General features: G+C 42.5%; 2 protein-coding genes across 7 annotated transcripts; one reads left to right on the top strand and one right to left on the bottom strand.

Annotated features, from left to right (window-relative positions):
• The first annotated feature begins 6,652 nt into the window (after nucleotides 1-6,652).
• On the top strand, nucleotides 6,653-56,335 carry LOC121599617 (serine/threonine-protein phosphatase rdgC-like). Of its 6 annotated transcripts, XM_041927557.1 has the most exons (12): nucleotides 7,194-7,623; nucleotides 20,456-20,581; nucleotides 20,968-21,552; nucleotides 40,824-40,951; nucleotides 41,773-41,866; nucleotides 42,785-43,101; nucleotides 43,718-44,071; nucleotides 44,193-44,273; nucleotides 47,746-47,931; nucleotides 48,047-48,299; nucleotides 50,789-50,967; nucleotides 52,645-56,335. In XM_041927557.1, the coding sequence occupies exons 3-12, from the start codon at nucleotides 21,348-21,350 to the stop codon at nucleotides 53,362-53,364; spliced, it is 2,517 nt and encodes an 838-aa protein (XP_041783491.1). In that variant the 5' UTR covers nucleotides 7,194-7,623; nucleotides 20,456-20,581; nucleotides 20,968-21,347; the 3' UTR covers nucleotides 53,365-56,335. The 6 variants fall into 6 exon arrangements, with proteins under 6 accessions (XP_041783489.1, XP_041783494.1, XP_041783491.1 ...); XM_041927555.1 differs by lacking the exons at nucleotides 7,194-7,623; nucleotides 20,456-20,581 and adding an exon at nucleotides 6,653-6,780; XM_041927560.1 differs by lacking the exons at nucleotides 7,194-7,623; nucleotides 20,456-20,581 and adding an exon at nucleotides 6,653-6,780 and having other exon boundaries at nucleotides 42,827-43,101.
• Nucleotides 56,336-61,793: 5,458 nt separating this feature from the next.
• LOC121599706 (chondroitin proteoglycan 1-like) lies at nucleotides 61,794-62,809 on the bottom strand. The gene is made up of 2 exons (XM_041927731.1): nucleotides 62,696-62,809; nucleotides 61,794-62,614 (listed from the first exon to the last, which is right to left on the bottom strand). The coding sequence occupies exons 1-2, from the start codon at nucleotides 62,744-62,746 to the stop codon at nucleotides 61,880-61,882; spliced, it is 786 nt and encodes a 261-aa protein (XP_041783665.1). The 5' UTR covers nucleotides 62,747-62,809; the 3' UTR covers nucleotides 61,794-61,879.
• Nucleotides 62,810-72,089: the final 9,280 nt, after the last annotated feature.

Below are 72,089 nucleotides of genomic sequence, written 5' to 3' on the forward strand. Positions count from 1 at the left end.
AAACGGGAAGACACTTTCCCTGTGCTTGTGTTTTGTTGTCCCTGTACTTCGAAATGGTGGTAAATATTTATTTACAGATTTGATTGTGTTTACTTACTCACAAACATCGATCGGTGTGTGTGTGTGTGTCTCATTTTATATGAGCGCTGCTTCGCTTAACGATGACATCGTACCGAGCAGGGAAAAGCTTCCCCCCGCCCGCTCGCAGTAAGCTGTGAAATCGATTAATCTGTAACGATGTTGACAACCTGTCGGAAGTGTAATGAACCGGAAGGTACATTTTTGCACACCGAGCATAAATTGTAGCGTCAATGTATTCGTTTCATTGTAGCGATGCCCTGCTCTGGATGATGAGGGTGATTTGCAGATTGCGGGAATAGGCGGGTTTTGTAATTCCACGTGGGTGTGTTTCGGAACCAGCCCAGCGGTTTGCCTGCCGGGAAGACAGTAGTATTGTTTTTTTATTTTCCTTTTCAGTGTTATTTGTCCTCATAATGGAAGTTTTTGCTTGAGAGACATTCAAAAGAATGCCTTTGTATTGTTAAGCAATATGAAATGAAAGCGATATTAAACAGAAACCCCCCAACTTGTGAGAGCTTCCTGGTAACAAGCTTACCGTTCGTTACGTGCGTTACAGCTGATGCAGCGTTACACGCGTCGAAAGAATCGATCAACTTCTCCAAACCACCGTTCCCCCGAACCTTTATGTTTTGTGCAGGTGAACTTTTTAATCTTTGTCATTCGTCATGCAACTGCTTCCATTATATGACAGGGCGGGGGCTGGAGTTGCTTCTCATAAAAAGATTCTCCCGTCCGCACATTGAAGCCCCACATTGCGAGCGAGAGTGCCGACTGCTTCCGATGTCTGCGGGAAGCAAAATCGATAGTTCTATTGATTTTCACCACAACGTTTTTTTTTTATTTTTGGTTTATTTGCTACACCATCGATAATTGAATTACGGTCCAAAGTGTCATCATTCATCGGGTAGGTTGTCCTTCCTGGTTTAACACAACCTTTCGACAGTTCGAAAGTAGTGGTACCTTTCGACGGAGGGGGCGCTGTGAGTGCCCAAGGAGTGCCGGTGGGTGCGGCGACATCGGAAACACTTACACGTACCCACTGACGTTGGCGTTCAATTGTTTTTCGACGTTGCCAAAACTCCTCTTCACTTGGACATGTGAACATGTGTGTCTTTACAGTCCACTTAACACTCGATAGCAAACACTCTCACACACGCACACACGCCTTGTTGAAAAGGCTATTAAGGTGAGTACTGGCACCAGGTTTTGGGTGCACACGGGGTGAGCACGTTCCCAACAGGGAATAGAAGTTTAGCGTGAAGGTTATCGAGTTTTCATGGTGGGATTGTCCATACCAGTAGGACACCGTACCCTTAATCCCAACGGGAGATGTCTGCCATGGTACGACTTTGCTTACCACCGTGTGCGAGTGTGTCAGCTAGTATGACCTAACTCGCCTAGTAGTCGTTGGGATTGGCACAACCTAACCTCAATTCCGTCATGTAGGTAAGTGTGTCCGTGTGCGCCGGAGGTCGAGGTGCGTTAGCCAGCGAACCGATTACTCGAGTGCCCTCGGTACAATAACAGCTGTACTTTAAAGTGGTCTCCTCCCGTTGTTTTTCGAAAAGGGGTCTGGCACACACACACAGCACTGGAGAGCTTAAACTGGTTTGAATTGGAATTGGATCAGGGTGTGACAGTTGAGGGTGGTTCAAGTTTACTGTTGTCAACAGTGGTACTTCAAGTTCATTACTGTGCAATCGATTGGAGATGTAATCAGTTCATGGAATGTGTAGAATTGATTGAAGGAACGAGTTTAATCGTACGTTAAACTACATTTTATATGATATTTACATAAAGTTAGTAAGGGTTTATGGTATTTTTTGGATGCCATTGTTATACAATATTCGCAGGGAAGTATCTCTTTTGCCTCATCAACAATCTCCTTGCTTTACGCCAACCAGGAATCGGAGCATGATGCTATCAGCAGCTCAGTTGTATCAGACAAACTTTTCCCGCTTTTTAGGAGTAACTTTTCCCCCTCCCCTTATTCCGGGTGCTCGAACCAGGCCGGATGATATAGTCCGCAAACAATGGAGCACGATAACGTGACAAATTGAGATAACTTCCAAAGTGCTTCGACCGTTAAGAGTGTCGGGTGAGATTGAAGTAACGCGTGCATAAAAGCTAAACCCGTGAGATAGCAAAAGGGCAATGAACAAAACATCCAGTGTTTTGCTTCCGGGCGCACTAGAACTTGCCCTTCCCATCCCCTCGTCGAACATTGGCATTTGGAGTGCCGCACAAGAGGGAAGTGTGGAAATGCCAGCCAAGCTGAAAGTTCACGATATGAATCTCACACCACAAACCTGATGATGATTATAGAGCGTTGGGAGACTTTCGCTTCGGCTTCGTTTTGTCACCGCAAAAACACGACGTAAACCGGTAAGGTCACGGCCAGGCAGGGTACAGATCGCTCCTCGGAATCGATTTTGGATTTTCCAGGGACTCAAAGATGGGTACCAAAAGGTCGGGTGCGTATCGGGTGCCTCAAAATGCTTGACGTTGACAAATGCTTTGGCAGTGTGCACTTCGATAACGCGCTGCTAAGCGCTCAGCTTACGCCAGGAAGTGGTTTATTCAATTTTTGCACTCCTGCAACACTCACTCACTCAAACGTATCGCGGCAGCCATTTGTTTTTTAAAGCTGACTTGCAAACCTTCTATATATGTATGGCAGCAAACCACTTCCTGCAAAAATGCGATGCAGTGGGTGGAAAATTAATCTTCCAACCATTCCTGTTGCCCTGTGTTGCCGTTTTCGTTATCTCCCGTGGCTGACCTTTTGTCCGTTCTGTTGTGTGTTCTTGCGTGGGATGGGGGATGGAATGGAAGAAGGAAGAAGAGGAAGGGGCAATGAGTTCCTTTGGGGCGATGATAAATGAATGAAGAGCACGGAGCAATGGGAAGAGCGTACTACGTGGTCGGTCGTACTGTGCGGTGTGCCTTTGATCGATTGTGCGATGTGTATGATTGGATGTGCACGAGATAGCATGATTGCCGCCCTGCTTAGCTAACGCTCTTTATGTTGTTTTATTGGAATTCTTTGTGAAAGATTATGCGCACCACGAAGCGTCTTCGTGGCATACACGCTGCAATCTTGCCCATTGTTCGGAATCAATCAACTTTATTGAGGAGTTTATTAGATCGTTGCTTAGAGTAAGGATAGGTGCTTTGTGCGTTTTTTTGTTTTGTTTTTGTTGAGTACCTAGTGAAGAGCTATTTTCATTTACTTCCTACACAGAAAAAGCCGACGTGACGTTTGATAGATTAATCACAATTAACACTCGAAACGCAGCATGTTCTAGCACACCAAGGACGTTCTTGTGGAAGCAGAAAATGATGACACGGATTGATATAACGAACCTCTTTGCATAAATCCAGCTCAAACAGGACGCACTAACCACAAAAGCACACAGAAACAAAGACATAAAAGGACCATCAGCAAGACCCCGACGTGTATCGCATATCCACCTTGCAGGCGGACCAACCTTCGGGATCAGTTCCAGTTGGAAGGAACACACCTTCATGCTTCGGCTGTCGGTAGTACTGGTACAGGTGACGTTTGCACTGTCGCCACACGGATTAGCCACGCCAAGGCTGTCACTGTCGGGTGGAAACATCGTACTCGAGCTGATCCGTAGCGGGAACAACGCACAGAGAAGCGGGATCCGGCCGTGTAAGAAAGCCCACCTCCCCCCTTCTGGATGGTGTTTGCGCTTGGGAGTTTGCCATAATACACACACATAAAAAAGCGAATCGTCAGCGTAGCCGGGACAAGGTTTTGCTCCTTTACCGCGCCGTACCAAAACCAGCGTGGAACGGCGAGTTGAAATGGCAAACACAACAGCCGGTCGAACTGGTAGCGAGGGGTTTGATGTTTGAGTAGACTTTGCCACGACCACGGCTCTCCGCGGTGGTGGTCGCGCAGTGTGAGAAGATGAATGCAACCGAGGAGCCTCGGTTAAGTAAACAATTTATCTTCCAGCGTTCCTCAAGCGCACGACCGAGTTTCGATCCAGCGGTGATGGCGTCAGGAAGACTGCTGGCCCCTACCGGTGCGGTGTGAGGGAGCGGTAGCTGGAACAAGGGACGGGAAGCCGTTTCGCGGTAGGCAGCGCTAGCGAAATAGAGTAGTTTTAGTAAGCGCACGCAACGGTGTCTTGACACGAGTACGTCGATTATCTTGCTTTGTTTGCGGGGGGCCAGTTGGACAGTTGGTGCTTTCGCTTCTTTGCACTGGCAAGACAAACAGGGAAGACGTGAAGCATTTCGGTGGGAAGAAGAGCTAACCCAACAAGGTACACCTGGGCAGGTGAACGTTCTGTGGCGGGGTTGTCTTTTTGAAGCATTTCTGTTCGGTTAAAGTGTTTCAATGTTTTTAAAATAATAGAAGATATGGGTAAATATAGTTTTTTTAATTATTGTATGTAATTATATCATATTTTCTACAGTATATAATTATTTTATACAATACTGTTAGTACTTTACAAGAAACTAGAAGAAGTTAACGAAAAACTAAAAGAATGTTACATTTAATAACAGGGTATATTGTCTTCGTGTACCATCAATTCATTTCCATGAAATTTCATCAAAATTTACTTTGTATCAGAGATGCCAAGAGCATCGAAATTCTCTAGAATATATTTTCTTTTTTCGGATTTCTTAGGAAATGGATTGATGATCATTGAAACCATGTGCTGTGTGGCTATCTATTATCTATTATCTCTATTAATCTATTCTTTCTCCGAGATTAAGTTAATGTATTTTATTGAATTTTTGTAATCCCACGTCGAAGAAGTCACGTTCCAAAAAAAAAAAAAAAATCAAATATCTTTTTTGCATTAAAAAGAACATTTTTTAAGAATTTTGAACGTTTTTGTAGAAATGTGCAAGGAATAATACAATCAGTGAATAGCACGTAACTATCAATCACGTTGATAGTTGGTTCATATTTCTGTATATGTATGTCGGACGACTTTTTTGACGGGCTCCTGTAAAGAACCAGCTATTGTGCTTGCAGTCAATTCCGAATGTTGTACCGGTATGCATGCCTTTTTTATTCTTCTACCCTGTTACAGTTACACAGTTTCCCATGCATGCAAAGTTAGCTGCATCCTGCTAAATCCGATCCTTCGAACATGCTGTGAACCTCTACTGCTGTTGAGTCACTCTGCGCCACTCAAACACACAGTTGCATTCTCTGTTTTGATTGCTCTCAAAAGCAACTGAAACTCAGAAGTTTGAAGAGTCGCGTGGTAGGTGAGACCTCCTGATTCACCTGCTGCATTCGTAATGGGATTTTGTTTGTACCGATGTTGTTGGACCGGTTCATATCACGTTCAGCGTCCACTGGTAATAAGATACTTTTCCTATGTCGCTTAAGTGGACGTCTGTTACGAGTTTCGTTCGAGGATATGCTTTGCTTCGCGTTGTTGAGGTCCATTTTGATGCTTTCCTAAGGTAGTTTGTAAACATAAAAAATAATAAAAATTAGATTAATATAGTTAAAATAATGAGAAGAATTTTTTTTTAATTTTACAAAATCATCGCAAGCCTCAATAAAGGCTCTTGCAGGCCACAGTTTGGGGACGCTTGCTCTACAACAAGAAAGAAGTATCCATGCATCTCATTAGAGAACTAAGACATGACAAAGTTGTATCATTATTCCTAATCTCGTTATGGATCTTGTCTGTCGAAATAATTATAAATTTCGTTTAAAATATTTTCTGTAAGACTCACATCAATCTTTATCATTCCTCTAGTAACAGACTAGTTAATTTACAATAAGTGTAAAACTAGTGTACGATGGACAAATCTCCAAAAAAAGCAGTTATTACATTTTGGCGTGGGAACGCACCGGTCAGGCAAAGAAGTCGATCGAAACTAGTTTATAAATGCATTCCGTCACTTACGATATGCATCAAAATGCTAACACTGCCCCGAAACGTAAACAACCTTCAGCATCCACAAACAACAACAGCCCGAGAACGTCATCGCCCCCCCTCGACACAGCGTTGTGGCGTATTTATACAGCAGCTTGAAGATACGATTCTTCTCCTCCGATTCAAACCAACACTTACCAGTACGTTTGGAAAATGCGTTTCATTTCCCTCGCACGTTTCAAAAGAGCGCACCGTTCAGCTTACGCACGCTCTCGAGCAACCGTCTTCGGCGTCCGCCTGTCGCCGGCTTTACCACGGGCGAGAGTGGCCGTGGCGAGAGCGAACGTTAGTAGGCGCTGAGAGCGTATAGATTATGGGGCGAAATTTCGCCCCAACATCGTGCCGCCTGTGCCTTCCGGGTGCACACGGCCAGCTGTTGTGGATGCCCCGCTCCGGTTGCGTCGGCGCGTCCCATATGATATTTGTTTTGTCTATCGTCTGCCTGTGTCTTCGGGTGGCGGGCGCGAAACCACCACACGCGGCGGGATTGCATTTGCGGCGAAAAGCAAGCGGCAACTCGACCGCTCGCACATACCGTTGGTAGAGCTGTGAGCCGAAAAGCGCACAACCGGGAGACGGTTGATCTGCCTGCGGGATGGGATGCGAAACGGTCGATTCGGAAGACATCGGTTCGCTTTGCCCGCCAGTTGGATACGGTCGGTCGTCGGGTACGCACGCGGATGCAACCCGCTCTACTGTGACTGTGTGCGCCCGTTGGATGAGCAAAGCGCGCTAGTGTGCTAGTGGTGCCAAGGTTTGGAAGCGTTTGAATTATAGAACAGCAGTTTTGATGAAGTGCCCGGCGCGGGTTTATATATAAACCGCTGGTGATGGCGAAGAAGAAAGCGGGTGCAAGTGTGCCGGTGCGCCAGAATGTGCTGGCGGGCTTACAGATGGGAAACAGGTGTCACGAACAGCGGTCGGACAAATATTGTCAGTATGTAAAGGTGAAACTCAATTCCATTCCGGCGGGTGCGGCGTGTTTGGAATTGAATGTGATTTTTTATTCACTTGCTTTTGTCCGGCACGTGATCAATGGGAAGTTGAAAATGACTAAGCGAAGGGATGAACCGTTTGCGGCTGTAGCTGCCGCAGGCCCCTGGCCGAAGTGTAAATCTCTTACCCCGTGTGTGTGTATATGTGTGTGTGTGTGGGGCTCTGTGGAGCAGTGTTTCACAGTAAATTACATGTTTGAAACAAAAATCGATTTTATTGGATGAAAGTTTTGCTTTCGTTTAGTTTTACTCTCTATTCTGTTCTGTTGTGCGATGTGCTAGAGATTATTGCGTGGTTTAAAATGTTGCCTTACAACTCGGCAAAGAAAGGTTAATCCTCCAACGTGTGCTCGTGCGCTGGCAAATGGTTTGAATGTGTTGCGGTTGTGACTGACGTGTAGAATGGGCATCGAATGGTTTTCCGGATTTTAAGCTCTTCGTGAGCTTCCGAGTCCGAGGGGGATTTTTGAAAAGGTTTAAGAACGGTTCGGTAGATAAGCAGGAACAGAATATTGGGAAGCTTTTCCGGCAACAGACAAGAAAAGGTCAATCAAACCCACACACGAGGGAGATTTTCATAGTGTGGAACGCATTAGTTGATGGTAAGTTTGGTTTCTGTTGGTTTTTATGGGTTGAGAGTTTTAATTAAAAATATGGTTCGATGAAAATGTATATCGGTTATTAAAGGTATGTGGATTTCTGTGTTATGAAGGTTAGCGTTGGGATTTACGCTCTGTGGTTTATATTTTAATTTTCCATTTGAAGACTAATGGCACATCTGGGAGAGGTGTAGTAAAGAGCCAGAAACGTTTTTACATGTGATCAGCCAGAAGAATAGAAGAAGAAATTACAGAATAGTTTAATTCTGTAATTAAAAAAATCTTAAAATAACAATACTTTATACAAGAAATATTACTTCTTGTTTGTATATTTTAGAAATTATAGTTTAAAAAGTTAGTTTAAAAAAATTAATAGGTCGTCAATTTTTACCTATGATAACAGCAATCGCGTAAATAATCGATCAGTAAAGCGTAAAAATCCATTTGAAGATTGATACTCATGAATTTTATAAGCTCCCAATCACATGCTATAATACAATGGTGTGCTGCAGAATGATGTATTGTACGTGTGGGGAAACTCCTAAAAAATATCGTAAAACAGGACGTAGACGCGCAGCTATATTTGCGCTACTCCAGCGTTTGCGTTTACGCGATCCAATGCGTTGCTTTTCGTCGATGGGAAGTAACCAATTTTCGTCTGACGTCACAATTTGCAAAAAGGAAGCATCCTGCTCGGTCGTGCTCAAGCAGCGTATCCTGCTACGCTACGTGGTGGTACGTCGTTCTTGATCTCTTGATTTCTCTGCTGCCCCGAGGGACTGGTCGTGCGGGAATGCTCGACCCATTCATAACGCTTCAAGAAACGGAAGGGCAACGGGTGGGCAGGAAATGAGATGCAATTGAGTTTGCGGCGGCACTGCTCGGGGGAATTCTTCATGGTTTGGAGGTTTTAAATGTTTACTTTTACCGAGCACTGAAGGTGGGTTTGTTCTTGGATGTAGCATTTGTCACAAATTGTGCCATGGTAGAGGTGTAACACTTTGCTGTTAAAAAGCAATTCAATAGCTTTAAAGCATGTCTTTTTATGGCTGAGAGTGAATAATGTTAATTGTTTAATGCTTTTGTTCCACATTTGTTAGTTCGAAGAATCAAGTTTCAGCTGTTGAAATTTGTTTCAATTATTAAGTATACTGTTTTTGGACACTACTATACTTACACTGTTTTTTTACAGAATTTTAATAAAATTCATGAATTCATCAAAATAATTCCGAAAATTTAAGTGATAAATGACCAGTCCGACTGTGTCCCTGTCTGTTTAATAGAACGTGTATCTTATTTTTTATTCCTAATAAATGCTTGAACGTATGGTAAGCCAGGACTGTTCCATTTTGGATGAGCTCATCCAGTATTTATTGAGATTTTTGTTTGCAAAACCCAGATATGATGAAATACTTAATATGAAACAGTTAGTGCTTTATATCAGTGCACAATTATTTGAACTCCATCTATATGAACAGAAAATAGTGTACAAAGTACGCAAAACAAAGCTACAATATAATTTAGTTGCATTACCTAACAAGGCCTCTTTTTGTCGTATTGATAGCAACATTATGTTTGCAATCTGATCAGGAATAAATTATCTTCCCAAAGCAACCCGACTCAAACACGGGATTCTGTATCCGAATCCCACGACAGTCTACGACAACAAACAAAATAGATCGTTACACGTTTTCACATTCAACTCCAGTAAGATAACACGCTGGTGCGCGTTGTTTATTAAGCAAGCGGCTCTACTGTGTAGCGCACCATCAGCGGCTTACGGGTTTCGGTTATCGTTCTGATAAGAATCCGCCTTAGGATATCAAAACCGATCTGGGTGCTGGTGTGTCGTTGCATTAAAACCCGAACACACAGTACGATACCACCACCGTCATCCAGTGAGTGTGAAGCCACGTTCACAGCCAGACAGATATGCTAGTCACGTGCGAAGATGACACTTTCGTGCTGGGGATGCTGTGAACCGAAGCGGACAGTATCTCCGTCGGGAGATTAAGAGGCAATTATTTGCAAAGCAGTATTGTAGCGCGATACCGACCCGAGGAGGGACCGCTGTGTCTCAAGTGAATGAATCCACATTGACAATGTCAACCAAAATTGGATCAATCTTGATTTTTTGTTGCAAAAAAAGAAAAAACAAGTAACAGTCCGAGAATCATTCCGGACGGACGGATGCCGAACCGCCGACAACTGTCTTTCACATCGTGCCAGCAAAAAAAGGGTCGATAAAAATGCGAGGGAGGAGAAATGCTCATCTCGTCCGGTGTTGGCAAGGTAAGCAAAGTAGGTTTATGCGTCGCCCACTTGCCGTGTGCGTGCGGGCGAAGCACGGCGACACTCTCCGCTTCGCTATTTCCAGAAATATTCTCACAGCCGAGAAGAAAACGGTTTCCTCTGGTTTTAGTGCTTGTCTTTATTTTCTTGTTTTTTTTTTGCTTTGCCTCCTCTTTCAATCAAAATGGTGCGTTACAAAGTGCCCAACAAATAAATGGAAGGAAAATGTTACTTACCGTCGGTCAGATGATGAGCTGTTTGGCCGAAAACGAAACGTTTCTTTTCCTGAGTTGTTTGAGCGAACTCTGAAGTACAGGGTACAGTCAGGGAGTGAAGGAAGTGGTAAGAAGCAAAAAATAATAGAAGAATTCGGCATCGTATTTCACAAATGTTTTGTTTACTTTCTTCCGGAAGTGATGTGGTTTGGCTGCAGGAAGTGATGGAGCGTTAAAACGAGAGCGAAAGAGCGAGAGAAAGAAATCGGATGCATCACAGTAAGCGAGGTTAAGTGCTTGAAGGAAGCATGCTTGCTCTCTTTCGTCTGCTACGATTACTATGGCGGCGTTAAGTTTTTCTCGCAAGTCAAAAATGAAATTAAACCTGTGTGTTGAAGAAGAACGCATTCTACAGCGAGAGAGAGAGAGAGAGATGGAGAGTAAGAGAGTAACAGAGAGGTAAGCGAATTGAAAGTTATTCTTTCATTATTGCAAGTGCTGCACGCACAACTTGATCGTGTGGCGATGAATCACCCGCCGTGGAATGGTAAACATTTCAAACGTGTGAAACTGTAGATCCCAACCGCATCCCCGGTACCATTACGTTCCGTGCTCGATTGCGGCAAACGCTTTATTCCGAAGAAAAATCAATCAACTGGTATGGGTGGAAGGAGAAAAATTGTTTTCTCGCTTTTATGATAGTCACAAAAATAAAAGAAATTGGATAGAATTAATACACAGAACGAAACGGTACTTATTGCTCCGGTGCTGGTGTTGATGGTGGAAAGTATGGAACATTAACTATAGAGTGCGAGGTTTCGTTGTCTCTTCTCCGGTTTCACAAAACAGCAGCACACCTACAGTGCAAAATGGGAAAATGGGAAATCGATTTACTGGGATGTGCGGTTTTAATTCCGAGAATTATTTGCTGACCCACCGAATACGAACCAGAACCAGCACTGCTAACACCGATGAAAAATGATATAGATCATCGGACTAGCGATGGCGATCGAGGATGGAGGTATACCATTTGGGAAATGAATTATTACACGCGTTTGCGCGCAGTAAGAACTGTACGGAGGAAAAAGGAAAAATCGACTCACATTTGCATTAAACAAACGGTGAAATCATGCGCATTTTATTTGCCTTTCCTCCTCCCTTTTCGGTAACAAAATCAGTCAGCACTCATCCGTCAAGTCCAATCCGATTGATCGATCGACCCGGTGCCGGCTCGTCCATCCACAGCGGACACTTATTGTCCGTCCGCTCCGGTGGCCGGCATAACTCTCAGCCAAATGCAATGAAACATTAAGCGGACATCTTGGCAATCTTCGCTGTCTCTCGGTCTCCACGGTGCGGGGCGACCCCGATAAATGCTGATCTGCTGATTGGGCCAATAAACCGTAAATCGTAAAGCAGAGCCAAAATGCAAATGTTTTCTGGGTCAGTGGAGCGACGACGCTCCATGGGGTGGGGAGGAAGAGAGGAGGGGGAGGGGGGATTGTCTACCAGCGCAGACCAGGAACGCAGAAACCGTCGGGTCCCGTTGAGTGAGATGGTGCCGGTTTTGGGAATAAAACACATGTACAAAAAAGCGTCTCGCTGCGAGTCGGAAATTCGGTCAGGTCGGAATTAGTCTTTCCCGAGTTGGCCAGCGTTCTATAGCAAGCGTGCGGGATGGCGGAGACAAAAAAAAAAACAGAATTGGATTTGGATTCTTCAGACTACAATTGTCTGCGGCGCAAAGTGCTTCGTTATGCAGAACTCGTGGAACAAAGTGCAACATAAGGGTAGCAACTAGCAACATCATAATTGGATGCCAATATTTGGAACGCACGAGAGCATGAACAGTGGCACCATACATAACGTCGAAATGGAGATTGGATTGCCAACGGATTGTTGTTCGGGTGGTTCTGTTATTTTGGCTATTCCCTTCCTCCCTTGGTATGATGTAATGTGTCCCAACGCCGAATGGAGATAAATTACTTTCCACCTTTTGCGCTGGATTAGAGAGATGCTGCGGCGTGACGGCGACATCATCAATCTTTCGTCGGGTTCGGGCGCATCGGGCTTTGCGTGCGAGCGCCGGGGTGGTTGAAAATTGTCGTCACGTGTCAACGCTGGGGCGCACTTTTAGAGCGCCCTTTCACAATAAGCAACCGAAATGGATTGATGTCACCGAGTGTGCGTACTACTGTTTTAGGGTCACTTAACAAACAACTGTAGGGAAGCAGCTGGGGTTTTAAAATTGTTTCTCATTCCCGGTTGCAGTGCTGTGCCGCTTGTACTTTTAGTTGGGTGCATAAAGCCTAGGCAGGGATTGAAACAATGACATTAACGGCCCAGCATACGGCGCTACCACAGGTTTGTGTGTTTGGTACAGTAGGGGGTAAACAACTCGCCACTGGTCACGAGTGGGTTTTATTGATTCAATTAAAGCGTCAGATTAAATCAATTTGTTGTGGCGTGTTTTGCTTTGTTTGTGGCTTCGCATGCGCTTTAGTTGGACGCGGTTCAATTGTCGCTGGTGCTGGTGCAGATTGGAGCAGATTTATTGACTGTATAAGCCGACCAATCTGATGGTTGGACAGAATGGCTTTGAGTAGGTAGTTTGTAAGTACTGGAAGGGTTCACCGTATATAACATTTGCTGGTAATTCAATATTGGTAATGATAATTGTGAAACAATTGCACCATGCATCGTTTTGATTTGTTGTTTAGTATTACGTGAGATCTTAGTCTTATTATGGGTGTAATATTGTTGTGATAGCTACAGCTACAAGGTCACACGATGATTGTATCGCATCTAGACCATATCATTCTCAGCAATAATGCGCTATTTGGTTGTGTAATAAACATGTTTTCGATATGGCCGTATCGTATATTTTGAGAGAGACATTAAGGTATTGAATGTTGTCATCTGTCGTCAATAAAACCATTTGAAGCTCATGCTGGGATCAGTACATTATCAATTAGATTCTATCAGTGGGTCACTTTCCCTTTTAAGACTGTACACTGCATTTTCAGCCTGTCAGCTGTTTGCATTGTGTAGCAGTTTTAAAGCAGCTACTAAAGTGGGTGTAATAGTCAAGTGGACTTATACCAAGGTGTATGCATTTAGAAGGTTGATTTTGAACGCTTCTGCTCTTGAATGAAGATTTTAAGAGAGTTTTTTTGTATGTTCGTCAAGTTACCAGAAAGCCTATTTAAGCAAAAGCTTTTACCCGTAAGGCTATGAGACCACCTGGTCTACATACACTTTGATTCGAGATACCTCCGATTGATATCTTCAATGCACCTTGAGATGAATGAACAACACGACCTTGTTTTGCTATTTTTTCGAGCAGGTACTCGAAAGTAATTCTAGCTTTGAGGCTGAAAATCGCAGTTGTATGTGGTGTTGCATTGAGTGTGGCCATGATTTTAGCCACCAACTGTCAAACTCCATACAAAAAAGCTGGCTAGTATCGTGAAAGGCCCCAGTTGCAGTTATATTCTATTACAAAAAATAAAATAGAATATTGAGCAAAATTAAGTAATTATGATTTTTATTGTAAATCAGTATGACTGTAGATGTTGTGCATATAATGTTCATTAAAGTTGATAAACATTTTATAATTGCTCTGTAACAACCGTAATCTTGTGCATAAACTGATTTTATGTCATATGTATTAAGATTAGGAGTAACAAACAGGATGATGTGGGAATGAATCTTACCTCACTAATCCCAAATATATTTGAGATGCCCCAAATATGTGAATCTGAAGACAATTTTTTACATTCTCCGCCCTTAAAACCGTCACTGTTTTATTGCCATGTCAGTTTCACACGCCGGCAGCCCGGTAAAATATGCGGCCAATGATCTTGTGCGCTCAGATATTCTTAGATTTTCACCGGATTATGAACCCTAAAGCCCCATGTACAAGGTAAGATTATCCATTCCAAAACCGGGTAATCTGACGCATCTTTGTCGGCGGGAAATGGTTCCATCAGTGCTCCGATGGAAGGTGTTATGAGTGATGGAAAATGTCACCTTCAGCCATGGTTGCTTCCCAGCTTCTAGTTGAGTTTATTTGCGTCTGAAATGTGCGGGCTTAAATGTAGAAGTTTCGATTAGAAGGAATTACTGCTACGGTCGTTTAAATCAACTTTCTTCCCCATTGCTTCCGTTGGATTCAGGATTTGTTTCCTCCCCTCTACCGTAGAGGATTTTCTCTCATCTTATCGAAGGCTTAACAGACAGCCATCCCATCGTCCGTTGATCGTATTTTTTCCGTATTCTTGCGAAAAATTGGCAACGGATGGTTTGGATGGATCCCTTTTCATCTCTCTCCCTTTCTCTCTCTCTCTCATTCTTTTATTTAACCCCTAAAGGTATCAAAATGGAGGAAGTGAGTGAGTGAGTGTTTAAATTCCTGCTTCGGAGAATGCTCGGTTTCGGTGTAAATCGAGCGTTGAAAATTTGAGCCCGTTCGATGCCCGACTGGACGCACCGAATTTCACAGCAACGCATATGGAGCACACACACACACATATAAGAGAGCAATCCCGAAGTAAAAGCAGAAGCTGGGAGATATAAATTCCTTGAATCGCTTATCGAAGTTCAATGAAATGAAAAATTGTTGATTGAGTGGTAAAATAGGCACCGACCGACCATATGATGACCGACCGGTATCGGAGAAGGAGACACGGAATGGGCCACTCGAAGTAATTGGGTGTGGAAGATTGTCCTTTGTGCGCGGTGTAAGGTAGGGGAAAGGCAGAAGAGGCAACGTGACAGTGGCTGGGTCAAAGATTTGCTGTGGATTAGTTTCGATGAAGCAAGAAATAAACTAAAAAAACCGACGTAAGCTGAGGATTATGAGGCACGAAGGAATGTATACGGACTGCTGTGTGCTTTCCGGTGGGTGGGGGTTATTTGTTTTCCTTCTTGGGATTCAGTTCCCAGTTGGCGGGCTCTTGAATGGATTGTTGAACCGGTGGAAGCAACATCGAATGTTTGCATCTAACACACTGGAAAAGTGTACGAGATGAAGGATGCATTTCGTGCTGCAAGATGGAATGCAACGGTTATTTGTTTTTAATCACAAAAGTGATAAAGAGCACGTGCTTTGCTGTGCCGGGAATTACAGTAAAAGTATATATTTCCTATTATAAACCATTGAACCAGCCTGCCAAAATATGGATAAAGTATTACAGCGTGTAAAAAATGGATTTATTAACAATATTTCTTTACAGTTTTAACGTTGACATACAATAACTGAATTGACTATGGCTAAATTGAATTATTGGAAGTGAGCGTTGTGTTCAAAATATTAAGTTATCTGTGTAGATGCTTAAATGTTAATGTACTTTGTGTGAATGCTTAAAATATGTGATTTAGTGGAATTATTATATAGATAGGTACTATAGATACATAGTAAAGGTTATAGCTCTTTAGCTGTTCCAAAATTTGTTCAAATAAATTTCTATTTCTTTATTTTTTACATGTTTAAATTGTTATTAAATTTTTTAAAATTCGTATTATAGTTTAACGATAGTTTTTCCAAAATGATTTGGCGTAACGTCCTACGCGGACATGCCGGCCTATATACAGGCTTTCGAGACTTAATTCATTACCACGTAGCCGGATAGTCAATCCTTGCCTTGGGGGATGACGGTCCATTCTGGGCTTGAACCCATACTCATGACGGGCATGTTATTGAGTCCTTCGAGTTGACGACTGTACCACGGGACCGCCCCAATCGCAATCAGTATGGCAAGTTATTGATTATTTTTCAGTTTTTCTTAGCATAATCATTTTTCTTATCAGAAATAAGAAAAAAATCTTATCAGAAATAAATAATTATTTAGCTGTGAAATAATAATTAGACAATCCTGCAATTTGTTTACATTTTGTTTGCTTATGACTGTATGAATAATAAATTTGTGAATAAACACAGATTGTTTAGTTATAGCTATCACAACGTTCGCTAAGCGGTGGCAACATTAATTCCTAACTTTAAATTTCCATTTAAAATTCCAGGCCTACTCCAACATAATTTAAAACAAATTCCTCAGCTGCTTTCATTCAGCATTTTTTATTTCACTCACTGTGCACTTCAAAGACAAAAACTGCATTTGTACGGCAGCAATGACTGCCATTGCTTCTTTGAAGTGCATCTGATGTTTTAAGCGTAACCGTGGACGACTTTTCGCTTGGTGGTATACGCAGTACAAACGGCCACTGCTGCTTGTTGTGAATTGCAAGATTGCAGTTGCAACGTTTCGTATAACTGTAATTGCAACAGTTCTTCAACCGCTGCTAAACGACGCTGCCGCAACGATCGTCCGCCCGTACAGCCCCGTTTAGGTGTTTTGTTGTTTCACATTTAACGTGGGGGTGTAAATTGCGCACTCCATCCCCGCCTCCCCCCCCGAAAAAAAAAGACACGTACAGAACTCGTACGCGCTCATTCAGGTTCGCGTGCAAAGGACAGTCCCGGCATTGTGAAATGCGCACCCGGGGTCCGAGGTGTTTCGCTGTGTGTACGGTGGTGAAGGAGCTGGAAAAGTGTTTACACTGCTCGTTGCGTCCAATTGTGAAGCTGAAAGGAAACCCCGTTTACATGCTTGATCATGGAAATCCGGTTACGGTTGAAAATAAAACGGAGAAGAAAGGAAGGGACGGGGGTAGTCAGTAAACAATCCACTCGAGTTGTAGATTGCGCTACGAACTGGGGCTGCGAGAAATGTGTGAGAGTCAAGCAAAACGTAAGCAAAACGTCCGTTTCAATATTGCTGTATTGCGATTGGTGCAACCGTGCGAGTGTTTGGGAAAGAGTAGCAAACACACACAGACACACAGAGCACAAAACACAAATGTTTTCCTTTACTTTCCTTTCCCTACGTAACGCAACACCTCCGCGTTCAAGTTCAATTTGTCCGAAAATTATGGCCCCCTATTTATAGGTGCAGTAAATTTAGAAGCAAAGTAAAAGTCCACCACCGTTTAAGGGTCGTCTCGGTAAGCTGCCGGCGGCAATACGGCGAAACGACACCGTTTGCACACTGATGAGGTTTTGAACGGTTGGTTGTATGAATTTATTTTACGGCTGGAAATAGGATGTCAGCTTGCGCTTTAAAGTAGAGTGTAATTGTAAATAAATTAGGAATATTTTTTATTAGTTTTGTATTTATTGAAATTTAAATTAAAATAATTTCACTCCAGAAATAAAATTAAATTTCCAAACTATCTTATTGATGCTTTAAAAGGCATCATCACCTTTAAAAGATCCATTTTTCCCCCCGCACGCCACGTGGTTATCTAATGGAGACGCCCGGTACGTCACGCTGTTGGCAAAGTGGACGAGCGTTTTAATTCACCATGATTAGAAACGGGACCGTTTTGCCAAGGGTGTCCGAGGGTGTGAAAAATTGTGCCCGTGCCGCAAGGTGTGCAGCCAAATGCACGGTTGGCCGATCGCCAAAGGTGCAAAATGTGCAGTCAATCGCGACGCGAGCGCACACTTGTCAGATGGACCCGTCTGAACGGTCGTCTGGTCGGGCGAAGCGCACATCGTGTTCGTGCCGTTGACCGCTCATGACACAGTAGTAGAAGTGATGGTGTGTGTGTGTGTTGTGTGTGTGTAGTCTTCTGTTTTTACAGCCCCCTTGCTACGGTATGTTGACTGTGACCACCTGTTTCATGATTAGACTGCGAGCGTTTTCATTATGATGGCGGTGGTAGTGGTGCTGAATTTAAGGGAAGTTCCCGAAACGTTGCCTGCCCCTTTTGGTTCTTGGACTGGCTTACAAAACACAATAAAATTTCACCTCCCTTAGCAGCCGTAGCCGTAGAGGTTATGGTGAATGCGTGTTTCAGGCCAGGTCGCCAGGTGTACGATATGCAAAATGTCACCGTCACGTTCCACATAACCTTTTCGGTGAATGTTTTTTAATTAAATTATTCGTGCTAGTGAAATGGTCGCGATTGTGCAATGCGACGCGTGATGGTGTCATCCAATTTCAGCTTCTGGTCGGTTCGCTGTTTTGGGGTGCGAGTGTTAATTAAATGATTAGAGGCACAAGTGTAGTGGGCACATGGGTAGTTCTGTTTTGTTCGAAATTAGTTTATTGTGGTGCAGCACGCTGATTAAGTAAGCCATTTAATTATATCAATTAAATCTGGTACCCAGGTGTTGTTGATTCGCAATGAATTCAGGTCATCAGTAACAGGGGGTATGTATGAGTTCATTCAATATTCTTTCACAGTTTGCTGCGATGAAGAGTGCAGCTGAGGTTACAGTTTCATTTAATTTTAAAGCAAGTGCAGCATAGGCCAGTACTGAAATGCTAAGCGCTTTTAATATTACAGTAGAGCGCCACTTATCCGGGCTCATCGGGACTCAACCTCGCCCGGATATGCGAATAATACGGACCATGAGTCAAATAATATATTTAATCACAAATCCTTGATTTTTTAAAAATGTATCTCATGTTTTGATAAAGTAATACCCAGTTCTTATTACCTTTATGTTTTTCCAATGAGAATATTTGAAATTTGCCATGAGTTATTGTGTTTTTGTAATGCCAATGTGGTCTGATAACCGTTTTTTTTTTCAAATATCCTCCTCAAAACGCAATGTCACCTTGTATGGACCTTTCATTCTTCAATAGCACGGATAAACGGACAGCCGGATAACAGGTACCCGGATAAACGGCGCTCCACGGTATTTTAAATGGTAGCAAAGTGAATGTAGTAGAACAGAACAGGGATGGTTTGTATTTTTAAGCGTTTCTTTTTTATGATGATTAGAATTTCCCTCCCTGAAAGAACTACCAAACAAGATGTTTTTTTTTAAATTCCCACAAACAAGCTTTCATTGAGCGCGAAACTGCACTCTCATTGTGATGGCAGCTCGTAAGCAGGGTAAAACGTACACTCCGGCTCGAAGGACCAAAACATGTTTTCTAGTACACAAAAACCTATTAACCAACCGTACCAACAACTGCCGAGGCGGCGTTCTTTTGAAGGAAAAAACACATCTTCACTTTCGAATACCGGAAAACAGGACCGGCGGCACGCACACGCCCAGCCAGGACCACTATAAATCATCTCCACCCGTGCCTTGCATTCCCCTTTTGCGCTTTTTCTCATGTATGTGTGTGTCTATGTGTGTGTGTATGTTTGTGTGCAAGTGTATGCGGGGTTTTCTGAGGTTTCTGCGCTTTCCTTTCACGCCCGTGATTCGTGATTTGTCGCAATGCCTGCAGGAAAAATGCTGCAAATGCGGACCCGCTCACGGTATGTAAATCGCTTCCCATGTGTTTCCTATGTGTGAGTGTGTGTGTAAGGTTAGTGTTTGTGCGGGCTGCTTCCATTCATGAACCGTGCCGTGGAGGGTCATGCCGTAAAGTTCCGCAGAAATCCCTGTGTTGCCCGGCTTTCGTACGTTCCGGCGGGTTTTCCGACCTATATGAGATTGCTATTTCTTTCCCCGCTGTGCCGTGCAAAAAGGGGTTGAACGGTTGGTACAGCCGTTGTTCCGCTTCATCGTTTCGTCGTAGGCTTTGCGGCGCTCGTCGTCCATCGGCGGGCGCCCCCATCGACGAAGCATTTGCAGAGGCGGGTTTGTCGACACCGGAATGAAAAGGTTACGAGATGAGATGTGCGGGCTATTCATGAAATAGATTGCCTCGCGCTCTCGCTTCACTTTTCCGATCGTGTGTGCTACTCTCCTTCTATTCCCCCCTCTTTCACCATGCGAATCCATGACGTCGGCTTGTTTGTCAACGGCGAATGACCTCAATAAAGGTAATTTAATATCGTGCATATTACAAAGGAATACATTTTTCGGGAATAGACCTGGTTTCCTGCTTTCTTCTACAAGACGTTTCACGCTGGTCCAGCCATGTGAGACGGATGTCGTTGGATGCGGCGCTGACGGGTTTAGAGCCGAAGAGGAATTCCCCCGAAAGGCTTAGCCATTTTGGATAGTCCTTTTTTCTGGGTTTTGTTTGGGTACGATGGACCTTTTTCCCCCTACGTGACAGCGTAGGACGTGCAAAGACATTCCGACTTGACGTTCGGCGAACGAAACCTTTAGCCTGCGTCTGGGGCCTGCTGTATGTCGGAGTTCATGGGGAGTCGTGCAAACGAATTCAAGGAAATGTGTGGCGTGCATCAGCACATATCACTAGGGATTAGGATGAGCCTAGCGTCAAACGGAAGGCTATTTTGTTCTCTAGATTATAGTACGTTTCTTTTCCTCCAATAGTCCGCCCAAAAGCTTGACTATCTAGCAGCTGTAAATAGTAACGCTTTGTTGTGTTTTCGATTCGTTTCAGATCAAAGTTGGCTGGTTATGCAAACTGTCGAAGACTCTCGCTCGAAGGGCGGAAAATGGCACAGTGGGAGTATCTTCTACCGTCTGCAGCTGGCAAGGACATCGAAATGAGCACAACGCCTCCCCAGTAACAGTTCCTTCGTTGAGGGTGTTTGTAAACTTAATTAAAATATCTCCAAAGACAAGCTGGCTATGTGTGTATGTGTGTGTGTGCTTGCGCGTGGGTAGAAAAGTTCACTGCTTCCCACTACAGAGATCGTTCGAGGTGAAGCATAAGTTCATCGCAAAATCAGATTCCTATTACCGAAGGGATGCAGGTGTAATTTGTGTTACAAAGTAGCGATGTAGGGCGTGATGTAGGGAGAGGAGTTTAATGATCTTTTTGTAGGGTAGAAAGCAAGGGGACAAAATGCTGTCAGCTTGCTGTCAGCTCCGACGCTTAATGTAATTGAAAAAGGATAGGAAGCAACGAAGTGTTCGTATTTTTTTAATATTTTTGTGTCTCCTCTAAAGTGAATTAAAGCACAGTGAAGGTTTAGTATGTAGTGGTGAATGTGTAACAACAACAAAAAATGCCAACAAAGTGCACACGAAGTGCAAGTAATGATAATTGAATTTTCATCAACCACCATCAACCGAGCGAAGGGTTGAAACAAGGATCGAAAGTGGTGGTGGAAGGTGCAAGCGGATAACGTGTAATCAAACAACGACCAAACAGCGTGTGTGCGATGACGGTGTGCTAGTGGTTGCGGCATCATCGGTGGTAGTGCGTGAATGCGGAACCAGACACAATCGAGAAGCGTCGAGCAGAAATTAACCCGAGTCACCCGAGCTAGCAAGAGAGCACGTTCCAAACGAGAAGAAGCGGCTTGGGGAAGCAGAAGGTCACGAAGATGCTTCGCAACTGTGGCTGTTTTCAGCGGGCTCGGCGTAGCTCCAGCTTCGAGGACTCGTCCTCCTGCCGGTCGTCGGAGATCGAGCGGGGCGGCGAGATGACACCGCACAGTGGCAGCCTGCTGAAGCTGTTCACCTCGAAGGGCTGGTGCAGACAGTGGCGCAAGAGTGGCCGGGGCATGAGCATGACCAAGATTGAAAGAAGTAAGTATTGTGTGATGTGTATGTGTGTGTGTGTGTGTGTGGGGTGTTTTGAAGTTGGGAGGACCACTGTGGTGTTGTGTTTCAAGTTCAACACCATCATTAACCGAGATGTGAGTAATAATTCCAACGGGGAGATTGTGGGCAGCACGAGGGAAATGTGGTAGTTTAGTGGATACGATGGTGTTTTTTTTACGATTCCCCGTACGGGAGCATCCATTTGCCGTATCTTTGTTTATTATCTTCTGGCTGGAGAGGTTCGGGCAGCGATGGCAAAGGCTCTGCGCCAACGGGAATAGAATGAGTTTACGTTCGTTCTTTGTGCCGTCTAAATTGGTTGAGAACGTTTTATTTGTCCTCCGGGGGAGGCAGAATGGGTAAAATTGTTTCATTATCATTATAGCGAGACATGTGACCGACTTACGTCTGCCGTTTGGCCAGGGGTAATATGACCCACAGGTCAGGAAACTCTGAAGTCGTTGGGACCATTTGATGGGAAATGTCCGATGTCAAAATGGTCCAAAAATGAGTAGAAATAGTCAATTTTAAACATTAAACAATAAGATAATAGGAACGTTAGACAATGGGCCACTCCTCTAATTTATACCGTAATGCTGAAATTTTAGCAGCTAATTTGACGTGTGCAATGGCTGAAATTCGCAAAATGTCAAAATTAATTTAAAATAGCTGTCTAGAATCGCAAAACTCCTCAAGGATAGTAAAGTACTTTAGATGGGAATGTTGAAAGCTGCACGTAAAAAAATCCGCTCAACAACTCAAAAACATGAGTCAAATAAAGAATAAAGAATTAACTTAATCAACTGTTTATGTACTAAATAAAGTACATGAATCTAAGCGGATGAATGGTAGCAATTCGTTTTTCAATGCGTTATATTTCAGCTTGTCGATCAAGATATAGGGAATAGTTCAGTTTAAACAGTAATATAGCTTAAATCAGTATAATTTGTTCTTGTAGTGGATAAATTATCGAATCTTAAACCACACTGAAACCGTGATGATCTCTGATGGAATAATAAGCCAAAGGAGGAGGTTCCAAACTTTAACGGAAACAGTTCCTGTTGTTACGCCTAGTAACAATCTGTTTATTTGAGTAGCGTTTGGACCTTCTTAGAACTGGCGCTCGTGTGTTATAAGCTTTCGCTGCACAGTTTAAAAATTGGTCTGTTTTCTCTAGTAGATAATTCGCAACTAACTTTCTCCATTGCGCATATTCTTCGTCAGCTGATCATTCTTGACCCCGCTTGACCCCGTTTTGTGACCGCTGCCGAACTTGTTTCTAATTGGCTCTATTTTTGGATCAGCTTGTTGTCAAGCCTTACAGGGTTTACCAGCATAATAAACAACTGTCCACTTGTTTATAACAATAGTCGTTTTGAATAGACACCGCTGTCTACCACTTGCTCACACGTCAGATGGTGTAAGCTACTCTGTGCAATTCAATAACACAATTTTCGCCTTCGATTAGCAACTGTCAGATTCGGCACAGTTGATGGCTATTTTTGACATTATATTTTAATTACAATTTTAAAACAACTGCAACCTAAACTGAAGTGTTTAAAGGAAAAATTATCCAGATGAACAGATTTATGTTTCCAGAACTATCTCGTTACGCAGCGAATGGATTTACTGATTACAAAAAGGGCGAGTCGTTTCAATCAACATCCTTTCGTGAAACAGGAATCTTTCCAAAGTATCTACACCAATAATCAATATTTACCCTTGATGACTACTACCAGTCACAAAGTTATGTGCGATACTTGTTTGGTTTTCAATCTGGATATGAGATCTAGAAATAATTTAGCACATAAGTGTTGGTAATTTAGTTCATGTGTTGGTTACTGCTTTTTTATTCAAATTTACACAATGTTTACCCCAAGTATAACAAAGTGTACCTTCTACCCTGCCAAACCAGTGGGGAAGTTATTGATAAGCAAATACGTTATACAACTTTTAAAGTTCCTTGCTACTTCTTCTTCTTCTTCTTTTGGCTCAACAACCGTTGTCGGTCAAGGCCTGCCTGTACCACTTGTGGGGTTGGCTTTCAGTGACTTTTGGATTACCCCCCCATAGCAGGATAGTCAGTCCCACGTATGGCGGCACGGTCTAGTTGGGGCTTGAACCCATGACGGGCATGTTGTTAAGTCGTACGAGTTGACGACTGTACAATGAGACCGGCTCCTTGCTACTACCGCAAACAAATAATAAGTATTACCCTCTTATATAAATAAATATAAATTATCTTATGAGTCTTTATAAAGAATGTCGATGATTAGTAACTCGTCTTGAACCAAATTCATCTCACACAATTCTTCATTCAAAGAATTGAGTAACTAAATAAATCGTCAATATGCAGTCAACTCATAGCAAGATTTGCCTCTAATTATGTACATTATTGTTCTCACAGAGTTAAACATCCATGTTCTAAGACAACTGCTAATACATTCCTTGGTTTAGAATCACTGAATACCAGCAAGACAAAGAGTGATATGTTAAGCTTTGGAGCTCTCAATAGCTCTTTCTGAAGCAAGACCCTTTGGAAAATACTACTCAGACTAGCATGAAATTACTCCGTAGCACAGCATAGCTCACTTACAACAAAGAGTCTACAGGAAAGCGGATAAATAAAAGCAACTTGCTAACGAGTCCATTCGCCCCAAGTCACTCACACACAAACGCACACTAAACGTCAGTAATGAAACCTCGTTTTTGGGAGATTGAAAACTAGTTCGCTGCCCGTTAGACCCGTACGTAATGCCAGCCCGAAAGAGCGTTACTGGTTTTGTTTTATGATTTCTGGTGTGCAACATAAAACCCCTCACGCAGCAGGAAGAGCAACCAGCAAAGGAACGCACGGGCAACACCATAATAAAACTGTGACATGCTGTAGCATCGGAATCGTAGAAATCACGATGGAACCGAAGCAGCCAGCGGTCGGGCAGCTGTAGAGCCAGGAAATGTAAATATTCAATGTAATGCTCGTTACGATAGGCTGTGAAGAGGGCCGGTACACCGGTACAGTGGTGAGTGGCGGGATGGTTAATGTACGCTCGGAAGCTCTGCGACAGATGATGGAATGCGGATTTACGGGCGTTTGTAAAGTGCGCGGAAGTAATTTAATAAAGTACACGGGCACGGAGCAGCAGACAGCGCAAGCCGCACTTTGTAGTGTAGCAAAACGTTTGGGTCGTTTTGGGTAGAGTGCGATGTGTATGCGTGGAATGGTTGTATGCTTGCGCCGTTTTCGAATACATTTTATTGCATCTCCTGTGCTCGAGATGTAATCAAATTCCTAGCGTCGTGCATTAAAATGTGCGTTGACTTGAGCGGGGGAAAACGAGGAACAAAGTAGAGAAAATCTTCTCGAAGCACGTGTAATTTGCTGCAGCGAAAAAGTTAAATTGAATCACATAAAATGGAGACGAGGCGAGCCGAAATGATGTCAGCCGGTGCGAAACAATATTCGACCAATCAGTCCTGCTTGCGGACACCGAAAGTGATTTTACTTTACGTGCGAGAAAGAAAGCGAGTAAGAAATAGAGTTAGAGAAAGAGAGCGAGAGCAAGTGGAAAAAGGAAAATGCAATAACTTCTTCCAAGCAAGCCCAACTGCAACGTGACCTTCGGGAAGAAATTTGCTGGTAAAACTGTATTTTTTTTCCCTCGAGGCCTCGAGGCGTGCCGTGCGTCTATCACGTTCCGTGCCAAATTTCGCACCAAAGACACCCGCGGGACGACAAAGTTTTTCGTGTCCTGTGTATAAGTGTGTGTGTGTGTGTTTGTTTCAGCCACAGTGACATACAAACACGAAGACAATCTGAAATGGGACTGTATTTGCGTTCGTTTTTGTCCCTCGTTCAAGATTCCTCTACGAGTGGTTGCCCTCCGTGGGTGAATATTTATAATATGCTAAAGGCAGAAATAGAGCGATAGTATAAAAAAGAGAGCGAACATCCAAAAAAAAAAAACACAATAAGTCATTAACTTTCCGCGTAACTCTGTTTGTTCAGCTTTTGAGGGACGGTGCCAAACACGCAAAAAAATGAACTCAAACACCCGAATGGAAGAAGTTGGGCCAAAATGGAAAATGTTATTATACGCCTGTGTGTGTGTGTGTGTATGAGTGTGTGGAACATTCTCATGGTCAAACGTTCTCTTCCCCCCCACCGGGAGTGCAGTTTGCTGACGTCGTCGTACGTCACCGTTGCGTCAGGGAAGGAAAAATGCTGCAGAGCCGCTGGAACGCACGAAGGCAAGAAAATTATGCTCGGCATAACATGAAAACAGCATATCCATCATCGCACCCGGCTGTGTAGGAAGTGCGGGACATGTCGGTCAGCTAAAGTGGTCCAACTTTTTTGTTGGGGCTCAGCTGGTTACACTTACCCATTGACCGATGAGGGAAGAAGCAATACTTTGTTTGTTCGACCGCCTTTTTGTTTACCTTCGCTTAGAGGAACCGGGGAAGGAAACTCATTTCCACGGCAGCTCACCTTTACGCGATGGGCGCGGATTCGGGCTGAGTCATCAAGTGCGTGAAGGGTGGGCCGGATTTACGCATCCGGCGAAACGGGAAGGGACAAACATAAAGGAGTACACACACACACTCTAAAGGATGGAAGGATATAAATACTTTTTTATGGCCAGAACAGGAAAACTCATCGGCCAATTGGAAGGGGAGGGCAAGGGAGAGAAAAGGGGACAGAAGGTTGCGTATTTTCATTCATAAAAATTTACGCTCATTTACCGGTAATGTGATTGTTGCGAACCGAGCTTCTCCGGCAGGCCACGCGAAGGTTTGGCCCTCAGCAAGAGTTGCAGGGTTGTAACGGAGGAGAAACAAACAGCCGCAGAGTGGACAGAGTATTTGATACTTCGCCTACTAACCAGTCCTTCCCGCTAGTTGCTTCTGATCCAAGGTTGGGAAGCCTATGCAGACGGAAGGGGGTGTTTGGCTCGGAAATCCAGGGGCTCTGTCCTATTTCGGATATTTAGAATTAAACCTCTTTACTCCAAGAGCTTCTGCGTTTGAATCCTGCTTTATTTAAAATATGGCCTACTTTTATACTAAATTTATCCTCACAAGTTTACCCGAATATCCGTTCGGACGGGATAATTCGTGTTTCCAGAAACATCTTATTTTCACGTGGAAGGATAAATAATGGTTACTATGATCAGATTGGTAAAAAAAGAAATTTAGAATCGCGTGCGTAACAGTGATGGTTAGGCTAAAGAAAGGTGGGACGTAAAAGCCAAACGGGAAGTGGTTTGAAAGGAAGTCTCTAATAAATAAGTTTTTTTTTCCTGCTACATTGACATTCTGTGCAAAAACCAGAAATGCTGAAATGGAATCCTTCCTACTCGGAACGTGTTTACGTCTTGATGGAAAAAATGGAAATGAAGCAGAAACTCGCAGCGGGGACAATCGAGTAAGCGCGGTGGGATTTCGAAACTTGTTCCATCGATCCAGCCGCTAGAGCGTTGTTTCCAGCAAGCGGTGTTACACTGCGCGAAATGTATCGTTTGCAAGGAGAGCGTCCTGCAAAGGCCTCATCGTCCGCTGAGAAACGATTGTGACTTTTACCGACGGGCAGACGAAGTTGATTCAATGAAAGCCGCTTTCAAAATCAACCGTCCCAGCGCGGCGGTTACCATGGGAATCGGCAAATGCCACCCGGTAATTGATTATTCATCTGTCATGTTTTGGGCGGCGGCGGGTCGGACCGGTCGCCCCCGGGTCGGGGCAGGACTGGCGGACTTGGAATTTTTATGCAAACAAGGAAGCTCAGGATGGGTTTAATCTGCTCAAAAGCGAAGCAACATTTTGATGCGAGCGAAATTTCGTCCCCGATGTTCCCGGTTCGGCGCAGTCGGCCCCGGACCAGACCGTTGCGGGTAGAGCGTAATGTATAAGTTAAACGAAAATTAATTCAAATTCTACGGCTGATTTCTCATGCGTCCGGCCGGGGCCGGCTTGATTAAGTTCAAACGGAATGGTGTCTTGTTTGTGTTTGTCATAAAAGTCGAAGTGCTCAGAGCTTTGGCTGGCATTTGGCCCGCCACTGTTACTTTTAGGCTAGAGCAGAGTTGATTTTTCGGGAATGAAATTTGGAAGAAATGTTTAAGGGAGATGGAGAGTTGCTTTTTTATATTTCCAGCGTGCTGTACTTGAACGTTGAGAATGAAACGAAATGAAATTGAAAATTTTATTGGCACCCGACTTAATTGTTTAATTAATTTTAGATGAAGTCATTCACTTGGTGGGTCGAGTTCTAGAAGGGTTTATTCATAGAATTTGATCGGTGGTGCAATTTAACAATGTTACTTTAATTGCTATCATTAATTGCTCAAGATCATTTAGGAGCAAAACGCTTGACTGTGGGAAAGTTTTCAAATAATTTAATGCGCTTAGGATCAATTTCACCCGCTTGTTGTGCTTATAATAGGTGGAGGTTGTTTGCAAAGTTTGATAGGATTTTATTCAGTTTTTAGGAATATCTTTTTTGCTGAAACATATGTTTCTTTCAATATTGGGGCCTTTCAAGATTCTAGTCAGCTTTTTGTACGGAGTTTGACAGTTGGAGACTGAAATCATGTATACACTCCATATAAAACCACACATAAAACTTGCCTGCGATTTTCTGTCTAGATTATTGTAGCCTCCAAGCTAGAATTCGATTCGAGTACCTGCTCGAAAAAATGTCAAAACAAGGTTGTGTTTTATTTATTCCAAGGTACATTAAAGAGATCAGATGGTGGAATCTAGAATCAGAGTGTATCTAGTCCAGGTGGTTTCATAGTATTTTTATAACCAATTTTGAACATCACTTTTTGACAGGACGGGTCAAAACTTTTGCTCAAATAAGCTTTCTGAAGGCTTGACGAATATACAAATATTCATTCAAAAGCAGGAGCGATAAAAATTAGCCTTCTAAATTCATGCACCTTGGGATAGGCTCACCTGCATATTGTACTCACTTAGACAGCTGCTCGAAAACTGCTATACAATGCAAACGGCTGACAGGCTCAAATTTCAGCCTATGATCTTAATAAGGAAAGGGCCCCATTAACAAAAAAGTAAAATGGATTCAGTTTTTGGTTGCTTTTTAAATACATAAGAGTTCAACTCATTCTGCTGTGGAAGTTAATGTGCACAGATTCCTAGTTTACCTTGTATATCTGTATTTATTTTAGTATATTTTATTTATTCATTTTGTGTATGAATTCAAAGCTAAATATTTATTCATTTTGCTATAGGTAGGACATCCATGAGTTAATGTATTTTTTGTTATTAAAACAAATAGGTTATTATTATTTTTATATGCATCGATATATCAATATATTTGCAAAGTTTGATCTGATTTGTGAAGTTTGGGCATTTAAAATGATCCGTCACAACGATCGCTGCAAATATCCTTGTAGGAATTAGTTATTTTTAATGAGTAAACGGTTCTTATGGTAATTGATCTGATTGTTCGCCGTAAGAGTGAGCGTTTTTAGTCAAAGTAAGAAATGGTGTTGTTTATTGACTTTTGAACTGATTTTTGCAAATTATTTTCATGTGTTTAATTATTTTGTTTCTCTTCCTTTCTGAAGACGCTTAAGTGTTAATTGCTTAACATTTATTATCACTCTAAGTGATCGGTTTACTATTTCAATCCTGGAAAATGGTTGTGTTTTTAAAATGGTATTTGCTCTTCTTTAATACAAACGGCAGTACTACCCATTATTTGAATTTAGAATTAGACCATACTTAGTTGGGAAAGGTAGGGTTTGTTATGTTTTTTTACTACTTTACTTTATAATATTATAATCGAAACAAAGATTCAAGCCGGCTTGATGACCCATTTATATCGAATCATGAAACTGCCAAAAGGTTAAAATTAATAGCAATAATTAAAACGTATGCCTTGATCATAGCGATCGTAGAGAATCATATGTTACAATCAAAAATGTTACAAATGTTTAGATATTCTTTCATCCACTCTCATTAACGCTCTCAAACATGTCCAACACAAGCACCGCTGACAGATCCAATCTTCAGCACGGGCAGTGCCCTACCCCATCGGTCCCAAAAATCCGAAACTTGTTAAATATCGCCCGCTTATGAAATTAAACGCGAAAAGGCGTAGGTAGCTTTCCACAGCATAAGCTGCACCATCCTTCCCAACGTGCGACTTCACTAATACACTCCTCTTCACCGTTGGCCGTCATTCTAAGCGTAAATGGATTATGTTTTCGAGCCTGTCCATCCCATTAGCCGTTCCGCGAAATCAGCGGCAGCCGGGAGCGGTCGCCAGAATCGCGCGCCCACAGCACCCCACAGCACTGATACATCCAAAGCGAAAATAAATCAAGTGAAAACTCAATTTCCTCCATCTGTCACAGTGAGTTTGTTTAATTTTCACCACAAACTCCCAAAAGGGGTGAAATGTATGGGCTGGCCCCACTCTGGGAGAGCTGTGGGTTGGAAGTTTTTTGTTGTTGTTATCAACTCTCATTCCCTCCTTCCCGGTTACTTGGAGTTTTTGCTACGCTGGGAAGCATTTTCCCGTCCGCCGGAACGGAAAGCATCTAATAATAATGTCATCGTGTTGGTTTGGTGCAGATTTGGTGGTCATTTTTGCTTTGCCGTTGTTGGTTTTGTGTGCGAGGAAAAATGTTTCACTTTTTGTTATGCCGGTTACATCATTACAAGTTTCCCGTACCTTCGGGCGGGAATCCAGGAGGAAAACAGCCCCGGGGGCTGGGCTGGAAAGCCACTCGGTGGCATTCCCACGTTTTGGGGCGAAACAAAACTGTCGTTTCACAAATTTATGGTTACATAAAACTGCCGACAACTGGCTAGAAGGGGGAATCGGTCTAGTAGGAGCCGGTTGCGGTGCGCTGCGCACACAAACCGGAACCGTTTTGGGCGAAAAGAGTGGGAAATTATCATTCGTTTGTAGGTTTTTGCGCCGGCATTTGCTAGCGAAGAACGTGGTATCCGGATACAACCGGATGGAAACTTAATTTTCTGTTTAAAGATGAGATCGTTCTTACGCGTGTTCGAATGGGTTCAAGCTGTTCTAGGGTAAATGGCAATGTTTGAATGTGTTGTTTGCCACTAGGTTCCTTTCCTTAGGTTAAGTAGACGTTACGATTTAATTTATTCAAAGTATAATATTGGTAGGGAAATTATGCATCACATATTTAAAAAAATATATTAAATTGCTGCACCACTTTTCTAAACATTCACGACGCCAAAAACAAGGCTTTGCAAATGTATGAAGAAGATAACTTCTGTGTGCTTTTAATATAAGTTTGAAAGTTATGCCCGGGGTTATGCTGTTCGCTGGCTGTGTTTTTGTTTCATGTTTTACGCGCCCGAGAAATGAAGGATTCTTCATCATCTGAGCATGGTTCATAAAATGCAAATGTTGTGCTCGCGCGAAGAAAGCGTAAAAGCTTCAGCCCTGATCCACCATATTGAAGCGCAAGCAAAGCAAACAAAAATCGCAGTACAAAACCCATAAAGTGTGTGTGTGTGCGGTTATCGTTAAGCGAACGTTTCTTATACCACACGGAGTGAAATTTCCACCGTATTCACAAAACACACACACACAAACCGAAAGAACTCTTCTTGTGCCAGATCATCACAGCCTCAAGCCGGCGTGTAAAGGTAACCTTCTGCATTATATTATCCCCGCAGTTTACGAGGAAATTACCGAGTGTGCTTTCCTGTTGGTTTTCGCCCGTTTGATGGGCACAAGATGGGATATGGTTTAATGGATTATTTCCACATCGATTGAAGGTTTTTCGTTCGGCTGTGGAGGTTGTTTTTTTTTTTGCTTTCGATTTTCAATGCTAGATCTTGAGAGCTTTCTGATGGAAGATGGAATTAAAATTGTAGAATCATGCGGTAGAGATCGAAGGCTTGTGCGGGGAATTACATTCACGTCGATTAATCCGATGGTTGCAAAGCGATTTAAGTGTTGTGGTGTGTTGTGAATGACGATGTAATTTAAGGCGATGTTTTGTAGTTAAAATTATACAAATCAAGTTCGAAATGGAGGTGGATTTTCGGTGAAGAAATAATAGCAAGCAATGTGGAATTTTCGCCATACAGCCAAAGCTATAAAGTCTTTTTTGTTGCACAATTCCCTCGTTACATTTACAGCTACGTTCTAGCTGAGGGTAGGGAGGCACAGTTGCATCAACAACCAAAATTGCCAAAAATCACGCGACCTCCGTTCTGCAGGGGTGATGAAAAAATTCTACTACTTCACGCCCCCAACACCGTCGCCGACAGCGCAGGCTGATCGTTCATTATCTGATTTCTTCCGGTTTGGCGCTTTCTGCTCCCGCTGCGCGGCACGGTCAAGCGTGGCTCGATTTCACGGCACACGCTGGGTAGCGATGCGTACCAATTAAGTACAATTTCCTTAACTTCCCTTCCCCGTCCACATTCCTGAGCTTCCTTCCCTCTACGAGGGTGGGGATGTGGAGGTTAAGTGTTGCGGCAACCACCGGAATGGGAAATAAATTGATTTTATCGTGTAGCGTGCGTACCCCGTTTTGGGGGTATCGGAATAATTGGAATTGGAGCTCGTTTCGTTTTGGTTTAATTTGTGCGAGATTAAATTTGGCTGTGCGCTCTTTTCGGGTGCCCGGCTTTTGATGGGTGAGGTGTAGTGAGGAGAGAGGAAAAGCAGTGTAGCGCTTGCTGCCGGAAGGAATCGTTCAACAAATCCAATAATGCAATGGCCCGTTCCGATGGAGGTGGCTGATTAACGCGCAGCGAAATAATTTACAGCAGGTGTTTGTTGGTTGTAAACTTTTTGGTTGTAGCTATGTGGTAGGGATGGAGGGGCAACTTTGCAATGTAAGGATTTTGTTGGTTTGGTTCAATTGATGAGGTTTTTTTTTTTGTTTGATTGTTTACGATGTTAGCTATTTGTTTGATGTGTTGTATACAACAATTATGACTTGGGGCATACTACATGTGATTTGTTTGATTTTCTAAATACATTAAAACTATGATAAAATATATCGAAAGGGATCGTAGAAGCGGATTTAAAGTAATTTAAACTGTTGAAGGCTGCAGCTAATGCTGAGACACTCATTTGCACTCGTTTTGATTATGTTTTCCTACGTATTAGATGTATGTATGTTGACATATACCTTGTATGTTTTAGATTCTTAAGTGACAGGATATGAGTTGAACTTTTATTGATAGCTATTGATTGAATAATCGCTGCCATTTTATATTTATTATTTCTAAATTCCATTTATTATACTGGAGAAAATATTTGGCAAGCGGAATACATCCGTGATCAATTGCAGGATCGAGACAGAGTAAGTTGACTACAGTTATAGAGCTTTAGGAGTAATTTGTACATAATCTATAAACTAACCAAATAAGTTGCTAAATCACAATCAATAATAGTTGTTTTTTGTAGACCAATCCTGAGTATAATGAAATACCATGCGTCTCCATCGCCATAGCTATAGCTTTCTGTGCATTACAGTAGTTGCCTCTAAATTTTGACTTTAACTCACCTAAGACCTACTATTTGTCTAGAAGGCACCAATTTTTGACAGTGTATCACAATTTTTGCCTCTAAGGCATGAATTTTTGACTGTAAATCAATCGCTTTATTCACTAAATTTAACGTAATGTCTGAAACTGTTCCAAAATTATAGAATTTAAATGAAGTAGTTAATCATTTCAATGATATAATTTAAAGATAAATCCTTATTGTGCCATTTTTTGGAGTTTTAAGTTAGTAAAAAAAATATCATGTATTCCCAGGCGTAAATAATAGCTTAAGAGTTCATTAAATTTCATTTTTTCCACACAAAATAAAACAAATTACACGGTTTTTGTAGAGCTTTTGGGATGTCAAATTACAGTTGTCAAAAATCTGCACAAATACCTTTAAAAATTATCTGGAATCCTACATGAGTCGTAAATTGATGATGTACAGACAAAAATAGGTGCGTTAGAGTCAAACATTGATGCACACTGTTAAAAACTGCTGCCTTAAGGCCAAAATTAGGTGGTAACGACTGTATTTTAGGATTGGGACAAATTACATCAAAAGGCAACGTTTCCTCTTTGTTTGATGAAGTATTTTTTTATTATTCAAATTGGAGTTTTATTTTGTAAATCAAATCACTCAAGAAACAGATAAAAGCATGAGTTGAGCAAGTAGTGGATTACGTTTAGGACAATGTTTATTGTTTTTTAATTGAGAATTCTTTGGAAATCTTCTTTTTCTTCTTCTTCTTCTTCTTCTTCTTCTGCTTCTTCTTATTCTTCTTCTTGAACATGCTATTGTACAACAGATTTATTTGTAAATTTAAAAGTAAACTTTTTAGAAATCTTTCCTGCGCTTACCTGAATGTATGTAATACTGAGGTTCATTATCTTGATATGCTAGAAAATTGCAGCATTTGATTAGCTATGCAAAACCGCAACAACAAAAAAATCCCACGGGCAATGCGAACGGGCTGAATGGCGAATCTAGCGCTTCTAGCAACTCATACAACAACAACAACAACAAAAACTCATCAAAATCGCACACAATGCACGACCCCCGTTCATGGAATTTTTGCACTGCAACGCCATTTGATCGCTGGTTTTGCGCTATCGTCAGGCAGTAAATTAGCATAATCCAAGAATATCGTGTAAATAGAGCGAAGCGTAGTAAGTGAGTAAGACTCCCATGACACGCCAGAAGAACGCATTTCGTCAGCACTTTCCTCCATACTACTATTTGTCTGTATGTGTGTTGGTGTTTTTTGTATATTTCTCGTTGAAATATTTGCTCCACTCTCTGCCTTTTACGAGTGTGTTGGGTGTAAATGGAGAAGTTTTTTTTTATTTCACTCTCTATTTCTCTATAGCCTGTCCCGTTACAACCCGCCCCGTGAAAATGTGGTTTAATAATGTGAGGTGCCAGGGGTGCCTTGCTGAAATTGCTCGCCGGGCCATGCACAATCCTTTGCCGACCCTTTTTTGCTTGGCGGAAACCGATTTATTTCCGGAGGATTGTACGATGTTAAATAGGGAGCGAGAGAGAAAGAGAGAGAGAGAGAGCGAAAGAGGGTTATCAAGACGAAGCGGCACCATGTATCCATACGCCACGGTAGCATTGTTGGTGTATTATTTGACCTGCTGGATCCCTTCTCCCCCGTACCGCTACTTAGAAGCCCGCTGATGACTATCCCCTGGTCAGGCGTGTGCATCGTAATGACCCACTATTAGCATAATTTGGTATTCATCGGTAGTTTAGCAGCATTCTAGGGCAGGATGGTGTTGATGGTGGGTACAAACACGCGCACACCCTTGACGCTTTCCGCGTGCCGTCTGCCGCTTGTTTTGCAAGTGCGGATAGTGTGATGGGCGAGTAGATAATTTAGCGTTGGTGTTTGGTGGTTTTTGCAGAAATTTGCACAGCATAATGTAGCTTGACGTGGACCGTTTCCCTATAGTGCCTCGTAACCGGGCTTAGCGGCAATCGGCTTGGGTGAGTTCGTTTACTTTTAGTGATTACAGCATGCCTAGAATGTGGGCCGATTTGTGGGCCCAGTGCCGGTATGCTGCCCAACCGCACTGGTCATCCATTTCGGGAACCCATCAAACGGGCTACAGATACCCGATTCAGGTTTTGTGGTCAGACAGTGTGCGGTCGTTTGGTATGGAGCTAAGCGAATGGAAGAGCTTTGGTTCGATTTTTCATGTTCCTGCTACACGCAGTGCACTGAGGTGTGTATGAGTTTAAGTGTGTGTGTGTGTGTGTGTGTGTGTGTGTGTGTGTGTGTGTGTGTGTGTGTGTGTGTGTGTGTTTGAAAGAAGAGTATTTAGTGGTTTACCGTTCACCGTCGAAAATGCGTTGGTATGGCTTCCGGAAAGCTTACCCGATCGGGGCATAAATTAGATTTAATTCGATGCTGTCAGCCGTGGTAGCTTTGGCACCGAAATACTGGTCTTTAAACACAAATGAGCTTTAGCGTGATGGATGGTTGCTTTGGGGTTTTCTGGCTCTACTGTATGTGTTATGAATCAGCACGTGTATTAACTTTGTTGAGTTAATTAAAAAAAAATTAATCAGATAAAATCATCTCGCCAATCAATCCATCTCACCAGTTGAAAATGAAAAAATCGTTAACTTTATACGAAACAATGAAATCTTTCAATTCTTACATAGAGGTCATTTCAATTTCGTTTCTCTAAACGATTTGGCTACGCTGGCCATACAAAAGATAACTAACACTAGACACTAGGGATTAAAGGATTAGGTAAAGAAAGGTACGGGTAGATTGCGGAAGGGAGTATAAAAGGTAATGCAGGAAAGAAAGCTGGAACTCATTTTAAGTAAATCATAATAATTTGGTCAGAAGATCAAAAAAGTTTCAACAATATTGATTGAATGTATTGATGAATACTTGAATATATTGACAGTATTGGTGATGCAAATAAAAATGGTGGGTTTTTGGTAAAGTTTTCACAATGAAAGAAGATTGTCAATAGTCTTTTAAATGATATAAATTGATAATTTGCTTTTTAGAACTTACAAAATGGATACTTTTTTAGCATTTTAATTGAATAATATAAAATAAAACCTATGAAAGTGTACAGCTGTATCCAGCTTGGAACTAATTTGGTTGATACTTTTGATGGATGGAATGTGCAAAGGGTGTACTGTTGCATGCTGTTTAATGATAATGAAACTTTGATATACCAGCATTTTTATTGATCATCAGTTTGTTAAAAACGCATGATTAATAATTTATTATATTAAAATTAAAATGAACTTTGACCAAGCAAGATGTTCTTGCAAGCTGTCTAGCAAATTCAAGTTTTTTTTTCACAAATTATGTGCAGCAAAACTGTTGATGTCATTAAAACCATGAAATGAACAATCAATAACGAGAAAAAAAAAAGATTTGCTACCTGTTTGCCAAGCACAAAAATCTCTAAAAGCTGAAAAAAAACGCCATACCACTCGTAATCAATCTTTATCTGATAGGTAGGTGCTCCTTAAACGAGCAACAGAGCAGAGCGGTTTAAAGTTCAACATCAAAAGAAAAGCACCCCTAGCAAGTGGGAGCAAAAAATAAAAGGTGTCAACGGTTATCTGCGGCAAAACAAAAAGATCAACAAACGCTTCAATCACTGTCTGGAGCTAATGAACGACGCCCTAATTAAACCTTGTTGACCTTTTCCGGCACAGTACGCCGTAGACTAGCGTACGGGCGGCAGGGTGATAAATCGATATCTCCGAAGAGCAATTGATTTAATTAAAAACCGTGAACCAACTTTTTCTTACGGAGTACTGTTTCTCCTTTGTTTCTCGTTCTCCGTCCGGATTTGAACCATTACTAAGAAGCTATCGATTGTTGTTCGTGCTCGGTTTTGCTGAGTGAAGAGTTGATAAGGAAAATATATTGACATACCAACATAGCCGCTGCAGTTAGCAGGAAAAAGGATTGACACAGAGAAGTTGGAAGAGAAATAGAGATCGACTGCGAAAAGAGAAGAAAATCTTTTTTCCATTTGTCATTCGAAGATATGCAGCTTTTCCAAGCGTTCATTTTAATCTTTTCTCCATATCCATATCAAATTGGTTCGTTCGCGGAAAATCATGCCCCTAAGCGTACCTTTTGGCAAATATCGGAACGCAGTATGACTATCTAATCCGCTTACGTGAACTGTCCCCGTAGTTCGTGATGGTTTGTGGGAGGGTTACAAAAAAGAAATCGGTTTAAATGCTTACCCAGAATCATTCATAAGCGGTTGAATCGATCTCCTGGCGCGTTGGCAACAAATCGCACAGTGTGGGATGAAAAGCTTTATAGCTTAGGAGCGTAATCCATGTGTAAGCAATTACTTCATTGTTGTATCAATAGGAGCGCATAGCGGGAATTGATTTAATTTGCACCCCTGGAACATAGCTCCACATGAACATTGAGTCGATGTATTGTGGCATGGATATGTGTACTAAGAAGAGCTACTAGCTTACGAGAGGGAGTAGATTTGTGGTTATAAAATGAACCTAAGTACTATTTATGAAATCAATGTCGTTTTCCTGAATCCACCACAATAATAGAAGAAAGATGAAGTTTAATATAAATATCTTCAAACTAAGATGATTAAGCTAAACTCAAGAAATGGTGCAGAGCAATCTAAGTTTTATTGAATTTAGTTCAACCAGAAACAGCAAGAATTTTTGTGAATTTCCAACAATCGCTCTAATAAAGACAGTTTGTAAACGAGATTTGGTATGAGAAATAATGGATTAGTTAGTGGCACACTAACAGTGTGATATTCTGAGAAATATTTCTAAAGTTCATCACGCTTAGTCTTTCAAATTTTGTGTGTGTGTTGTGTGTGTGCGTACCGGCACGATAGCTGAGCAAAAGTTTATCTGAAGAAATCCTCGGTATGATGGAGCTGCAATATTCTCAGTGGACGACGAAGTTACTTAGCAATTTGGTGGTCTTGTCAAACTGAATCCATTTCTTGGAAATGGTATGTACGTGCCATTGGTGAGAACAAAACCGAGCGAACAGAAAACTTTGTGATGGATTCTTAGTTCATCGTGCAGCTCTTAAATCATTTGCATCTGAGCCAATTTTAAAGAACAGGGATCTTCGATGCCTTCAGCACATCATTTGAAATTCAGAGCAAATGTTGTGAGGGTTGTGATGATAAGAAATCTGAGCCAAGTAGTCAGAAAAAAATGTTTTTTTTTATGAAATTTTTACGATAAAACTATTCATTTGAAATTTGAATCAAAATGTTGTTATCGTAATCTTTAAGCTAATTTAATAATTTTGCAGACAGCTGTTGCCCCTTGGTTTAGGCTAAGAAGCGAATTATCAAGTTAAGAACTTGTCGTATAATCATAGGAATATGTATCCTATTTCTAATGCGTAATTTTCATTATCGTTTCTGTTTGATAGAATTGACAAAAGTCCAATCATGTGGAATGTGCATCATGTCTCACGACCTCACATAAATTCCCTGGATATAATTTTAACCTCTTACTTACTTACTTAGCCGGCACTTTAACCACTTTGTGGTCTGTGGCAGCGGTATCCGAACCCGTTCACGGTCTCGCGCCTTTGTCTGCCAATGCTATGCTAAACTACACTCAGAATTATCCTAAAACACAATTGTATGCCTACGTATGCGTATGTATTACATTTGGATGTGGCACTAAACTTAGCTTTAATTTCCTCCGAGAAAATAACGACAGAATAGGACATTAAATAAAAATTATCTCTATTTTTTTAAATAAAAATTAAAGTCCAATTTTCATCGTGAATCAAACTGTTGCTCAAAACTGAATTTTCAATAGAAAATAGTAGAAAAAACATGGAAAACATATGTAACATGGGACATATGTTACAAACAGTCAACTAAAAAGCTTAAAGTTGACTTCTTTATGAACGAAAACCCCTGCAATACTTAGCCTGATGAGTGTCAAAAGCTTCCCCCTTGATTATGCCACTAGAAGTGATGGAAAACTTAGTTGCTGATGGAGTTGGTGCGTGGTTTGTTTTGCTTAAGGAATCGCTTATACAAATTACACATCGGGCAAACAACTCGCAAGACAAAGGCGTCTGATGCTATTTTACCTCTGTAAAGGCAATGCTTCAAAGAAGCAACAACTGCCACAAATGGTGGTGCACAAAAAAACCAAACAAGAATGCTCTGGATAAATTGCCTCCCACCCGGCCGTCCAGCGTCAGGTATAATTATTTCTACACGCATTAGACAAAATAAATGACACTGCCGTAGCAGCGGTGGCGTGCGCGTCTATAACCGGCACGTGGATCGGTGTGCCGGAGCCATGTTTCTTAGGCGCGCGTAGGCTCAATTAATGAGCTTCCCCGAGCGAACGCGAGCGTCAAGTAGGACACGATGGCGATAAAAATAATGATAACGATAATGATGATACCCCGTCCACCGTCCTGCCTGCCGCCAATGCTTGTCGGTAATGGCAATGGATCGAAAATGGCGCATAGCATGAGAAATGGTCGTGTGTACCCGGCTGTGGGTGATTCCGTTTCGGGGGCTGCTAAAGATCGCGAATCACACGTGCATCGCGGTGGTGCTGGGCCGGAAGGGTGGGTTGCCTAGTTTGCGGAAATGGATGCTGCCGGTAAGATGTTCAGGGGTCGCCCTGTTTAATGAGTTTTTAATTGGAATAAATTTGGCCAGAAGCTCAAAGACAATAAATCGTGTCCCGGTACAAACGCCACCGGACGATGGTTTGGGGGGGGGGGGGGGGGGGGGGGGGCCAGTGATGATGGCGCGCTCCCGGCCCTGTTGCTTGGTGGCGTACGGTTTCGGTGACATAAATTAGAAAATATTTATGTAATCATTTAGAATCTTGTCGGGATGAATTTGCTCCCTTGCCGAGGTCGGTTTTGGTTCGGCGTTGATGGAAATGGTCTGTTTATTTTTCATCGGGTTCGTTCCGTCCGGGCGGGGGGCAAAGCAGTGTTCCTAATTTAGACAAATTTCTTGCCCCTAAAAACTTTCCTGCAAATGACGCCGAGTAAGTATCGAACCGTGTGACTTTTATTTACAAAAAAAAAAACAAACTGCAAATAGAAGTTTGTTTGTGTGTGCGATACGTAGATCAATAATTGTGATTCATTTATGCTGGTGCTATCATTAATCAGGATACTTAAAACGGGTCCCGTATCCTTTTGCATGCGTGCGGCAGGAGCGTATATCTCCAGAGCAGATAAGAAAGTTGGCAAACTGATAAAAAAAGGACACAGCAAGAAAGCGCAGACACTCGACACGGTTCGCCTTGGTGACAGAGGAAAGTTTAATGAATTCAATAAATTATGTCGTGCAGCGCCAAGGGACAGGGAAGGGACAAAAAAGAACTCGAAGTTTAGGCCCAAGTTTTGGCACGCGTTTTTGCTGTTGAAAATAGAATTCACATTTTTCGGGATGATGTTTTTTTTCTCTGTTGCTGCTTAATTTGAGTCAGAAGATTGCTTTGTTACTAACGGGGAAGGACATTTTAAGGAAGGTACAGCATGTGTACCCAAACCAAAAAAAATTGTCATATTTATTCATCGTTAGAGAAGAAGTTTTGTATCTCGGCGAGTACGAACGCATTAATCCCTTTTCGTGCGGTATCTGATAAAACTTTTCCTCTGTTTGTGTTTTTTTTTTGGTAATTTGTTTCCATGCTCCCGTTTGGCCGATTCGCTCAACGAACGTGGTGTAATGTGGTGCAGCAATGAAGGCAGCCATTCTTATACAGCGCTGGTATCGACGGTTTCTAGCCCGGATTGAGATTCGGCGGCGCTACACGTGGACCATCTTCCAGAGTATCGAATATGCGGGCGAACAGGACCAAGTACGGGTAAGTAGAGGGGAATGAGTGTTGGAAAGATGTACCGAACTTCACCTGTTTACATTTGGTAGGGCTGGAGCCTTGTTCTAGTGCTGTATTTCACCTTTTAGGATAGTTTTAGATAGATATTTAATAAATAATAATAGTGAAGGAACATTATAATTGAAGTGATTTAGCGAAGCTGATACAAAATAATAATATCTGGATACAATGTTAAATTCGCTCTGAAATGGTATTATACTGTCTTGTGGTTTTATTTACATTAACTAACTATTTGTATGGTACACACCTTAACAACGCAGTTGAAAATTGTCTCCTTCACATGGTGTGGTTCGTAGGTAATGTTGATCAAAAGATCCACCAGGCACACTCGCTGCACTCGTATGAATGCTGAAATTGGCTGCACTTGAGTACGGTTTTTAGCTGAGTGGATCAAATATTTACTCACCGAAAGCGCTGCAACCAGTGCCGCATGCATCGAAGCCACGAGAACGAGGCGCTATATTGATTTTGAATTAAGACCCGCTTCAATAAGCGCCCGTTCCGGCGGGCACACTGTGTAACCACTGCTGCACGTATTGTTCCACCGCTGGAACGTGCATGCATCGCTGGCAGCCTGGCTGCGAATCGCTCTCCATTCCGGGGTGGATAAACTGTGGCAGTGTGCAATGTGTAGCCACAGCGCGCAGCATTGATCGTGACGATAATTAATCAATAATTGCAACGATGGTGTTGATTTTCCCGTAGTCCTCAGTGTGTTTGGCAGGTGGCGATGTAGAGTTTCAGTAATAATATTGTTTGCTTCCTGGCTGTACGCTTTCTACTTTCAGCTGTACAACTTTTTCAACGCACTACTTACGCACATTCCAGAGACCGCCGGACGTCCGCTGGACTCGCAAAACACATCCCGCTCGTCGTCCGCAGGTAATCCCGGGCGTGCATTCTTGATCCCGTGTGCTGCTCCTCCGTGTGAGAAAGAGATTTTCCTGTTTTTGTTTGAAATGCTTGAAAAAAAAAGAAACGCTCGCTGGCACTGTTTTATGACGAAAACTATCTTACTGCAAGCATAAACGAGGACTAGGACGCCCGAAAAAAAAAACCCAGCAGGAAGCGATTTCAGCAAAAACACACACCAACGCTAAGCCTAGCAACAAAGCATAAAGCAAAACCACCAAAATCTCACCCACGAGTCAATAATATTAAAAAAAACGATCATTTGTTCGCAATCCTCATAAAACCTGACATTTTGTTTGGTCTGGTGTTATTTTTATTCTTTTTCTCTTTCTCTCTCTCTCTTTCTCTCTCACTCTCTTTCTCACCTTTTTAACTGTCTCTCTTTCTTACTGGATTGATGCTTTCCCTTTGATCTACTTTTGTGTCTCTTTCTGATATTTTCACCATTTACTTACACATTTGTTAATGCTTTAATAATCCATTTAAAATCTTAAAAAAAACTCTTTTGGTTTGGTGGTTACACCTGCCTTCCCAATCACCCATTGGCTGCACCTTCTCTTGATCCCCGGTTGTATTCTTTCTCTCTCTCTTTCTCTCTCGTTCTCTTTGGTTTGAATAATCTTTGTTGATCATTCAAATTACATGCTAACAAACTACTGTCCCATCCCGAAATTGGCTGGCAAAATCATACTTCATCGCCATAACCATTGGTGCCTAACCTCCCCTGAACTGCCCTCAATTAAACCGTCCATAACAAACCTTCCGGCTTCCACTGGCTATCGGCAACACGGTTACAATGAACACAATCACATATCTATATCTGCACACACGCACACGTACACGGACACAAAACCCACCCATCACCCTCACCACCACGAACACCAACAGAGGCACTGAATATGAAATTTTCCGACGAATCGGACGATCTAGCCGACGAGGGTATTACCGGACCGGAGCGTGGCTACCAAGGGCCAGATATTAAGTTCCCGCTCGACAAGAAGGAGCTCGAGGTGATCATCGATCTGTTCCGGAAGAAGAAAAACCGCCTGCACGCGAAGTACGTGGCGGGGATACTGCGGGAAGCGACGTCGAAGCTGAAACGGTTGCCAAATTTAAACCAGGCGTCGACCGCCATCTCCAAACAGGTGACGATCTGTGGCGATCTGCACGGGAAGCTGGACGATCTGCTGGTCGTGTTTCATAAGGTGAGTTGGGTGGGGGTAGAGAATTTAAGAAGCCGTTGATCGAAGTAGGCTCTGGAACACAGGAAGATAGTTTATTTGTATATCTAGGATAGGACATATTTGGTGCCGTGACCAGGATAAAAAACGGAGGAGATTATGTCAAAACCCAATTATGTGCAATATCTGTTATTGAAGGATGCTTATTTATAGGCACGTGTCAGATAATAGACGATGCATAAAATTCAGATAGGGAATTGAGAAGGGGATCAAAACGAAGAAGATTCGTTATCTCGGTAACTCAACAAGCAAAAACACAGAAAATGTAATTTATTCCATGTATGAAATGTTGTCTGCCCACTGCTGTACCGTTCAATTTCTCGTGCTCAATGTAAACAACGTCTCGCCTCGATGCACCCAGAATCGATCCCAAGTGTCACAAGCAGAAGGCAACTACGGTCCATGTAGAAAAGTTTTTCCCGAATAAATTTGCTTCAGAATTGCATTATTGCATATTTGGGGAGCCGGTGTGTACAACGGTTGAGTTGAGATTGAGTAGAAAATCGAAAGGAAGCTCCAAAGGAATCCTCTTACATCGTCATACTCATACCAGCCCTTTCATCTGTGCCGCTTTTTCCAGAACGGACTGCCATCGCCGGAGAACCCGTACGTGTTCAATGGGGACTTCGTGGACCGGGGTAAGAAAGGGCTGGAGGTGCTGCTACTGCTGCTCTGCACGTTTCTGGTGTTTCCGGGCGGCGTGTTTCTCAACCGGGGCAACCACGAGGACACGGTGATGAACGCCCGGTACGGCTTCATCCGGGAGGTGCACCAGAAGTACAAACACAACGCCGAAAGACTGCTGAAGCTCATCGACGAGGTGTACCGGTGGCTTCCGTTAGGGACGATAGTGAACAACCGTGTGCTGGTCGTGCACGGTGGCATTTCCGACTCGACCGATCTGGATCTCATCCGCAGCCTGGACCGCGGAAAGGTGAGCTGGAAATGGAAAGCTGGCGGTGTGCTACATGTTTGACCATCATTTGAACCAATTCCCGTTTCATACTATCTTTCCCAACCCCGCTCACGGTGGACATCCCGATGCATATCAATAGTATATATCACTATTGCGGCCACCCATCACCGAAAGTACCGCCCCGGGTGCTGAAATCATCGATAAGGTGGAATGGAAACAGGTAATTGATTATCGCAATAATAGCCACTGTCGGTCTGGGGAAGCAATATCAGCCTATCATGGTTTTGGGGGACGGTTGGTTGGTTGAGGTCATTAACGGGCAGGTTAGGGTAAGTTTGACTTATTGCCTTTAATCGAGTATAGATTGATTTGACAGCTACTTTGGCACATTGTCCACCGTTATCTTGCTAATGTAATATTGATTAGGTCTTTGGCTTGGGGCAACTCTGGACAAGTGTGGAAAGATCAATGTAACATACTCGAGAAATGAACATGACAAGACAATCTGGGAGTGAGTTTGAACATGCTTTGAAGCACGATTAACCTGTGTTAAACAGAAATTAAGATACATTTGCATAGAGTATATCTAACAACATTGCCTGGAAAATGTTTGCAAATTCTCCATGTGGAAGGTGTCTGTGTCTAGAATTACGTCTAATTTTGTTATCGCATGGGAGATACATTCCCCAAGCGCGTTTATTTCATCACAGCCCAACGTCAGTTCGTTATGTGTCTGTTAAATTGCCAAAACCACGCATGATCTTTCGTTGGGTCACAAACTTTTCATCACACCCCGGACATGGTTGCAGGATCGCAAATCCGTACCCACCTCACGGATTAGACACGATCAGGAGCCACGAAAAGCATGGAGCGTGTAGGGAAAGTTTTAATTGTGCACCAGCAGCCTTCGGGGAGCAGCCTATTTGCTGTGAGATTAGGTTGGGTATCCGTTCCCGTGCCAATTGACCCATGCTCCTGGCTATGCCGCTTGGTAGGCAAAAGTTATCCAATGTAAATTTGGACACCCGTCCGCGTACGACAGAGGGAGCCAGTTTAAGTTATGCAAAGGGCCAAATTAATTTCCTCGGCTAAGCGGTTATGCGATTCAATTGATTGTTGGTGCTGGACATTCAAGCGGTAACACTCATGCGTGGTAACCCGCACGAGGATGATATTTACCCCGATGGAAAGAGCCACAGTAAGCTTTAGATTAGATTATCAATGTTCCTGGGGGACTTTCGTTGGAAAGTTTAATTTGCTAAACTTGTTAGTAATAGAGCAATAACAGGAATGGCAAAAGTTTTAACTAGCTGGTGATTGTGTAGTAGTTTCTATTCAGTTTACAAATCATTGAGCTGCAAAGAAAAATATGTGCAATACTGGTAACACCGATAAACGATGTAGTTAATAAGAGATGCAAACTGTAACCTGGTTGTCTGAAAGAAGTTCTTGAATTCATTTACTAATTGGTACATGCAAATAGGGATTTTAGGGATCACAATCTAAAAGCTTATATTGAAAGTTTGAAAGCTTTTAAAAATATTTATCTAACATAAGCGTATAAGTTCCCATAGACCAGTGCTGCAAAATGTCATGAGTATCACGAGATTTTCACCAACGAAAACAATGAACATATCCGTGGTAGCTTGATGCTCATTGCTGATAGTCAATAAAAGTGCGTCATGACATGCTGAACACGACATGTGAATTCTTGTGTCCAACGCGATACTATGACTGACAGGCTTAGCTTAATCCCGCGCGCATCATGATTTTTCCTGGCTGTGAACAGTGCTGCCACTGTTTCAGTCATTAACACTCATGACTGAAACGAAGCTCAAATCAGATCACGTACACAACTGAGATGATCAGTGACGATACTCAAACAGTTGGAAAATCAATCACATGCTTGGTGACATTTAGTTTAACACCCAACTTTTGGTCACTCACTTGATCACAACATTTCTGTCGGCGATAATCGCGACATTCTTGGAATATACTTTGCGCGTGAGCTCTAGCAATAAAATCAGCATCCTTTCTCCCTCTATCTGTTTTGATTATCTGACGGGTCAAACAGAGCGAGAAAACATGCTCATTTTGTTTCTTGGAACCACTCGCACGCACCGCATATCTCGCATGACTACCGTGATGATCTCCGACCGATAAAATGTCATGACCAAGTGACTGACCAAGAGTTGGTTGCACACAATGTCACCAAGCATGTGATGGTCACACCAACTGTTTGAGGCTCGCCTCTGATCTTCGCAGTAGAGCTCGTGACGCTGAGATGATTTTGTTTCAGCCAGAATTTGTTATGACTATGTCAGTGACATTTTGCAAAATTGATCACAGCAAAAAAAAAAAATCGTGATATAGTGACTGACCAAGCGATGGTCCCAAACATGTCATGAGCATGTATTAGTCACACCAATCGTTCTGAGTATCACCTCTGATTATCACAATTGAGTACGTGACGCTGATATGGTTTTTGTTTCAGTCAGATTTTTTTATGACAGTGATAGTGACATTTTGCAGCACTGACATAGACAAATGATCCCATTACTTCCGAGCAGCTCAATCACAAGTAGCATACCACAGCAATTTTTTTTTACATGAATAGAAACCAATTCTTAGGCAATGCGGCCGAAGCCGTTCTTTCTGAATAAAAAAAAAGAAAACCAATTCCCATCCCTGCTAAATGCACCGTGAAACGCGGTCATTGGCATTAGTTGAGGCGCAAAATTAATAACACAGTCACACAATCCGGCACTTTCCCATTTGTTTCCATTAAAAACAAAACCCCACCATTACGATTTGTGAAATGGGGAAAGCATGTTCTGTACAGTTACACTTACATACACACACATGCAGTTGGTGCATCATTGAGCGAACTGGAACTGCGGACACACAGAACAGAACAAATAGACCGAACGGTGTCCGCCAAAAGGGACAAGCGAACCCACGTTGGGTGTTGATAACCGGGTACTTTATTGTAGGTGTCAGGGAAATGCACTTTGCTCCCGGGTGTGTCATCCCGGGCGTGTGCGGAGGTTAAACGAGCCCGAGCTCCCGGAAGCGGAAGCACAAAAATGGTGTACAATGCAAACAACCATTTGCTCTTTGCCCCGTTTGCTGTTTGTCGTGCAGTTTTTGTTGTGTGCTTTTGTGCAGTGTGTTGCATTACAAAACCCCCTAGTCAGAGTCTTTAGTCGTAGGTCGCGATCCTGGCCGTGGCTACTGTGTTACGATACATGCAAGTTATGCATGCATGCATGCATAACCAGAAAGTGCAGGATGATGAGTGGGCATGTTTGTGTCGAGGTTCCATTAGCCGTTGCGTTTGGAGACTTTCCCGATGCAGTGCTGCGTCTACCGGCAGCTTCCTGCTGATGCTGGCGTTATTTGCATATTTATTGCAACGGCTACCCACATACACACACGTTTGATGATGTGCAAACTCTGTTCGCTCGCTTTATCCTTTTCCTGTGGGCAATCTAGCAAACCCCCGGTATGCCCGTTACGGTCGATTTAATCAACTCACTTGGCGGGCGGTGAAAGGAAGGCAAAACATCTTGATTATGATTGTGCAATCGAACGTACCGTGCAGCGTGCGGATGGTTTTATCGCCCAATTTTACCGCTTTACCGCACTGCGTTTGGTTTTGAAAAAACGTGTTTCATCTTTCACCCTGCAAGGTGTTCGACATACTGTGGAGCGACCCGCAGCACACCGAGGGCTGCCGGCCGAACTCGTTGCGCGGAGCGGGCACCTACTTCGGACCGGACGTCACTAGCAAGTTCCTACAGCGCTACAAGCTCCAGTATCTCGTCCGCTCGCACGAATGCAAACCGGACGGGCATGAGATCATGCACGGTGGCAAGGTAAGGTACCGTGCGGCGTGTTACATCGGAAATCTGAAGTGTCTGAAGGATGGTTGATTGATTTTCCTCGCCCTCTTCCTCTCTCTCTCTCTCTGTCTCTGTTTCGCCATCGCAGGTCATTACTATCTTCTCCGCATCGAACTACTACGAGATTGGCTCGAACAAGGGTGCCTATCTGAAGCTGGATCCGCAGCTGGACACGCACTTCGTGATGTACACGGCGGCCGCCTCCAAAACGCGCAAGCTCACGTTCCGCCAGCGGGTGGGGCTGGTGGAAAGCTCGGCCCTGCGGGAGCTGGCAGCGAAGCTGCGCGAGCGGCGGATAGAGCTGGAGCGGGAGTTCAAGTCGCGCGATCCGGAAAACAAGGGTAAGTAGGGGAGTGTTTGGCCTGGAGGAGACTCGCCCGTAATCAGTGCAATCAGCAGCATAAGGATGGGAAGGACGGAAAGAAACTGGATGGCAGGTGAATTCAGCCAAGGTGGAACGGATACGGCTGAGCTGTGTGAGCCTGTCAGTGTCAGCCGGGGTGCCGAGGCATTATCGTGTAAAGCCACAAGTTTATGGCAGCTATTGGATGGGTTCGAGATTCACATTCTCGTCACGGTGGTTAGCACCGCTCGGAACGAAGGAACAAAAAGTAGTACAACGTATATTTACGAGACTTATCTCATCTCGGGGCGTTCGTCGTTTTGTTCCGCCGATAGTGTCCAAACAAAACCAGATCTCAACGTGCTCGGGCTGGCCCTTTTTGTTCGTGGACTGTGATATCTTTCCGTACTTTGTGTTTGTGTGGCTGTGTGTGTTACAAAGAGAGAAAGAGCGTCATTGCACAAAAACAGCAAGCAAGACTCTCCAGCCGTCCGAATGTCCCGGTACATCCAATGGAGAAGAAAAGATTACCTAAACGGCAGGACGTGACATGTTGAGGACAGGATTGAAAAGATTTATCGCACCAAGGGTTTTTTTCCCCGTTGCTTCGGCAATGTGATAGTTTGGTCGTTTTGTTCTTTTGTGTGTGTGTGTATTACATCGAACAAAAACTTGAAGAACATTCCAACTCCCCGTAGAGTTACTTCCCTCTTCCCTGGAGGGATTGGTTCGAAGCTGTCGGGCGCAACGGGCAACGGGTATCTCAAAATTGATGACTTCAAGACTCGAGGAGGGATGAATGGGATAAAACAGGAAGAGGAAAAAGGCGTGCGGAATTTATGATTGTCGATAAAATGTCATTTTCAACCATCTTGAAGCGAATTGGAGTTGGTAAGCTTCCTGGGCTGCAGATTCCATGGTCAGAAAACGGGCGCGAAAACCGCTACCAAAGATGCGTCATTCGTCATTCGGTTGAAGGAAAAGGTGCTGCTCGGTAGGTCGACAAAATACCTCCAGCCAGATTCTGTGTTCGTGTAAATCCCGCTGCTCCCGGTGAAATGAATAATGTGGATGGGAAAATAAAACATAATCCCTCTCCCGATGGCTGCGATGGCTCGGAGGGTCATTGGACACCCGGCTGGACGTTGTCGTAATCTACACCTGACCGGGTTTTAGGGGAGGAGTGGGGAGGTTTCTTATTTGGAACTTACTGCAGAAGCAGCGTAGTGTAGTGTAGCAAGAAATAAACAAACAACGGACCCGAAAATACGCATTTCTTCCTTGCGACACACCGCTCCCGCTCTTGGGGTTGTCCGCAGTCCGGGGGTTTCTGCTTAATTCGGCAGAAATTTTATGACTTTCGCCGGAAATTGCTAGACCAGCGACATTGGAAGGTTTGCAACCAGCTTCGTGGTGGTGTCCCGTTGGGAACACACAACACCATGGGAAGGGCATTTTGAACCTTTTTTTCCTCTCTACAGAACCATTATTAACTTTTTTGCGCTCTTTAGCAGCTTTATTTTGTTGCGGACGGAAGGCGCACAAGTACAAACAGTTAGCAAAGTTACCCGTCCACTCGTTCGTTCCTCGTTTGTCCGGGTTTTTTTTCCCCATCGGCGACAATGTATTACCGTAGGATCTACTGAACCGTACTGGAAGCCGGGAGAGATCATAAAATTTCCATCAGCGTCGAAGACTAGAACCTCGGTAGTCACCACAGTGAGTGGGTCTTTCTTGCTGCTTGCAAACCCCTCCCGGAGGAGATGTGAAGGGCAGCTTTGATACTCGTCCCATGAAGAAGCCAACCACGACCGGTGAAACACCCTCATTGCTAAATCATTTCCCGTGGTTCTCGTTCTCGTGCGTAGAAGGGTTACCTCCGCAAGCTTGGCGTGTCGATGCGATTTAGTACGGTTCATTTTCTTTGTGGCAGTTTGATGCAGTTACTTGTTACTGTCCCTCGTCCCTTTTTTTTGCTGCTCGCCTACCCTGGTCCAGAGTTATTTGTCCAACGAGTGAGTCGTTTACCAGGGTTGCACTTAACGTAGCGCGTAAAGGTCGGGACGAGATTTCGTACCTCATTATCTGTTTGTATTATGGGCTACGCATAAGAAAAAGGGAAGTCGAATGGGAGACATTTCATTTTGAACCTCGTTTATATTTTTAATGTCAAGTTCGTTACGAAAAAGGAGAAAAAGTGAAGTCACATTCTTGGAGATGCTCCTAGGAAACGGCACCGACAATGTCGTTAGGACGATTTATATTTATCTCAATATAACAAGCAGCGTTTTCAGTCCCCAATTCCAACTGCATCTTGGTGCGATGGTGGCAAAAAGCTTCGAAACAATACAAACGCCCTCCCCGGCACTGTTAATGATACCATTAGCAAGAACACCTGCCACACCTTGCCGACCATTCATCTTTGATCTGAAGTTATTTCTGGAACCGTTCCATTGCATCCGTTCCGTATTCGTTCTTCGTCCACAGGTGTGCTGCCGCTAGCCAAGTGGTGCGAAGCGCTGGAGAGCGCCACCAGCCTCGGTTTGCCGTGGCGAATGCTGAAGGATAAGCTTGCACCCGCCGATAATCCCACTGCCAGTACGGTCGCAACGGTGACGGAAGTCAGCTACCGGAAGACGCTGCATCTACTCGACACGGACTCATTCGTAAGTATAGCAAAAAAAAAGAAAAGAAAATGGATTACAAATACCCGGGGATATAGCTACTAGGTCAATGGTTTAGAGATGTGACTTGAGGCTAGTAAACGTGGAAGAATGTATCTCACTGCGTGATGCGGTAGATTGACGTGCTGCGGTGAAAGGTGGTGGTTAATTTTGTAACATTTCAAACGATGATGTTGCGCTTTTGTGGACATCCGAGATAGGGAGAGAGAGAGAGAAAAGAGAAAAGGGTTGTTTGTTTCCCGCGAGATCCGGGCTGGGGCTCAAATTTGTAAGTCAAACCCGAGCGCCGTTTGATGCCAGCTGGTACCCGGGTCTTCGCCGGTTCCGTCAATCATCGTTACTGCTGCAATGGGGCTGTTGACGTTAATGGCGGTATCATTTCGGTTAACCGAGATCGGGTTATCGCGCCGGCATGAAAACAGGCCGGCTTTTGAAGTGGGTATTGATGTAGAAAGGAATGGGATGAGTCGTCGGATAGCCCCATTTGGCAGTTGGCGTTAGATCGCTGTGGATAGATTAGGATTTTTGTATAAATGATATCTTTAAAATGGTTTGCCGGATTCAAACTTTATGGGAGTTCTGTTAAAAAAAACAAAAGTATTCATTTTGTTTATGATTTTTTAAAGGATACTTGAAACGATTTAGTTATTAAAAACTTGTTTTGATAAGTTAAATGAAAACAGAATTATTTTCATTCTCAAGATTAAGAACCGATTTAAATCTTTCGAATGCCATTTCAAAATATCTGATATATTTTTGGTATTTATTGTTGGGTTTAGTATCTGCCTCGCGGAATAATTTTTACAATTAAGTATAATTAAACTCTAAAATCAGCATTAGGTTTGCCCTTGATGGTTGAGAATTTCTTTGGTTTTATGTATACTGAAACCTGCGATATATTAAGAACGGTTTTTTCTAATTCAGAGTACCCAGACACACGCGTACGTTTCCGTAACATTGTCTGCCAAATTTCTAACACCAATTTGAATAGTTTAAAAGAATAACTCAATCCATAGATTACCTATAAAATTATTTAAAAAAAAGCAAAGAGACAGGAAATAAAATGGAGCAATAAATGAAGTTTCCAGTGAAATCTTCAACAGACATCGAATGACATAATAATTGACGGTTTTGTTGTGGATCTCCTAACAATGCGTGCGTAATTGTATCATTATTTGTACATTTTACGAGCAGCAGAAGCGATCATATCGGTTTTATCTCTCCCCTCGCAAAGGACATAAAAAGTCCTATGTCTATATTGGTATAATCATCCGATAGCTTTCCAGGAATAGACGACTTGGACAGAAGAGGGATGGGTATGACTAGCTTTATTACAAATGCCCCCCTCCAAGAATGTAGACAGCGTAGAGTATCATTCCCTCGGTTGACTATACCATCTGCCGGTGTACTACATTCGTGTCAGTGCGTCATGTCACTCGCACACGACACAAAACAAGTCGATCGGTACCGTACCACAAGCTATTGGGGTGCCATTTGCAAATGACACTGTACCGCCTCGGGTGCGATTGCTTACACAACTACCCTCCCTCCCTTTAGACAAACAAACGATACACCAAAACAATTTGTTAGCGTTCCGACGTGTAATTTCATCTTTCCTTTCTTCATTTCCGGGTGCGTGTTTGCTCGCTGGGCCATCAGAAATCGGCCCAAAACGGTACCACCTCCGTGGCGGAATCGCTGTACAAAAACAAGAGCAGCCTGGAAGCGATCTTCCGCATACTGGACAAGGACAACTCGGGCCAGATCTCGCTGGAGGAGTTCGGCGAGGCGTGCGAGCTGCTGCGGCGCCACTTCCCACACAACACGCACGAGCAGCTGCTCGACATGTGCCGCATGATGGACATCAACAAGGACGGGCTGGTCGATCTGAACGAGTTCCTGGAAACGTTCCGGCTGTGCGAGAACGCCAAGGAGCAGCTGCTGATGAGCCTCGAGGAGCGCGCGATAGCGGAGAACAACGGGAACGGGTCGGGCAGCGCGCTGGACACCATTGACCTGCAGCCGTCGGGCCCGGCGGCGTCGGCGGACCGGAAGAAGGACGGCCTGCCAGACAGGAACGGGAACTGTGCGGCAAAGACTGCCAGCGAGGACTGCCAGGCCAAGACGGATGGGCGCCGGCGGAGCAAGAAGCGTGCGAGCGGCAAGCGGGCCAACAGCGGGCCGGAGAACGGGGCGCCGGAAGCGGACGAGGACACGGACGACTACGAAGACTACGAGGCAAACGAGCCGGAGGAGGGCGAGAGCAGGGAGAAGAGCGCCGGCCCAGTGAACGGTACAGTTATAAGCTCATCCAACACTGCCGCTGTCGCTAATAGCACCGCCAACGGTGACACTCACAAGGACACCATCGTCGCCTAAACGGGGCACGGGCTTATGAGTGTTTCTTTTCCTATCTCTCTCTTTCTCTGTGTGTGTGTGGATGTGTTCGTATGTGTGTGTGCGTGTTTGCGTGTATGTGATTCCGATCTCCAAAGTACCTCCTCCAAGTTTGTTGCTGTGTTTCTATCGCTCCCTCTACCTTCCCATCTCACTGTACACTGTTTGTATCCGGCGTTTAGTACCGTGACTCCAAGTGCGGTGGAACTTGGAAAACAAGTTCCAGGATTCAGAAGGATTTGATCAGTGGAATAGAGCGTTACCTGAGTGAAGGAGAGAGAGAGAGGAAGAGGGAAGTGGATGTGAGGTAGAAGAGGTAAAAGGTTTCCCGCACATTCTTCCGGCCCTCGTACGGTTGCCCATCGTTGCACACTTTACAGTTTACAGGCAGCGTGTTTGACCCAGTGGTACTACAACAAGATGAAGCTGTCAAGGAGTTTTGCAGCAATAGTGCTGGCTTTGGTTTTGACACATGGCTTCTCATTAAGCTCACCTGTTGGCTTATGGGTTAGCAGCGGTACCGGATCAGGTAGGAGCACACAGAGCTTTAACACAACAATGTACAAGATTGTAAAAGGGACAGCTACAACTACATCTCAACATCTCGTTGAGTGGTGGATTACAGTAGGTACGTTCAAGCTTTTTATAGTCCTATCCTTGCTTCATGTTACCTTCATGCTGATTGCACTTTTAGTGTTACGTTACCGTTTACTTTTACGACAATCGTACTACAAGTTTTATTGATTGTCTGGTGTAAAACAGTAATGTTCAATCATTGAATCGTTGTAGATCTAAATTGGCTTCTCGCACTTCATCTACAAAATGTCTATTCCTTCTCAGCAAGTTGGCAATTCGCTCTTTGAAACGTGGTTAATATCCTCATCAATGGTCTGATGAATTGATGCACTTTTTTCATAAATCTAGGAGTAAGGAATTACTTTCACGAATACTTTTGGCTGTAAATTCAATATAATCAGTAAGGTACTTCTTTGTTGAATGGCAAGAATTTGCCTAGAAGTAGGTAAAACTTTTCCCGTCAATCAAATACTTAAGCTGACTTATAAAGAAATACGTCACTCAGACAGCTTTTTCAGTACAAACAACTTTTGTAGTATGAGGAAGAATCCTTCTCACTGTCAAGTATATGCAAACGAAAACTTGTAACGTTAAATTAAATTCAACGTCCTGCAAGTAAGTTCTTCCATCATGAATGAACGGCCCTGGCCCGCACAGCCGGTAACGAAAGACAGACTTGATGTATTTGATTTCCTCAAAACTTCCTCAACACGATAGGAGCAGTATTGAATTTCTCTAAGCATGTAATTCAAACTTGTATGCACAGAAATGTATTCCATTTTGTAGAGTGTGTTCAGTGGCCAGCTGTGTGTGAGTCTGATTTTTGCCGTTACTGGCGATCACTGCCACCACACATGTCTTGTTAGTGAAAAGACTCCTACCTTCGACGCTGAAGTGGAACGAAGCGTCAATCACTGTCAGTGGCGTTGCAGGAAGGATTTCAGAAAAAAATTCTTTTTGCCAAGTGTATTGATGCTTGAAATGTTTAACATATTCACAGCCGCAATTTTATTTGAAACGTTATGTGGCAGTGTAATGTCCAGCCGGAGCTTTAAGAGTGAGGTGTTCATATTACTAGACGAGTGTAAAACACAAGTTGAAGTATGGATTGATATTGTTCTACTTTATGGCCTCTAATCAAATAATGCATTGAAATGAATGAAAAGGCATAAGGAATTTAAGAAACGAGCTCTGGACACGATGTTGTGTTGGGTAAAACGAACCAAGCAACTAGCAATACGAAGCAAAAATGCTCACCTGAGGCATGGAAATAGCACCCAATCTAGCACTTTCTGACAACATCCATTACGGCTGGAGTAATTAACCTGGAGTAGCAAGTGTGTGTTGGTGTGTATGCTTTGTGATGCCCCATCACTCAACACGTGTGTGCCATGCTGCCAACATCACCAAGGGGAACGGAAAGCGAATAATTGCGATCAGCCAGGGAGTGGAAAGACAAAGACCCACTTAACTCATTCACAAACACACACACCGTCACACGTTTTCGGAAGCAGGGAGCATGCTCAAGTTTTTGCTTCATTTCCGGCCGTAATCAACTGGATAAATGGCATTTTTTCCTGTTCCAAACCCATGATGTGGGTGCCGGGTGCGTTTGCCGGCGTGGGCGAAAGCGTTATTCATCGCAGCGCCGCGTGGTACATTTTGTAGACCGAGTCGGTCAAGTTTTCCAGCATGTGTACTTGGTGGTTGCTTGGTGCTGTGTAATGGCACTGGTACGCATGCACCAATGCGAGAGAAGCGTTTGCTGATTAGCAGTTGATAGACAGGTGACCATAAAAGCATTACTCCAACGTCGTTAGCCGTTGCAAAACAGGAAAAGCGCTAAATGACTTCAATTAACGCTGGATTGTAAGTAAAGGTACATGCATTAGTTGTGTAGTATGGTGTCATTTGTTCTCACTTTTCTTATTGTATTTGGTTACCATTATAGCTCGATGTCACAGAACGTTTCATTAACGTTTCGTGTTTGATTGCCGGACTTTTTGCGTATTTTCATTTCATCCATTCAGCTTCATCCTCAATATCAAATCTTCTTTTCTTCTTCTCGCTCAAAACAGAATTGAACGGCCACTTTCTTGCTTTCTCCTCCATCCCAACCAGTCACAATACTTAATGTGTGCACTTTAGTAGCGTCTCTTTCTGCAGACTACACCGCTGTTCTTCTTAATGTCATTAACGTCAATAATGTGTCACTTTACTTGGCTGCGTGTATGCGAATGGGCCACTCTCGCTTGCCATCATCATCATCATCCTCCTCCAAGTCGCCGGCAGCAACACAACAACAATGCCGCCGAGCGTTGAGAAGAAAGCAGTGAACGCCGAAGCTCCTGCTTGCCTCCGGGCGGCAAGGGCCACGTACCGTCTCGGCATCGGTTTGATTCTTATACTTTATTATTTCTCATCCATTTTTACTGGCTCGATTCTGGTCGCTCAGATCGTTGGCTGTTTAAATGGCACTGAGTGTGTGAAAGTGTGTGCGTGTGATAAATGTTCATACAGCCATTAGATAAAGATTTTATGATGGAGAGTAAAAGCAGAAGCATTGTCATTACGTTGCCTTGGCTTGTCGAACAGTGTGGCATTGTTGGGCTGGTGCTGAAAGGTTAAAATAATGTCTCTGAATTTCGGTGTGCATTATTCGCGCTTCAAGTTTAATTCGATTAGAGCGCATTTATGGAGGTGAGCTTTTGCGTTGGAAGAGTGGGGTGACATTATCATTGCCTTTGACAATGGTTAGAAGCCATTGAGTGCATTTGATTTTAATTAAATTCAAAGGATGAATTCGTTTGAACGTGGAGAGGACATGTTTCCAAGAAGAGGAACATACAATATGGAGTGTTCTGTGCTGCTGTTAACATAATTAATTTGGGAGCTTCTTTTCAAGCATAATTTTGAGATTAATAGCAAACGTTAATTATTAAAGTAACGTCTTTCAAAATATAAAATTATATAAACCAAAAAAAAAAAAAAAAAAATATATATATATATATATATATATATATATATATATATATATATATATATATATATATATATATATATATATATATATATATATATATATATATATATATATATATATATTTATTTATTTATATATATATATTATTTTTCAAATTGATTTACAATTTATTTCGAAAATCTTCGGAAAGCTTTCCGTTGAGCTTTTTTTGCTATGAAGCACCAGGCTTCTCCATCGAGCGCACCAAAAAGGGGCTTAATATTTTTATCGCTTCAAAAGCATCTAAAAGGTCACACACAATTCAACCATGCCCAATTCCCCGGATGGATGTTAAAAAACATTTCAACGAAATCGAAATATTGTTCCCTGCACGATCCAATTTTCCTAGGAACGATAAAACCGAAACCAACCCGACCTGGTTGCCCCGTTTTTTCAAGCACCAGAGTAGTAGATCCACTTGTCTTAAGTGTCGTAAAATGCTGCTGGTATTATTTTCGAAGCACTTTCCTTCCTTCACACACGATATTGTAAACTTTTTGTTCCTGGTACAATGGCGCAACATTCTATTTGAGCGCGGTTCAGATTATTTTTTGGTTTTTGAAATTCAGTAATACCCTTCTGCCCCTCCTGCTTTTCGTAATCAGAAAGCTGATTACGGTGTGAAAGTTTCCGTTTTGGCTAACGTGTACTACCTGCGTTTTCTCTTAGCCGGCGGGCTAAGATCAAAGCTCACACAATCACACCAGCGTGCCAAATGTGATTTGTACGGTACGGCACGTGCCGAGCGCGCGTTGGTGCAGATGGCAAAACTTTGCCTCCAAATGGTTGTGGTTTTTTGATTTTCCCTTTTATCTGACTTTTTGGAAAAAGGCAAGAATGCGGCCCGTTCCCGGAGGCAAGGGCACGACACATTCCAAAAACCAGTGCAGACAAAGCAGGAAGTATAGCAGCTGTTGTGAGCTAAAAACGGACGAAAAAAGAACGTAGAAAAGGAAAAGTGAAGAAATAATTTGGTTGGAAGGTTTGGTTTCCTTTTTTTCCTTTTTTTTCTTTAACGCCAAAGATTGTGAAAGTGGTGTGAATTGTCCACACACATACACACAGGCAAAGGCAAAGAAGTGACACCAAGTGAATGTAAAGTATGCAAACAGCGGTGCGGGAAAATAAAATTATTCTCATCCGTTTGGCAGGTTGAATATTGAATCGGAGGTGATTTTTGCTCCCTTTCTTCACACAGTTTCACATCGCTGGCTCACTTTCTTTGAAATGAGAAATGAGAAGCACCATCCATTCCCATTACAGTTCATTACTGCTTAACATAGCAAAGGTTTTTTTTTTTAATTTAAATTAACTGACTCGTGAACGTGAAAATTAGATGGCAGTTTCATTTCATGGTGACCTTGAATGAGGAGGAACATTTTGGTGCATTTTGTTTCCTTTCTATCTGACTTCTTTCCGCTATAAATACTCTCGATGATTGCTTTCGTAACAAGTTGAGCTACTTTTTGTGTGTGTTTTTGCTTGTAAATGGGAGTCTACGCTACTACAAAACGACAGACGAGATCGGATGGAAACTTGAAAGGGAAAGAAAAACACGCAATACGCGAGAAACGCAATGATACATTTTCCAAAGTTTTAAATCTGTTTGTGTCGTTTTCCGGGCGGCAAGGGACTGCTTTCAAGCAGTGTAGGAAGTGTGAGAAAGTCAGTATGAGCTCAGGCTGTGCAAAATAAACAAAAAATCATATCCTATTTTGAATTGAAATTGGGAAAGTGAAACAGATTATGGTTACTGTTTTGGGGTGGGTGCGATAAAAACCCTCCCTCGCCGGAGACGGAAACTATTTGTTATCATTAACAAAAGCGCGTTGCCCGAAGAGAAGGGATACGCCGTGCTATAAATATTTCTCACGATAAGCTTGTCTCAGTTTTTTGTTAGTTTTTTTTCTGTACTTCATTCTCTGCAACGTGAGAAATGGAGATTATTTTTTTCTTTAACTTTCGCACAGCTTTTCTTTAAACGTTTCAAAAGCTCGAAAATACAGCTCAAGTCATACTGGACAGCATCCGCTTGCGCTATAATCCTTTTTGCCATGTGTGCAAGTAAGCTTGGCTGCATTTCTACACGATCTGCTTCACATTTCTACGCTCAGTGCACATTCCGCTTGCATTTCAGCGGGCTAAGCAACCCTTCTCAAGCGTGTTTAAGATGCACTGCACCGTGAATGGAAGGCATTTCACTATCGGTAAGCTTCTTACATACCCAACGGTTTCCTTTTTTTTCGAACTAAAGTTCGTTTCCTTTCGCACTGGTGTTAACTAAGGTGCTAAGAAAGTCCACACCCACACCATATCGCTCATTCGCTCGAGAGTGAGTTGCAGTTGAGTTCGTGTGATTCTTTTCAACACACACACCTTCAGATTTTAAACTGTGTGAAATTGTGCATAAAATGTGTAGTTTTATTTCTTTAATTTCCTACTTCTGTCTCCCTTTTTTTTTGAAACCAAAAACCGCGTCATTTGGCTTCGTTCTTGTAACTTGTTGAACGGCAATTTTATGTAAAGCAGCTCCAGCGATGGCAGAACACTCTCCCAAAGGGCAACGCTGGGCGGAAGAGGTTCGTCCAAGGCCAAGGATTGCATTTGCGTAAACGGTGTATGCTTCCGGTGGGTGGTCGGAAAATGCGTGATGCGGGAATTGTGTTTGTATGTGTGGGGATAAGCGGTAAGCGAGGGTGCATGGTAGGAATTTTATAGAATTTAAAACTGCAACAGACATGAAACGAATCTCGTGGGAACAAAATGAGTACACCGACGCTTAGATGTTATCGATTCCTATACACATTTTAAATGTTATCGTATCTGTGAAAGGAAAGTGGCAGACAAATAGAAGGACAGATGATGAAGGAGAAGGACATGATGAAGAGAAAATAGAGAAAATGAGAATGAAAGAGAGATACATAGAAAGATAGATAGAAAGAGAGAAAAAAGAGAGGGAGAGAGAAAGGGCGAAAGGATAGTAAGATAAAAAAGGAAAATCATTATCAAAATAAAACCAAAGTTTCAAATTAGCTTAAACAAAAGCGCAAAGCGAACTAAAAAAAGGAAAATAAGAAACGTGAAGACAAAAGTAAACTCCAAACATTGTGTATGTGTTTAATGTCGTTTTAACTTAACGACACATCTCAAATTCAACAAGAAACAAACCCACTCAACCGAAACAGGACGGTTTCCCGTTAGTGTTAGTAGATACAGCGAGAGAAATACTCTAAGTGACGTTACGGAAATGAAAGAAAGCTGCTAAAAACCAAAAAAATATAACACAAAACTGTGTAAGCCAAAAGAAATGAAATCTTAAACGTAAAATGATAAAATCATACACAGTAGGAACACATGAACGCAAATTATAAAACCGATATTAAAAGCTAGTAGCAAAACCATATTTAAACTTACCGTAATGGACGAACGAGCACAGTTTAAACAATCCACTTGCACGAAATTCCCATTTTTTCGATCTTCGATATTCCTGATAGTTGGTCTAGCTTATCGCCAAGCATGTAGCGTACCGGTGGTTATACACGAAGTTAGATGAAAGATGAAACGAACGAGAAGAAAAGTTTAGCTAAATTTGCCATTTGCCATCGTACTCCTATATTATAAAAGACGAACACACATCTATATACATATATGTAGCTGTTTTATATCGAATCGCCGTTATATCGAAAATTTCCTAATACAAGGATAGAACTAACTGGTGGAGAAGTTTAAGAGAAAAACTAAACGTTACAGAGGATAAGAAAGAGTGGGAAAGTTGAAGTGGTTAAGAGTAGCAAATGCAACTATAAAATCTATAAAACTATTTGTATCAAAGTCAATGCAAAAGCGAAGTGAAAGGTTAAAAGAACAACCGAATAGCTTGACCATTGTTGCTAATTATCATCCTCAAGAATGCCAAAGATGTTACCAACTTTTCTAGCACGATGAAACAAAGCAAAGGGAAGCGAGAAGAAACAAACAACTACGAAATGATAAAATCATTTTTAAGCTTTACTAAACAAAAGATGGAAACCAAAACAACAATATCTAAACTCGTAGTAGAAGGTATCTTTATTTAGGTTTTGTATTCCGTTTCGGTTTAAATGTCACTTTGTGCGCGTAAAGTTATGTTACAGCTATGGTTTAGTGTGTACGGGCGGACGGTTCTCTTTAATAGTACCATTTATTAGGCAAACTGTGTTAACCATTGCTAAATGCTCAGTGGGATGAGCGGGAAGGGCAGACTCGTGATCAGCGTAACGGAGTCAGTGATTGATAGTGTAATAAAGTACTGATTTTTCTTCGCTCTTGGTTTAATTGTTGATGTCCAATAGAGCGTTGTTCGAGAGAAAGAGAGAGTGAGAAGAATGACAATGCGTGAGAAAATGATCTGGATAGCATGGTAAGTAAATAGTTTTAAGCATGTACTTGGCTTGGATGATGGAGATAACACCAATTTCCCAAAAAACCAAATGATGTGGATTAAATCTGCTACGCTACATCAACATTTATTTATCTAGGGCCCTCTGTTGGAGTTATTCAACCGTCGGACGGTGTCATGCGGCTCCTAAAAAACAATAACAGACGATTTACTATTGATGACAACAGAGTGACAACAGCGTCCGTTTGTCTGATGGGAGAGAAATTAGCTGAAACGGGTGTGACAAAGACTTTTCAGAGATCAAATGCATTAGAAGCATTTTTGAAGAGACGCGAAAACGCTTCAGCTGGCGATCGAGTTTTCTGGACATCAATTGGTAAAGTTTTGATCCACAGGGTGAGACACAAAGTCAAAGACAAAAAAAAAATCAATGCATTGCATTTAGTCTCCCGAATTTTTAATACCAACATCCTTTACTGGGGCAATATACTAAAGGCTGACTAAGCTAGAGGCACTCCCATTTAGCACTGGACATTCTGGACCCAGTCGCAGATCTTGCGCACATCGTCGAAGGACGTTCCGATTGGGCAACGGGTGAAGCGAAGGATAGTGGTACCGATACAGTTCACGTACTCCGAACAGTTGGACGGGTTGCGGATCTTCGCTCCGAGTGGCTTTCCACGGCACAGCATCTGCAGGCTGTTCAGGTTGCTTGGCGGCTGGGGCATGGGCATCGGCACTGGCGGGACGATCGGCAGCGATGGTGGCATGATCGGTTGCGATGGCGGAACGATCGGAAGCGACGGCGGCTGGATCGGTACCGAAGGCACTAGGGGTGGGTTCGGCATGCCAACCGTACCACAGATGGCCACATCACGCTCTACGCACGTCTTGCGGTAAGCATCGAACAGGGTGCCAGCTGGACACTGGAAGTTGATGGCGCCCGTAATCGAGCACTGGTAGAAGCGGCTACAGTCGGCAGTGTTGGCCAGCAGGGTCGCGACGGGCTGGTTGATGCACGCCGTCACGGTGTGCTCGATGTTCGCCGGCAGCGCCTTGAGCGAGGAGGTCAGAATGCTCGTCGGGATATCGCCGGGCTCGCAGCGCACCTTGTTGGTGGAGTCACAGGCCAGCGTGCGCGGGTTGAACAGCGTGTTGTCCGGGCAGGTGAATAGAATGGTGCGCCCGGTACGGCACATGAAGAACTGCTTGCAGTTGATCGGGTTCGGCACCAGATCTCCGGTGTTCTTGCAGAGCTGTGGCCAGATTAAAATAGAATAAAATGTCTGGGATGAAAAAACGACCTTCCTATTTAGCCATCGATTGTTCACTATTACCTGTGCGCTCGCTGCGGCGATCAAAGCCGCGAAAATTAGAAAGCGTTGCATGTTGGTTGACTCCTCCGACTCTGTTGCGTATGATGTTCAGTCGTCCGACAACGAAATATATATATACATCACAACGAAGCTCGAGTCAACATTTGCAAGATATAATTCCAGGTAAGCATATCAAACTGATAAGATAAGAAGATCTCGTTGACATCAATGACCTATCTATTGTTTCGCTATCGACAGTAGATGCCAAGGAACGTGTTTGGACGATTGCTTGAGCCATCATATTTTGGGGAAGATAGCAAAGCTTGTTTCAACATTTGACAAAGACGATCACATTGTGTTCATTAGTAGTTATCGGTGGACGAGGAACAAAGCGGATGTCACCGACGAGGACGTTATCAGTCGTTTCGCTGACAGAAACAGGAGTATCATTTCCGATATGTTTAACTGCGTAACGCACCTGACAGTTAACGTTGTTGCAGATCTTGCGGAAGTTAGTTGATCGATACGGGTTCAAACATTTTAATCACCTGCAGGGGAATTCCCGTCCCTGGACGATCAGGTGCGTTGAGCAGCATGTCCGATGCTGTACCGATACGAGGTACAAGGATTTTTTATGTGGAGGTAAAGCGTAGTAGCACGATCTTCTAGGACGATTAGTATTTTCAAGGGATACTATACAATGAATCATTTGTGAAGGTCATTACAACAATGCTAAAGTAGAAGATTGCAAGAGAGCAAAATTCACCACCGTTAAGAACGCATGCACGTAGCGATTGGAAGAAAATTGTATGCAAGTTCTATATCAATCTCCGTGAATTCCCAAGCAGCAAAGCTGCGTAACGAGTACATCGTAACGTTTAATGTTAAATATGTAAGAGTGAAGTCAGTTGAAATTGTAAAAAAGTTAACTAGAAACTTCTTCATTATAGCTTTTTATATCAAAATAAAGATACAACATTAAATTACAAAGGTAAGCTATATCTAGATAGAGTATTTATAGAGATTATAAAGTAGCTCTTAGTAAAAAAACTTGTATTTTGAGTTTTTATCTATTTTTATACACTCTTCAAGTTTTTGTCATTACACCTTAACGTTCGTAGTGAAACAGTTGAAATGATTTATAAAATTCGAAAATAGTAACATCTTAACTAATAGAAATGTAAGGTTAGTTTTATAGTACATTTGAAATGCCAGATTTCACTCGAGTATAGTAGTTACTCAAAGATTCTCAAGCGTGTTTACAGAATTCACGATAATGTAAAAAAAAATTAATGAAATATGACAACCTACCTAGGAAATATTCCAATGCTATTCAATTATAATAAATAACAAATTGTGAAACTAACAATAAAACGTTTTCCAGTTAATTTAGTAGAAAATATTAGCAAAAAAAAACACATTATGCTTGCAGATTGAGCTACATGTTTTAACAGCTTAATTTAAGAACAAAGAGAAGGAAAGAAACGAAGGAAAAGATTGCACTTTTTAATACTGCGATACCAAATTTTCTTTTTTTTTATTAAATACATTTTGAAGAAGACATTTTTTGTTCATGTCCCTTCATCATTATGCTTCATATGATTCATATTTATATGTCATTCTTTTTTTATTTATCTTTTTATTTTTTTATAAGTAATTTTTCCTCGGTATAGTTGTTAGATTTATTTTTTGGCCTGTAGGGTTTTGTTTGGATTGAATTTTTTTGATTAAAATTTGCTTTCGTTTCATAACGCATTTATCTTCTGTCTCGAGCATATGCTGTTATAATTCTAAACGTTACAAGGCGTTACGTTCTCTGTTCAAATAATACATTGTACACGCTTGTATTCGTAAGCACCTTGCGTGCAATAATCTTGCACTTGTGATATGTTGCTTGCGAGTTTATTCATGCCGGATCCATCTTAGCTAACCCTTGTGCTCACAAACCGTAAAAAAATAATTTTTGTAATCTTTATTCTAGCATGTTATCCGTTAGAATTATCAAGTGAACTCAACATATGAAAGAAGAAACGCGAAGCAAAGAAGAAAGTGCAAATTGATTCTCATTAATTGTATAGTTCTCGAGAAAAATTGTACAAGCACACCCTCTTTACCATCTGTGACCATTTTTTACCTCATGTTACCTTCAATTACAAGGCGATTGACCGAAACGTAAAAGATGCTTCTCTGTGGAGAGCACGAGATTTAATCAGAATTTCTGCTGTAAAAATGCTCTAAAAAGAAGCAAATAATGAGCATCTCTTTTGGGTCAAAGTGTGACATTTACCCCGAAACGCTCGTTGCTCCCGTTCGATGAAGACGATGAACTCCGAGAAGATGGGCTTAATTTACCTTCAACTCGTCAACTGACACCCGAGGCATCATGTGAAGAAAAAGTCATCTTAAAATCCATAAACAAAGCAAAACAAAAAAAAACTACTACAATAACATGTATCCACACACGCAAGTTTTTTGTTGTTATTCCGTTCGTTCCTGGCTCCTCTGGGACCATTCCCGGAGGCATGCCCGATGACATGTAGCGCATAGGATCGGATTGAATTTTTGCACTGTCCCTGCTCTTCGGTCACACCCGTGGTAGGGCCGCAGAGCTCGCTCTTCTCGCACCATGGCCACCGTGCGCGCGTTGACCTGGACGTTGATGGACGATTTCGAATGCGAACTGACACGCTGAAAACTGAGCCGGCCACGAGGTGTGAAGGATTGATTCTTACAAGTTTAATTTTATTAAACACCACGATTGGGGAGGAGGGACGCACACGTACCAGCACACGGACAGTTTCGGTCAGCGTTACGGATCACCGAAGAGGAGTTATTTATCGCTCGAAACGGTCCAGTCCCCCCCCTCCCCCTCTTAAGAGAAACACATTTTTGCGTAGAGTGACATAACTTTTTTTCTTCTTCTTCTTCTCCTTACCGCTCCATAATTAACACCTTTCGGTGGGACCCGTGCGTATGTGAACAGAGGTTTGATAGGTTGGCCGTAATGTGGAGGAATTATTTTTGCTTTTTTTTTTGCTGGAACGTGAATTGCTGCACTTTTCGTCGATTGTTCCAGCGATTCGATCTGCTGGAAGACGCACGTGCGATATTCTCGGCCGAGCAGCAGAGCCCGGTCGGGTAGCTAATTAAATTATTGATTCGTGGTGGTCTTCCTGTCAGCTATGGTACCGACCATGCTCGAACCGTACCGGGAAAGAGTAGCCATGTCGGGTTGAACCAGAGCTTGGGCTGCCTGGCTAGTTGGCGATAGAGCTCAACGGGAAACTGGGTAGGTAACGTTTAATCATTTTGTTTCTCCGGAATATGTGAGGAAGTGCGGGGAACCTTTTTTGTGCTTGCAGTATCACACTAGAATTAAAATAGTAAAAAACGGTGCCCATGAAAATTGCTGAAATAAGTAAAAAAAAACCCTACCTCGATGAAAAAGAGCTTTCGTGACGAATGGAATTACAAACCGTAGATATCATTGGGTTTCGTTGCTGCCGGCACACCGTTCGCGCGGGACCAGTAATCGGGCAGCACAGGCAGCCTTCTAGATTCGGTAGCCATGTTCGACTGATAATTGCATAAACTTTCACAAAAATGACTCACGCTCACTGTTGGGGTGCTTTTTTTCTTAATCTTTGGTTTTTTGTCTGAAACCCACGTGAGTGAATCCAGTAGACATGCAAAATGAACCGTCGGCGCAGGCACATTCCGACCCTTTGACAAAACCCGCCGGCAAAGGAAATCGACCCATTAATTAGCTATCGGCTGGGTAGGTAACGCTGCGTGCACGCATCAGAAACTTGGGGCTTGGGTATGTTAGGTCGAGAAAAAAGCGTACTTTAACAATCAACGGTAGTTGTTATGGGTCAACGGTTTTAAAAAGATACGTAATAGTTTTTTTTGTTGTGAATTGTAAAGCTTGCACTCCAAACCTTAAATTTTACAGAATACTTTCGAATAAACTTAAGTTATAAGATTTTATCAACCTGTGAGTCGATGGCTTCTGTACTTTTTGCAAAAAATATTAAATTTGTGCGTTTACTTCAATTATAAAATGGTCATTTTGGTATTTGGTACCATATCAATAAAGTAACCCACTATCCCCAGAGCCATCTACCGGAAAATGCGCTCTTAACTATGACACTAACAGAAATCTATTTGAACTCTCCTCAACCTGAACATCACCTATTTATTAAATGAACTTTAAACCCGTCATCATATATTCATTCATTGTCCCGCATTTCCGGAAAGGGGGCGGATTGCCGAGCTCATGCATGCTCAATGAGTGCTCTTGCGGGAAAAGCTGCAATCACGGCACCATATAATTTCATCCACTGAATGAATGAACCGTTGTGGTACACTTGTGAATGACAAATAGCACAGAGAAATTGAATGAAAAATCATTTGCAAAACAATGCACAAACTTGCAACCCCCATTGGAGCCATTGTCCATTAGCATTCTCTACGAGCGAGGCAAATCTAGCCCAGCAACGGTTTCATTCACCCTATCTCGTAGCTACCCCAGAATGCGCTTTTTTCTTAACATTTTTTCTCAATGACATGTACAACTTTCCTTCCCCGTGCGAGCACCATTGAGCAGATGAAGCACGAAAGCTTTAATTTCCGACCAGAAATGCAATAAAACGTGCATCCGGTTGTTTAGTACGGGTAGAACGAACGATAAGATAAGTAGCATTTGTCGAGTGGCACTGCGGTGCTGTAGTCGCTTCTCACCATCCCCTCTGGACACGGATTTGTGTGCACTCACTTGGAAATTGGACAGCTTGGGACGGGGGACGCATTTATAAAACGCCTATCTATTATTAGTGACAATTATGACGGATGGTACGCGTTTAGCGAGCGATGCCTGCCTGCGATGTTGTTGATTTGGACGCAAGCAACGCGGTGGCTTTTTGGTTGGTGTGTTGTTGATGATTTAACAATTGTCGACCACAGCGAGAGTGTTGGGAAGTGGCATTTAGATGCGTTGAATGTTAGTTGCAGAAGCGAAGATGAGTTGCTCGCAATGACTGGTATTTTGGGGGCGAAGTTCAGGAAATTTGCTGACAGAGGGCGCTAATTGTATCTTGTACTTAGAGTTGAAGTTATCTCTCATCGATTAGCTCTACTCAGTGATTAGCTTACAATGCTGCTTTCAGACGATTCACTAGTTAGAAGTGTGTGCTTTTTCCTACAAAACCCGTTCGAGCTTGATAATCGTTGCATTTTGGAACATCATGAGCAGTGAAAAAGACTTTTCCGCTACTTCTATATGACCCAGAAGATAGTTGCGAGAATGAAGCCTTGTTCGTTGAAAAGGCGTTTTTTTGTGGACTTTTAAACCATCAATAAGTGAAAAAATAAGAATTATTCGATAAAAGGGAAATGTCTTCAAAAGCTGTCTAAGAACACATAAATAGAAACAGTGTAACATTAGTGTTGCACTAAGCAGAAGTGCACACCGCGGGTCTCTTACTAGTTTAATTAGTCCAAGACATTAGTAAATAATACAAAGTTATAGCGTTATAATCAAAAATAAAGTGCATAAAGATTTACACGCAAACAATGCTTACTAATAAATGAATTATTAGGGACTTGCGATTTGAAAGCAACCCCATTTACTCTCAACACTAATTCAGTCTCTAATATCTTTTATTTATCTTTCTGAACAAACAAACCCATTCACCATTCGCGCACACTTTTATCGCCTATCGTCCGCTTATAAAGACATGTTATATTTATACTTCAGTCTACCGCAATGCTTACTTTTGCGCAGTCTTTGCCCTGAACAAGCCCATTGAAGCATGTGGACGACGAAGCTTACCCTGCCTCTGGTAACCTTGGGCGCGCAGCGGCCGGAGTGTCGATCCAGTAGTGCTTTCGATGTATGGATACCTAATACCAAGCAAAAACAAAACCTAAACGACGATTGCGTCAAACGCGGTAGCCATTGTTGTTCTGCTTGTCGTATTCCCTTGGTACGCCCGCGCCTGCCGCGCCTTTATTTACCCTGGCTAAGCTCTTTGTACGGTGTGTTTGTAAAAATAACAAAATTAGCTCGCCGTCCGTTTGTCGCAAAGTGTGGAGAAAATGGAGCACACAACCCTCTAATGTCGGTGTGGCAGTTTGAAGAGGTTCTAGATGACGCGACACACCGGTCGTAACGGGGCAAAGAGGCGCATGTTGTGGTTTTGCCTAGCCACGGTGCAGACATTGATGATTGGGTGCAGTTAGTCAATTATGCAGCAGTAGTTTTTGTGCTGAAAAATTGATAAGATATGGGTTTGTTTGAAGGAGTACTACTTTTAGAGGGATAATTTATTAATTTATTAGAAAAGTTATACTGAGAATAGTCGCTATCAAGTGACATTGGGTCATAATTCATTGCACACGTATCTAGTTAAATCAAACGTGACGCGCAAAAACGAAATCGGGTGGTAAAATAGAAAAAGAATAATCCTATCAGATTGAACAAATCCCTTCCCAGCATGAGCTTGATTCCGAAGAACAAAACCCCATCTCCCCCAGAGCAAAGATCTCACGCATCATCCTGGTACGTTTGCTTGTGAATTTAAGGTAGGCAAGTATAACCATCCAAAAAAGATACAGATTGGCAGGTATGTATCAAAAATCCTGTCCTCAAGGGTACTTGGTTTGAGGTGGCTCAAGGCACAGCCACTTGACGTTGATCTAGGAAGCATTTGGTGGCCAAAGGCATTGCGGGCTACCGAACGTAACGTACCGCTTCCCATACAACCCAGGGGCGTGAAATTTGATCCTGCCGGTTCGTGGAGCTGTGCTTTCCGAATCGCTCGCTGGCCCACTGAAGCCGGTGAGGACGAAATTCGGGGAAATAGATTAAATTAAACACCCGTCCAGACGCAGCGTGAGGCACCAAACAACGAACCTTCACTGATCTTCAGACACGGGCTTGTCACCTTCGATTAGGGGGCTATGTTTTCGCTGAAAATTGGCTGAACCAGGCCTGCGCAAGGCGTCGGCTGGTTGACGGTGCGTGAATGCTGAGGGTAAGGAGATTTTTTAAAGATCTCAATAAAGATATGCTGGCAAATGCATAATTGAGTGTTAAAATATCATTTTGAAGCGTATTTTATTGCGTTCGAAGTTTAAATGAGACGTCAAGTGATGGCTCATTCGATGGTGCAGTGTCTTTAAAGTGTCATGAACGATCATGAGATGTTGAGATTTAATTTGAATTTTTATTTGCATTATCTTTATGCAGTTATTTTAAGCTCATAAGGAAGCTCATTTATTAAAAAAATAAATAAAAACTATACAAAAATTTAAAATACTGTTCAAGCGCAACGTAAGCTTGTTTCAGTAACGAATTATGGCGGCGAGAATTAGGGGGAAATAAAAAGCTTTTTTATGAAGAAAAACTATCCTCTATAATTACATTCATTATACACCACGGGTAAACCATTTCCTGTTGATGTCAATGCTGTTTTTAGCTGAAATTCAAATCTTGCAACAAATGTATCATTGAGATCATCAAAAACTAACTGCCCACCATTCCGTGCACAAAAGTGTGACTTGAAGGTGCAGTGGTAAAGAATTACCCGCACCCTTCCAGTACATCGCCACTAACATTGCATCGCACTGTCGCGATGGATTTTGACCTCCAACGGGGGCAGTCTTCGTACACGGTTTGCATGTATGCGCCAAGCATTACGACAAGCCCGTTAGATAATTATCCTTCGGACCTGATGACGGTCCCGGGACGAAGCGATCACGTGCAAGGCTGTTCGAAAAACAAATCGTGCACGCATGACGATCCTGCCTCCCTGCAAGTGTTGTGCAGCGAAACGGTGGCATGCAGAAACCCAGCCCCTTCCCGTCCATTGACCCGAGGGAGTGCAGTGGTACCTGTGTTTTTGGGTGTGTTTTTTGTTGTTGTTGTTTCCATTTTCCCAAATGTTTTGTTCGCTTGTGGGAAAAAAGGATTGTTTTGTTGAGATTATACGCCGCCGTGTGAAGGGTGAAGCTCGACTTTTGGGTTATGGTTCGGTTCGGCCTTAGTTCTGCCCCACAGTTATGTAACGATTTGGAGGTAATATTTTGCTGCAAGTTGTGTTTCGTCCTCTTCGAACGAAGCTGTCGAACAGAAGACAGGCTAACGCGAACAATTGGGCTGCTCTCATTAAACATCTGTTATTAGCCAACGGCATGAGCGTATTGTGTGTGCCGTTGATGAGGGATTTGTTTTCGAACATTTCACCTTTCGCGGTGCACAGAGGCCCACAAAGACACAAAAGCACACAGACGCACAGCCACAGCCATGGGAGAACGCACAAAATAATAAGAGAAATGTAATTTCAATTCTCAAGCTCTTAAGAAATATGTTCTTTCTTTCACCGTTTTCCGTTTTGTCGATGAACCGGACTGTAAGGGTAGGTAGGTATAATCACACAGAAGCTTGATGCGGGTTGTTGTTGTAGGGAAGCCTTTTCCCACACCATTTTGAAGAAGTCATGTTTGTGCTTTTGTGCTGGAGGGAGGAGCAAATTGGAAGGATATTTGATACTGTTTATGTACGGGTGAATACTTACTGGAAGTTTGAAGTTGAGCTATCGGATTGATCTGATTCAATGTGGTCTAAAGTAAATTATCTAAAATAACTCAATGTAATACAATGAAAAATATAATTTAAATTTTAGAGCATTTTAATCAATGCATTGCATGAATATATATACAGAAGTTAATAAATAATTTGAATCTTGAAACATTTAAAGTAACATTTTGATGACGTCATGTTGTTGTTAGCACTTACCTGTTCTTGGTTGTAATTTGTTAAATATTATCTGTTTTTTGTTGCCTTATTTTGATTTCTATTTGAATTGTAAGTATTGTATATCGTCAATTGGATTTTAATAGTTCAAATATATTGTTGAATTACTTTGTTTATTTCTCTTCACATTTTTAATGCAGTGGACCTTGTAGTCCACAGTAAAACCTTATTCATTAAAATTGACATTGTAGTACAATATTTTTTTATTCAGGAGTAAGTTGTAGTAAAATATCATATAAAATAAAACTATAAACCATTGATTGTATTGTGATTTTTAGTTAATTCTGCTTATGGTTATATAGCTTTCAAAACTGTGAGAAGGAAAAAAGCATTTGATAATTATACCAGCCAACATGTTTCTGTAATTATTAATATACCACTAAGTATTCCAAACATGTTAATACTCTGAAACAGTTTCTTTATATTCGTTTTACTCTTTTTCCTCGTTTTATTTTACTACTCCTATTTTTTCTTGCATAGTGGTCATTTATTTATAGCACCTTTGACAAGTATTTCGACCGATTTGGTTTAAAATTGAAAATGCTTTATTGCTTGGAATTGGTTTAATTTAATTTATTTATTTCAGTATCACAACAC

This window comes from Anopheles merus, chromosome 3L (assembly GCF_017562075.2).
Source record: "Anopheles merus strain MAF chromosome 3L, AmerM5.1, whole genome shotgun sequence".
NCBI lineage: Eukaryota > Metazoa > Arthropoda > Insecta > Diptera > Culicidae > Anopheles > Anopheles merus.

What these genes read in the sequence shown, in the direction of transcription:
- LOC121599617 (XM_041927555.1), top strand. Translation starts at nt 21,348, where the DNA reads ATGCTTCGCAACTGTGGCTGTTTTCAGCGGGCTCGGCGTAGCTCCAGC. An exon ending in GCGAACAGGACCAAGTACGG is followed by an intron (nt 40,952 to 41,772) that starts GTAAGTAGAGGG and finishes TTCTACTTTCAG; the next exon opens with CTGTACAACTTTTTCAACGC. An exon ending in TGCTGGTCGTGTTTCATAAG is followed by an intron (nt 43,102 to 43,717) that starts GTGAGTTGGGTG and finishes CGCTTTTTCCAG; the next exon opens with AACGGACTGCCATCGCCGGA.
- LOC121599706 (XM_041927731.1), bottom strand. Translation starts at nt 62,746, where the DNA reads ATGCAACGCTTTCTAATTTTCGCGGCTTTGATCGCCGCAGCGAGCGCA. An exon ending in TCGCCGCAGCGAGCGCACAG is followed by an intron (nt 62,615 to 62,695) that starts GTAATAGTGAAC and finishes ATCTGGCCACAG; the next exon opens with CTCTGCAAGAACACCGGAGA.